We start from the raw sequence: 72,089 nt of genomic DNA, 5'->3' as shown, positions 1-72,089 counted from the left end.
ACTTAGCACTTAGTAAGAATCTAATATCTCATTATCTCATTAGCACTTAGTAAGAACCTAACATCTCCCCCTTTGTTTTGATTTAGAACATAGGGTGGTCATGACCTTGAAAGATAAATCCATCAATATGGGAGGCATTATACATAATTACATAGATTACATAAACATATAGTAACATAGTGTAACTTAGTAACATAATACATGCTAGAAGTATGTAACAAATAACATGATCAAATAATCATAAATTGAGAATTTATAAATGTCCATAAGTCCATTGTCCATAAGTCTCATCTTGTGTTAGGAAATCCAATGATTCCTGCTGGTTTTAAAGTTCTTTAACAGTCTTCTTATTAGCCATGCTCTTTCAGTGTCAGGTGTTTCTTAGACTTTCTCCTTTGTTTTGAGGTCTTTCTCTTTTTCTGTCTCTCTCTGATGGACAAGGACTCGTTGGCACCCATCTGATTCCTTCTCCATCTGAAGAAATATAAGTAAACCCTCTCCCCCAAGCAGTTAACCTATCTGGTCCCTTCCATTCACCATTTTCTGGGTCTCTCCACATCACCTGGCGATTATCTAAGGACAGTGGAGCTGCTCGCACTGGACACTGCCCTTCTGATGGGTTATAAAACCTGTCTGTTGGAGCCAGTGCATCTTTGTCAAAAAATAGAAAATTAATGGTATAGAGAACTAAATTTAGAAGTTCTCTAGGGCTACCTGTGGCTCCCCCTTTCTTTTGTTTTTGGAGGAGTGTCTTAATGTCTCTGTTTCTTCTCTCTACTATTGCCTGACCTTGCGTATTAAAAGGTATTCCAGTAGTGTGTAAAATCTTATACTGCGCATAAAAGTGGGCAAAATGTTTAGAACTATATGCAGGTCCATTATCTGTTTTTATTTCTTGCAGCACACCCATAATTGCAAATGCTTGGATAAGGAATTCAGTGACCACTGTGGATGTCTCTTTTGCTGTTGGCACTGCAAAAGTGAATCCTGAAAAGGTATCTACTACCATGTGGATGAAAGACAGATGACCGAAAGATTTATAATGGGTCATATCCATTTGCCAGATTTCATTGGGTCTCAAACCATGAGGATTCTTCCCTAGAGGGAATGTAGGAGTGTGGAAAGGAAGACAAGCTGTACAGCTTTTTACTATGCTCCTAGCTTCCTCTCTTGTTATTCCAAATTGTAAAGGTAAAGCTCAGGCAGCCAGATGATATTTAGAATGAGATTCTTGTGCTTCCTGAAATAAAGGAGTATTGGCTAACATGGTTAGAAAGCTATCTGCCTTTGAATTTCCATCAAAAATAGGACCTGGAAGTCCACTATGTGAGTGGACATGCAAGATATAAATCTTGCCTGGATGCTGTCTCACTTGCTCTTGAAGTTCCTTAAAGAGCTGATGAATATTGGAGGCTGCAAATTTTATTTGGGCTGTGGCAATTCTTTGTACTACACCTATTGAATAGGCTGAATCAGTAATTATATTTACGTCTCCTGGGTAATAAGAGCTAGCATGATAGCAAATAATTCATTCTGCTGAGTGGACTGAAAAGGAGTCCTGACTACTCTCTTTATGGTTAAATCATGAGAGTATGCAGCACAAATATTTTCTTTGGAGGCGTCTGTAAAGATTGTTGGTCCTTTAAGAGGAACCTTAGAAACCTTTTCTTCAAAAATCCATCACCAATTATATAGTAGCCAGGTTATCTTTAATGGAGATCCATGTGCAAAATTTGGAGCTGTGGCCAATAAAATTTGCCATTCTGGGATGGTCTCACAGCATACATTAATTTGTGTGTTAGTATAGAATATGTATATTTTTTCAGGACTTATTCCAGATAATTGTATTACTCTTTTAATAGGCTTTAATAAAATTCTAGCCACAAGCACTGGTAAGGAGTAAGGCTTTGTTCTGGGTGTGCTGGGAGGTTCACCCACTCAATCACACTGTCTCCTTGATGAAGGACTGCTGTGGGTGCCTCTTTTGTAGCAAAAACTGATATTTCCAAAGGTTTTTGAGTGACTCTTTATCATTGGATAAAGCCAGTTCAACTTCTTTCAAAGCTTCTTGTGCTTCTTTTGTAAGCTGGCATGGTGAATTTAAAGCACTGTCTCCCCTTAAAATGTCATATAGAGGTTGCAGTTGATTCGTAGTTAAGCCTAACACTGGACACATCCATTGGATATCTCCTATTAATTTTTGAAAATCATTTAAGGTGTCCAACTTCTCTGTTCTTAAAGCTTTTGTACTGTGAGTGTCTTAGGATATACTTCATATCCGAAATATTGAAAAGGAGTATGTCTTTGAATTTTTTCTGTAGATATATGCAGTTTGTAGTATTTTAGTGTTTCCATGGTCTTTTGTAGACATGCTTCTAACATTTGTTCCTCAGGTGCACATCCCAAAATATCATCAATATTACTTTTGGAAATGCTTTTCTTACTGGAGCAAGAGCAGCAGCAACATACATTTGGCATATAGTAGGGGCTGTTTTTCATTCCCTGTGGCAAAACTGTCCATTCATATCTTTTATAAGGCTCAGCCAAATTAACACTAGGCACTGAAAAAGCAAATCTTTTCATATCCTCCTTATCTAGAGGGATAGAATAGAAACAATCCTTAATGTCTATAACCCAAAGAGGCCATTCTCTTGACAACTGAGTAGGAGATGGAAGTCCAGGCTGAAGAGTTCCCATAGTTTCCATTTGTTCATTTACTCTTCTTAGATCAGTTATCATCCTCCATTTTCCAGATTTCTTTTTCACCACAAATACTGGGGAATTCCAAGGATTTAGAGAAGGCCGCAAGTGTCCTTGGTCAAGTTGTTCTTGCACTATGTCTAATAAGGCCTGAATTTTATCACTTCTTAAGGGCCACTGTTCTACTCACACTGGTGAATCAGTCTTCCACTGAATAGGAACCAGTGAAAGTGCAGGTAGGCCTTCAACAGCAGCCCTGCCTAAAAAGCCAAAGGGCTTATTTGTAATCCTATCTGCTGTAAAATGTTTCTTCCCCACAGATTGATGGGGATTTTTTCAACCACAAAAGGAGTAAAAACTCCTGTTTCACCTTCAAATATCCATCTCAAAGGCCTAGCACTAACTTTTGCTGCTATTGATCCTCCTACCCCAGACATGTAGGTGTCTGCCTTAATCTTTGGCCAGTGACTGGGCCAATTGGCACCTCTAATAACTGTACAATCTGCACCTGTGTCTACCAATCCTTCTAATGGTATTCGATTTATATTAATAGTAAGCATAGGTCAGTCAGCTGTCACAGCTGCTGTCCAATATATTCCTGGATTTTGTTCACTGGAGTCAGAATCTAGGCAACTATCACTAGGTTGCTTATTAGGGGTATGTAACAATAAGCCTGATGCTACTACTTCTCCTAGTTGATAAATCACACATTGTCTACCTGTGTTAGTGACTGGGATATTATCTACACGTTCTCCACTTTCCCACATCAGTGTATGGATGGACACTGTTTTGTAGGCACTTTCAGAAGGTGAAATAGTCAAGCCTACTGTGCCTGGAGGCAAAGGATCCATAGGCTCAACAGGAACAGATTTCACTTCTCCAGGGAGTATCTTAGTAGTCTCTACTGCACACAATTCTATTTTTCCTAATTTCAATCCCTTTCTTCCATCTGATTGCCTTTTGGCTGATTGATCATGTCTTAAAATTCTCTGGATGTAACCTCGGCTGCCATCATGCCCCACTTGGGGGGCTGAAGCTGGGCCCTGTCTCTCATTTCCCTGGGTCAATCTACATTCAGAGGCCCAGTGAAGACCCTTGTGACATTTTGGACATGGAGTTTTAGGTCTTCTCTCACCCTGTCTTCTCACTGTATCTCCATATCTACACTGAACTCTTAGATGTCCAATTTTTCCACATTGAAAACATCACCGAGTTTCTCTAGAAGTCCCTTGCCAGGAGGGACCCTGTCTTTCCATGTTCATCATATTCCAGGTGTAAAAAGCATTTGTTCCCACTGTAGCACAGCATCTTATGATCTCTAAAGGAGCATCTTTGTCTAATTCCCATGTAATTCTTTTGCAAATCTCATTGGCATTTTCCTTAGCCAGATGTCTGGTCATTATTTCTGTAGCTGCATTTTCTCTAATAGTTCTTTTGACAGCAGTTTCAAACATCCCACAAAATCTGCAAAAGGTTCATTGGGACCTTGCTCTATTTTAGTGAAAGTCTCTCCCTGATCTTTCTGTCCAGGGAGGACACCCCAAGCTTTTATTGCAGCCTTAGCAATTTGCTCATATATTATCATGGTATAATTAATCTGTTCTGAATTCTCTCCATACCGACCTTCACCAGCTAAGTGCTCAAAAGTGAATTGTGTGTTAATTCCTATTTCCAAATTGCATCTGACTTGGATTTTACATAATTCATAAAACTCCGCAAGCCATAACAAATTTTGTCCAGGTTCTAGACATGTCCTTGCTATGGATTTCCAATCATTTGGAGTTAGGACTTCATAAGACAAACCATCTAGTAACATTTTAACATAAGCTGATGTAGCCCCATAAAGGGTACAACCTTTTTTCAAATCTTTAATTTTATTCAAATCTAAAGGTGTATATCTTCTCCTTTTTTGACCTACAGAGTCAATATCTTCAATCACAGGATATGCATGTATAAAATCATTTATATCCTGTCCTTCTCTCTTAGCTTTAACCAATGCTTTTTCTAATCTTGTCATAGGCTTAGGCTGCTTCACAGGCAATTCTGTTTGTGTTTTTGCCTCTTCCCCTCCTCCTTCTTCCTACACCTCTGAAGGTGGAGTTGATGTGGGCCGGTCAATAATCTGCTCTCTAGGCGGGATTGAAGCTTCTTCAAGAGAATCAGAGTCATCACACCCTAATTCCTTATTTAAATCCCTTTGCTCTTGGGCAAGATCTTGATCTTTCCTTTTTTCCTCACACTTCCTCCTCTGTTCATTTTTAAAACTTTTCTTTTTCCTACAACTTGCTTGAAAGTTTAAGGCTAATTGAACTATGTTGTAGATATAAAATACCTCTGCAGAAATTGAACGAGGCCCATTTTTTGCGTGAAATTCTCTCATTTCAAATCCCACTAGCTTTCAGTTATCTACATCTATCTTTTCTTCCTCTAAAAACTAAGGAGATGTGCGTCTTAATGCAGCCAAGAGTTTAGCAATCTGTACCCAGGTTACAAGTAAACTCTGCTCATCAATTAGCTTAATTATACTCTCTATAGTACCACTCCTGATTGGGGGTGGAGATGAGGCTGCCGCTGGGGCTGGGGCTGAGTCAGCTGAGGTCGAGGGATTGTCTTTAGCTAACATCTGCCCCATTTCAGCTATAAGAGATTGCTGGTTTAGCCCTTAACAAGTTAAGTTCCTTATTTGTCTATTAGAATGCTTACTTAATCTTTAACAAAGTTTCCTTGTTACTCATGGTTATTTCTGTGTCAGAAAGTCTTTTCCACTGGAATCTGAATCAGAGGTTTTCCCACTGGAATCAGAATCGTGTCTGTCCCTGTTCAGGCGCCAAATTGCAATGGTCCAGTCTAGCTCCTCTGAAGGGCTCTGAATAAGTCCTGGTCAGAATAAGCAAAAGTCCTTGCCCCACGTTGGGCGCCAATATGTAACATGCAGTTGTCTCCAGAAACTGCCGATTGCTCTCTGGTCTACAGGAGAGACTTCTTCCTCCAGAGAGCCGCCTCACCTCTGACCTAGAACAGAGACTCTCTATCTCTGGAGTGCCGCCCTCTTTTATCCTCCCAGAGAATGGGCGTGGGATAATGCAAGGGCTTCTGGGGAAAATTACTTCAACCAATGAACTTGCTCCTCCTGAGCATGGAAGCTCCTCCCCCAGGAGTTCACAAGTAAAACTCCCAGTAAAGGCCAGAACTAGAGAATTGTTAAGTACCGACTTAGCACTTAGTAAGAACCTAATATCTCATTATGTCATTAGCACTTAGTAAGAACCTAACATCTTCCTAGTCTTTAATGCGCCAAGTCTCAGTGCTAGAATATACCTCCAAAATTGACTTTCTGACCTTTGTCATTTTTGCCAACTTGCTGAGAATGAAATGAAACTGGTTTTGATTTGCATTTTGCTAATTATTAGTGATTTGGAATAGTCCTTCATTTGAGAACTGTTTAGTCATATCCTTTATTTTTGGGGGATCTTTTAAAATTCTATCTGCATGTTGGATATTCTAGATTTTTTGGAGCCATCTGATGGAAGACTGAATATGGGGTGGGGTAATTGATAGAAGGTCGGCTCCATCCTCTGGGTCAAGTCTCACCTCGGACACAAACTAGCTGCAGGAGCTGGAATAAGTCGCTTACTCTCCTGACTCCAGGAAACTCCTAGAGATGCAGTTGCAGGAAAGGCGCCAATCTGCATTGGTAGATGGAGACCTGAGACTTCCCTTCGTGAGTAAAATCAAAGGTCCAGTGGCTGTCTTATTGGATACATAGATTTTCCCCATTTTTCCTTCTTATCCAAACTATTTATTTGCTTTCTACATAAGTTTTTCAATTTCATGAGTCAAAAGTGTCAACTTTATATTTGTTGATTCTATCTCATGTTTAATTGAGAAATCTTCCCAAGTTATGGTTGTTTAAGATATCTATTTCTACTTTATTTCTCTCAGAAGTGATATTTAGGTTGCATATCCATATTGAACTTCCTATGGGATATGGTTTAAGATACTGGTTTTCACAGGAACCATGTTTGCCCCTGTGGGGCAGGTAAGCTTTTCCTTAAAAAGTACTAGAACTGGTTGGGGCTAAGGTTCAGGCCATTGCTGTCCCTTCCTAATCAGGTAGAAATCAATTTGATTTCTACTTTTGATTGGGCTGACAACATAGTTGATGAAGAGGCAGGTAAGCCCCTGGGAATCAATGATCAGGTCATCCCTCCTGCTCAATAAGCTCTGGTGTCTTCCTATTGCCACCAGGAGCAAATACAAAATGCTTTGTTTGGCACTGGAGGGCTTTCATAACCTAGCCCCCTGGGTCTTGGAGTTAATAACATCCTCACCATAACTTCTATCCACTCACCTCTCAGTCCTTTCCCAGTGTCACCCTAATCTTGATCCTCCCTGTTCCAGTCTACAGTCCTCCACCCTCAGACTCCTAATGATCATGGCCATATGTGGACTTCCTTCATCTTTACCCTTCCTTCCTGTTCACCTGCTGCTGGGTGGAGCTGGAAGAACTGGGGTGGGGGGGGGAAATGAAGGGTGGGGAAGAAAAAATGACATCAAAGAAAGGCATCAAGAAACACTTCAAAATTATGGTAAAAACAAAATTCAAAAGAATCTTACAGGGGATGAACACATGACTCAAACATCTTCATATTTTACCCCCCAGCAACAACAATAATTTTTACAACATGACAAGAAAAGTATTCTCTTTCCTTCCCCTTTTGGAACTCTTTTATATGTCTTTTTTTTTTTTTTTTTTTTTGGTATAATAGGATTTGTTTTGTTTAACTTTAATTGCTATGGACACTTTTCTCACTATACTAATTTTCAAATCAACAAGGAATTATTTTAGGGTTACCATGACTCTATTGCTGGGTACAGTGTTGAGTCCTAGGAATACAGACACGAATGAAATAGTTCCTGTCCTCAGTGAGATAATTGTGGGAGGGAGGCACTAACCATTACTTATCGGTGTCATTTCTTGGTGAACATTTCCATTCTGTTATATCTGCCTACCACAATTTATCCATCTATTTCCCATTTTGGGCCACAAAAGCTATAGTATTATGTCTAAAAAATTATGATCAAATTGAAATTATGTCATGAATGCAAAGATGATTCAACATCAGGAGATTCAACATTAGGACCATTAAATACATTAAAACAAGAACCACCCAATTATATTAATAGCTGAAGTGAAAGCCTTAGACCAAGTATCCATTTATGCAAAGGCCTTCCCAAATCAAAGCATTCAAGGAGCTTTTTTATCTGATATGTATATTGGAAGTTCATATGATTTGAAGATGACATAATATGGGCAAACCTTAAACTACATTACAAAGCAATATCAGAAATAGTTAATGCTGCTTTAAAAGTGGCGGGGGGGGGGGGAGTGTGAATCAGTGAAACAGTGGATAAGAAAGAAAGAGAAATTAATTGACTAGCAAATATGGTGGTGGTGGAGGAGGGAAAAGGAAGGACAAGCACAAGGAGGAGGAAAAGGAAGAAATAATGTGGCTTAGACCGCTCTTACATTCATTCAACAAAGATTAAAGGAGAGCACCAAAGTGGTGATCTAGAAATCTGAGGAGACATCACAATGAACCTTTTCCCCAGCCTAAGTTGGCATAGGAGATAGCCAGAGAACAGTGGAACACAGCCGGGAAAGCCCATACAAGCTTTCTCTGAGACTTCTGGGACCATGCAAAGAGCAGGAACAGGATAGGGCCTGCTTCTGGGTTACTCTGGGGTCAGAGTTACTTCTGGGTTACTCTGATCCCAGAGCCATGTTCAGCAAGGGCTTGTATTTGAGGACCAAGTGGTTGGGCTCTTAGACATGGCTTGAACCAGACCTGGGCAAGGGCCCAGGGGAAGCCTGCAGCTGAGTAACCAGAGCTCAGGCCCAAGATGAGTGCTCTGACCCTGAAGATGTTTCTAAATTCAGGGGAGGCCAAGCTGTCCCAAGATGGATGTTTTTATTTGCTAATGTTACTTTTAGAATGACCCCAGTACTCCACACGTGCTTTGATGTGCTCCAAAGGGCAATGGGTCTATTAGCAGCCCTGAGCAAGTTGTAACTCACATGCCCATTGCTCTGGAGGAGGGCAGAGCGCCAGCCTGGAGTCTGGAAGGTCATTTTTTGTTAGGATTACTAAGTGAGAACTCGGGTTGTCTGGATAGTGACAAGGTGAGAATTCAGGTTGGACAATTACAAGGTGAGAACTCAGGTTGACTTGATAGAGGGGGCAAGCTCATTGGCTGGGGTGGTTCTTCCCAGAAGCCCTTGCATTATCCCACGCCCATTCTCTGGGAGGATAAAAGACACAATATTGGGCCTGGAGAGCAGATCGGCCTGGAGAAGGATAAGAGCTGGAGGAGATTCAGAGCCAGGATTCAAGAAGAAGACTCTCTGCATTGCATCAGGCTTGACGGGGCTCCCTGCAGGAAGGGAAGTCACTTCTCTGGACAAGAGTTAACAGCAACTGCCTGGAGACAACGGTTCGTTACAGGAAGAAGAATCTGCCGGAGAGATTTGAGTAGAAGACACAGCAGATCTCTTCCCAGAGAGTGATCCGGCAGCTTCTAGAGACGACAGCTCGTTACAATTTTTGTTCTGCCTGACTCTTCTGGATATGAAGACTGGGCTTCCTGATTCCAACTGCCGAGCTCTATCCACTGAGCCACACAGCTGGCTGCCCGGGCAGCCCAGAACACCTGAGTTCAAATCTGCTTGCTGCTCTCCCTAGCACATAATGGCAAACCACTCCAATGTCTTTGACAAGAAAACCCCACAGTCCCACTGCATGTTTGCGCTATAATCCACGGGGTTACAGCACATCAAACATGACTGAATCTAAAGAAACCTCTGACACTGAAAGAGCATGGCTGATAAGGAGACTGTTAAAGAACTTTAAAACAAGGAGGAATCATTGGATTCCCTAACACAAGATGAGACTATTGTAGGACTTTACTAACTTGCAGGAATTATTGGATTCCTGGCACAAGACCTAATGGACAATGGATTCCTTTTGGACTATTTTTAGGACTTATGGACATATATACATTCTCAATTTATGATTATTTGATCATGTTATTTGTTACAGCACTTCTAGGATGTGTTATGTTACTATGTGTTTATGTAATTTATGTAATTATGTGTAATATCTCCCATATTGATGTTTCAAGGTCATGACCACCCTATGTTCTAAATCAAAAGAAAGGGGGAGATGTTAGGTTCCTTACTAGGTGCTAAGTCCATACTTAATAATTCTCTAGCTCAGAGTTCTCATCTTTAGTTCAAACCTTTAAAGGAGTTAACACTTTTAAACTTCTGAAAGAGTTTACACCTTTGAAGGAATTAACACTTTTAAAGAAGCTAGTTCATTGGTTTGTAAGTAGTTCCTACAAGCCCCTGGAGTACCCACAAGCCCATTCTTTGGGAGGATAAAAGGAGCCAAGAGTCAGTCTGGAAGAAGTTAGAGTCTGGGAGGGTCAGTCTGGATTGCGTCAAGGACAAGACTTCCCAGGAGAACTTCAGGGAAGCTGGAGGAGATTCAGAACCAGGATTCAAGAAGAAAGGGATTCGAGATTCTACTTGGACAAGAGCAGATTCACAAAAACTAAAGGAAAAGCCTGCTCATGGAGATTCACAACTAGGATTGACTTCCGGGAAACCCACAATCCCACACTCTTGGAGGCAGAGTCTGATTCATTCCCATGTCTACCTTCACTCCGGCTAGAGGCTCCAGAAGCCTCCCAAGAAACCTGCTCCCAGAGAAAAGGATTTACAGAAAAGAAACCTCCTCCTAGAGAAGAATTATAATTGAGAGATGACAGAACACAACATTTTGGTGCCCAACATGGGACAAGCACTTTTGCTTATCCTGACTCTGGCTGATTCTGAGCCCTTCAGAGGAGCTAGCCTGGACATGACATTTTTTCCTTAATTTTATTCAAATCTAAATCAGATAACAATAAAAAATGAATAAGTTATAGTTTATGAATGTTATGGAATATTACTGTTCTGTAAGAAAGAACCAGCAGGATGATTTCAGAGGGGCCTGGAGAGACTTACAGGAACTGATGCTGAGTGAAATGAACAGAACCAGGAGATCACTGGACACAGTAACAGCAAAATTGTGTGATGATCAGCTGCGATGGACTTGGCTCTTCTCAGCAATGTAGTGATCTAAGATAATTCCAATAGAGTTGGGATGGAAAATGCCATCTGCATCCAGAGGGAGAACCGGGGAGACTGAATGAGGATTGAAGCATAATATTTTTCACCTTTTTTTGTTTCTTTGTTTGCCTTTTCTTGTGTTTTTTTTTTTTTTTTTCCTTTTTGGTCTGATTTTTTCTTGTGCAATTTGATGAATATGGAAATAGGTTTTAAAGTATTATACATAGACAGCTTAGATTGCTTGCTGTCTTGGGGAGGGAAGGAGGGAAAAAATTGCAAGATAAATTTTTTTTAATGTTGTAAACTATCTTTCCATGTATCTGCAAAAACAAAATACTGTTGAGAAAACAAAACATACAAACAAACAAAAAATATCAAGCTTTCTCTGTGTGAACTATGGATTGGAAGAAAAGAGACTGAAAGCATGGAGCCCAGGAATAAGTTGGCTACAATTCATGATGGAGTCAGGAGGACCTGAGTTCAAATTAGGCCCCAGACGCTGATTAGCTTAAGTGACAAATCACTTAAGGTCTGTCTCTCTCGGTTTCTTCAGTTGTAAAATGGTGGTGATCAAGGCCCCAGGATTGTTGTGAGGACATTGTAAAGTTCTTGGCTTAGGGCCAGGCACACAGTAGGCACTACATAAATGCTCAGTTCCCCTAAGTAGAAGGGCTTCCATTGTCCTCTGACTCGAGATTGGGATGTTCTCTCCAGTCCCCTCTTAAAGTCCATCAGTATCTCCATTGGTAGAGATCGGGGGTCACCCCGAAATGCTGAGAGTTTTGTGTGCCCCCTAATCTCTGGGGTGCCTTGTCTTTCCTTGCAGCTCTGCCCTTTCCCAAGATCCACTCCTAGAAGAAGAAGAGGAGGGGGCGAGGAAATGTCTCCCAAGCCCCTGATACCCGAGGACCAGGTGAGTTCCCAGGGCTGCCATGGAAGCTCCCCTTTGGCCTCAGCCGGGTCTGTCCCAGCCCACTGCATTCTTGGGGCTATTTCCCACCACTAGCGGTTCAGCCAGAAATTCTGAGGCCCAGGAGCCAGGGGTACTGAGCCTGGGGCCAAGGGTGTAATGAATGTGGAAAAGCTTTCCATAACATATCTCAGCTTGTTATTCATCAAAGAATTCATACTGGAGAGAATCCCTTTAAGTGTCATGAATGTGGGAAGGCATTCTACAATAAATCTCAGTTCACTATACATCATAGAAATCACACTGGAGAGAAACCCTTTAAGTGTGATGAATGTGAAAAAGCCTTCCACCACAAATCTTAGCTTGTTGTACATCAAAGAACTCATACTGGAGAGAAATTCTTTGGATATAATGATTGTGGGAAAGCTTTCCACAACAGATCTCAGCTTACTGTACACCAGAGAATTCACACTGGAGACAAACCCTATGAGTGTAATGAATGTGGGAAAAAGGTTTAGCCATAGAAAATAATTTGTTTTCCATTTGAGAATTCATACTGGAGAGAGACCCTATGAATGTAATGAATGTGGGAAAGCTTTCCACAACAAATCTCACCTTACTGTACATCAGAGAATTCATACTGGAGAGAAACCCTATGAGTGTAACGAATATAGGAAAAGATTTAGTTTGAGCTCATCATTTATTAAGCATCAGAGAATTCACACTGGAGAAAAACCCTTAGGATGTAATGAATGTGGGGAAAACTTTAGCTGGAGGTCATCACTTGTTTCACATTAGAGAATTCACACTGGAAAGAAACCTTTTGAATGTAATGAGTGTGGAAAAACCTTCAACCAGAGGTCATCAATGGTTTCACATCACAGAACTCATACAGGTGAGAAATCCTTTAAATTCAATGAATGTGGGAAAAACTTCACTCAGAAATCATTACTTAGCAAACACAAAAGCATTCATATAAGAGAGAAACCTAGGTTAATATCATAAATGTAGGCAGGCTTTGCCATGCAGAATTAATAAATGAGAAATCATGCTGGAAGGTAAGCTTGAAACCCTTAAAATGTAATTCATCCTTTGCTTGTTATCAAAGACCTTATATTTGGGAGAACTACATAGAAGCAATGAAGGCAGAAAAGCCTTCAGCCAAAAAGAATACCTTCCCGAACACCAGAGAGTGTACAGTGAGAAACCCCGTAAGTGTAATAGAATACAGGAAAGTCTTTGGCACTAATGGAACACTTAGGAAGACTCAGAAAATTGTTGCTGAAGAAAAAAATGGTCACAAATACTGTGACCAGGATGCCCATCAATTGGAGAATGGTTGGGTAAATTATGGTATATGAATGTTATGGAATATTATTGTTCTGTAAGAAATGACCAGCAGGATGAATACAGAGAGGCTTGGAGAGACTTACATCAACTGATGCTAAGTGAAATGAGCAAAACTAGGAGATCATTATACACTTACACAACGATACTGTATGAGGATGTATTCTGATGGAAGTGGATATCTTCAACATAGAGAAGAGCTAATCCAATTCCAATTGATCAATGATGGACAAAATCAGCTACACGCAGAGAAGGAACACTGGGAAATGAGTGTAAACTGTTTGCATTTTTTTTGTTTTTCTTCCCAGGTTATTTTTACCTTCCGAATCCAATTTTTCCTTTGCATCATCAACAACAACAACAACAAAATTTGGTTCTGTACATATATATTGTATGTAGGATATACTATAACATATTTAATGTGTATGGGAATGCCTGCCATCTAGGGGAAGGGGTGGAGGGAAGGAGGGGAAAATTTGGAACAGAAGGGAGTACAAGGGATAATGTTGTATATATGCATAGGTATTTACCTATGCATATATACTGTCAAAAATGTTATAATTATAAAATTAATTTAAAAAACAAAAAAACAAAAAACAAATACTGTGACCATGGGGAAGATCTTTTAAGGCATGTTATTTAATCCCCATAGGACCCATGCTGGAGATGAACTGCAGCAATGTGATAATGATGGGAGCATTCCAACAGCTTGCCATTTGTTTTATGCTGGAGAGTCAGGTTGTTGCGTTGATTATTAACCACACTATTTTGTGGTGTTTTGCTAGAAACAAATGACAATTTCCTTTGTTTCTCCTGAACTCCTTGCAGTGCAGTTCACATTGGTTGCCACTGGGTGGCAGTAGAGTTGTACTAGCCAGTGTATCAAATATAGTAATTTCTCAAATCAGACTATCATTTAAAAATTCTTTTTTATATTTAACTCTCACCAAGTTACAGGCATTCAGTTGCATAAGAAAACTCGATTCAAAATGTGCATATATTGTTTTTAACATAGTCACAAGAAACACCGAAGCAAACTGAGAAATACATTAAACATTTTCTTCCTCCCTTCATTTATTTATGTTTTATAAAAGTTTTGATGCCTTTTGTTTTTATGTCACGGGTCATTTCTCCATAGAGTTTTATCCTACTCCAAACACTTCTCATAAAAGTATGACACCCAACATTGATATGGACCTGACACAAATTTATAACAATAGGAATCATTCCTTAATATTAAGGTTGTCAAAATGTGTGAAGTCAGAAACACAAGTTATCCACAACCATATGAAAAAAAACATTCAAAATATGAGTCTAAAAGGTCTGAGATTCTTCTCAAACCTGTGGATTTGGTAAATATTGTTTTTAAAAAAGTGAATGAATTTAATATTGGCAAGACTATGGTAAAAACAGACATGCTTTTATTCTGCTCAGAGAATTACTAATTATTCAATTAAGATTACTAAAAATTATCGTTAGGAAACCTGAAATATTGCATAATTCCTTAGTTGTAAATGATTTGTCCATTTCCTTTAAAATATTATTGATAGCTTTTTTCTTTGTAAATGGAAAGTGATTTATGGTTGAACTATATTTGGAGAAAACTAAATGGAGACAGAAAGGAGTACACTTTCTTCTCAGCATTCATGGAACCTATACAAAAATTGACCATACATTAGGACATAAAAACTTCAAAATCAAATTCAGTAAGGGAGAAATATTAAATACATCCTTTTCAGACCACGATGTAATGAAAATTACATTCGATAAAAAGCCAGGGGAAAATAGACCAAAAAATAATTGGAAACTAAATAATTTCATACTAAAGAATGATTGGGCAAAACAGCAAATCATAGACATAATTAATAACTTCACTCAAGAAAATAATAATGAGACATCACTAAAATGTGTGGGATATAGCCAAAGCAGTAATATATCTCTAGAGGTCTACTTGCATAAAATAGAGAAAGAGGTCAATGAATTGGGCTTACAACTAAAAATGCTAGAAAAGGAACAAATTTAAAACCCCCAGATAAACCCAAAACTTGAAATTCTAAAAATAAAAGGAGAGATTAATAAAATTGAAAGTAAAAAAACTATTGAATTAATTAATTAATTAAACTAAGAGTTGGCTCTATGAAAAAATCAACAAAATAGGCAAACCCTTAGTAAATTTGATTTAAAAAAGGAAAGAGGAAAAGCTAATTGTTAGTCTTAAAAATGAAAAGGGAGAACTCACCACTAATGAAGAGGAAATTAGAACAATAATTAGGAGTTACTTTGCCCAACTTTATGCCAATAAATTCGATAACTTAAAGGAAATGGAAGAATACCTTCAAAAATATAGCTTGCCTATATTAACAGAGGAAGAAGTAAATAGTCTAAATAGTCTCATTTCAGAAAAAGAAATAGAAAAAGCTATTAACCAATGCCCCAAGAAAAAATCCCCAGGACCAGATGGATTTACATGTGAATTCTACCAAACATTTAAAGAACAATTAACTCCAATGCTATATAAACTATTTCAAAAAATAGGAATTGAAGGAGTCCTACCAAATTTCTTTTATGACACAGACATGGTACTGATACCTAAACCAGGTAGGTTGAAAATAGAGAAAGAAAATTATAGACCAATCTCCCTAATGAATATTGATGTTAAAATATTAAATAAAATATTAGCAAAAAGACTACAGAAAATCATCCCCAGGATAATACACTATGACTAAGTGGGATTTATAACAGGAATGCAGGGCTGGTTCATTATTAGGAAAACTATTAGCATAATCGACTATATCAATAACCAGATTAACAAAAACAATATGATCATCTCAATAGATGCAGAAAAAGCATTTGACAAATTTCAACATCCATTCCTACTAAAAACACTTGAGAGTATAGGAATAAATGGACTATTCCTTAAAATAATCAGGAGTATATATTTAAAACCATCAGTAAATATCATATGTAATGGCGATAAACTGGAACCTTTCCCAGTAAGATCAGGAGTGAAACAAGGTTGCACACTATCACCATTACTATTCAATATTGTACTAGAAATGCTAGCCTCGGCAATAAGAGCCAAGAAAGAGATTAAAGGAATTAGACTAGGTAATTTGAAAACCAAACTATCACTCTTTGCAGATGATATGATGGTATTTATAGAAAACCCAAAGATTCTGCTAAAAAGCTATTAGAAATAATTCATAACTTTAGCAAAGTTGCAGGATACAAAATAAATCCACATAAATCCTCAGCATTTTTATACATTACCAACAAAATCCAACAGCAAGAGATACAAAGAGATATTCCATTTTAAATAACTGTTGGTAATATAAAATATCTGGGAATCTATCTACCAAAGGAAAGTCAGGAATTATATGAGCAAAATTACAAAACACTTGCCACAAAAATAAAGTCAGATTTAAATAATTGGAAAAACGTTAAGTGCTCTTGGATAGGACAAGCGAATATAATAAAGATGACAATACTCCCTAAACTAATCTATTTATTCAGTGCTATGTCAATCAGACTTCCAAGAAACTATTTTAATGATCTAGAAAAAATAACAACAAAATTCATATGGAAGAACAAAAGGTTGAGAAATTCAAGAGAATTAATGAAAAAAAAATCAAATGAAGGTGGCCTAGCTGTACCTGATCTAAAACTATATTATAAAGCAGCAGTGATCAAAACCATTTGGTATTGGCTAAGAAATAGACTAGTCAATCAGTGGAACAGATTAGGTACACAGGACAAAATAGGAAATAACTACAGCAATCTAGTGTTTGACAAACTCAAAGATCCCAACTTATGGGATAAGAATTCATTATTTGACAAAAACTGCTGGGAAAACTGGAAATTAGTATGGCAGAAATTAGGCATGGACCCACACTTAACACCACATACCAAGATAAGATCAAAATGGGTCCATGATTTAGGCATAAAGAATGAGATTATAAATAAATTAGAGGAACATAGGATAGTTTACCTCTCAGATTTGTGGAGGAGAAAGGAATTTATGACCAAAGGAGAACTAGAGATCATCATTGATCACAAAATAGAAAATTTTTTATTATATCAAATTAAAAAGCTTTTTGTACAAACAAAACTAATGCAAACAAAATTAAAAGAGAAGCAACAAAGTGGGAAAACATTTTTACAGTTAAAAGTTCAGATAAAGGCCTCATTTCCAAAATATATAGAGAACTGACTCTAATTTATAAGAAATCAAGCCATTCTTCAACTGATAAATGGTCAAAGGATATGAATAGACAATTTTCAGAGGGTGAAATTGAAACTATTTCCACTCATATGAAAGAGTGTTCCAAATCACTATTAATCAGAGAAATACAAATTAAGACAACTCTGAGATATCATTACACACCTGTCAGATTGGCTAAGATGACAGGAACAAATAATGATGAATGTTGGAGGGGATGTGGGAAAACTGGGACACTGATACATTGTTGGTGGAGTTGTGAAAGAATCCAGCCATTCTGGAGAGCAGTTTGGAACTATGCCCAAAAAGTTATCAAACTGTGCATACCCTTTGACCCAGCATTGCTGCTACTGGGCTTATATCCCAAGGAAATACTAAAGAAGGGAAAGGGACCTGTATGTGCCAAAATGTTTGTGGCAGCCCTTTTTGTAGTGGCTAGAAACTGGAAAATGGATGGATGTCCATCAATTGGAGAATGGTTGGGTAAATTATGGTATATGAATGTTATGGAATATTATTATTCTATAAGAAATGACCAGTAGGATGAATACAGGGAGGCTTGGAGAGACCTACATGAACTGATGCTGAGTGAAATGAGCAGAACCAGGAGATCATTCTACACTTCAACAATGATACTGTATGAGGATGTATTCTGATAGAAGTGGATATCTTCCACAAAGAGAAGATCTAACTCAGGTCCAATTGTTCAATGATGGACAGAATCAGCTACACCCAGAGAAGGACCACTGGGAAATGAGTGTAAATGGTTTGCATTTTTGTTTCTCTTCCCAGGTTATCTTTACCTTCTGAATTCATTTCTTCCTGTGCAAAAAAAAAAAAAAAAAAAGGTTCTGCACACATATATTGTACCTAGGATATATTATAACATATTTAACATGTATGGGAATGCCTGCCATCTAGGGGAGGGGATGGAGGGAAGGAGGGGAAAATTCAGCACAGAAGGGAGTGCAAGGGATGATGTTGTAAAAAATTAACCATGCATATGTACTGTCAAAAAATATTATTAAAAAGATAAATAAATTTTTAAAAATTAAAAAATAAAGAACTGTATTGTACCACTACGATAAAAATAACATTAATTTATACAATTGGTGCTTTACCATTGTTTTTACAAAGAATTACTTTGTGGTCTTAGACAAAATAGTAACTTTAATTTGGAGGGATTAAAGGTCTAGAATCAAAGAGGAAATAATGGTGGATAAAATGTAGGCATGAAGGAGACATAACCCTTCTAGACCTCAGATTATATGCCAAAATATTAGTCATCAAAATTATTTGGTACTGATTAAAAAATTTTTTAAAGCACATCAGTGAAACAGACTAGATAAACAGAAATCAGAAACAGATGAGTATCTCTTAATGCAACCAGTTAAGCTATGACTGCCAGATCAATCCATAATATGAGTAATATGGATGCTATGCCTTTTTTCTTATTGTGCAGAAGGATCCCTTATTGTTTTTTAAAATTGTAAACACCTAATTTTTCTGCTTGCTTCATTTATTCATTATACATGGTTTTATAATCTTTTCCTCTTATTACTGCATAAAACTAAAAAAGAAGAAAAATTATTTTAATTGTAAGCATTTACAATCCAGTAAAACAAATTCCTAAACTGGCCATGTCACCAAATGTGTCTCTGCATTCTAGTGGTTTGTTTCCTCTTGTCTTCTGACATCCCATTGCTATTGCCTTTACTATTGTAAATGCATTGATTTTGCTTGTTAGTTATATATAGTAGCACTAATACTTAAGATTCCTCTCTTTCTATTATTAAGGCCCTTGAAGATTTTTCTGCAATTTAAATCTCCCCATTCCACCATCTAGCAAGCATTCCTATAAAGAATCCCAAAATAAATGTCTAAGAAGGGTCCTTTGGCAAAGAAGCCTTGTTCTCTCATTTGATATCCTAACGTCCTAGTGTGGATTCTGAGACCGCAAGAATCCCCTTGGCCAGCTGTGCCCACATGGGGGACTTGTTATTCACATACAAGGAGCTTTTCCTTCTTGCTTGTTTTTTTCTTATGCTCCTGAGGTCTCCGCTTGATAGATGTGTCTACATAGGTCCAAAATGACCCCGCACACCAGAGATTACAAATAAGATATTAGCATCCTTTGTTAGCAAACCCTTGAGTAGGAATCGGGGAAAACAAGCATTTCAGTCCTGGGCCCCTTCTCGTAGTCAAGACTATCCTCTCAAAACTAAGGTTTGGGCGGTGCAGGAAGCAGATACTTTGGTTCTCTAAGTCGTTGCCTGAAGAATCACGGGAAACTGGCTGACATGAATTACAGAGACCCCTTTTCCTATCTGTTTAAATGAAAGCCTAGAGGCCCCCTTGGGAGGTGCTGGGAAACCACCCCAACCCCATGGATTAATCTGTTGTACATTTGGAGTTTTGCAGCTGCTGGGATCTTGTGGCTGGGATCATTCCAGATGCAGAGAAGTATGTTTTGTTCATGAGTTCTTTCCCCCTCCCTAGCATGGACACTGATTGACCAAAAACAGTTACTCATTTGGAGAAACATCTGCTGCCAAATATAGAAATTAAAGTGGATGAAAGAACTGGATCCATTCTCTTCATTCTCCCTAAACCCACGTGTGGAAAAAAAGGAGAAAGCTTCATTTCCCAGGACTCCCTTCGAGCAACGCAGCCCCAAGCCCTACTATATGTCCCGGTGCTTTCTGGGATTGGTAGTTCAAGGATTCAAGTGCGCAAGTGCGAAGCACGGAGAGGGAACCTCGCGCATCTTAGGGCTGAGACTTTATGGGCTCCCTGTGCGCAGGCGCACTTCCTCTAGGCCGGGACTTGGCCACTGAGCTGCTGGTTTCCTAGTGCGATCGGCCGGGGATCCCTCGGGAGGGACTGCGCTTCCGCCTTGCCCCCCTTTCCCCAGAGCCCCGTAGGGACCCCGGCATCGCCCGGGAGAGGTGAGTGTGAGCGCAGGCGGGGCCTAGTGGAGTGTCCCTGGGGCGGAGAGCGCAGGACCCTGGCCGGATGCTGCTGCTCAAGAACCATGTGTGCCTCCTCGTGGCCTCCCCGAGAGCCCGGGCCCGGAGGACATGCCAAAAGAGGGTCTGCGGCCCGGAGGATTGTGCCAATCGCCCCCTGATGGGGCTGCAGCCTTCTATTTTCAGCTGCCTCCGTGTGCCCAGACTCCGAGGTCGTCTCCAGCCTCCGGATCTTTGCACAGGCTATTCCTTCCCCGGCCTATCTTACCACCTCCCCCACCCCCATCCCCGTTTTCTCTCGCCCCATTGCTCCGCTTTAGCCTCCTGAAGCTCTTGCAAAGCTTCCGTTGGGGTGCACACGCCTCCCCCCATCCAGCCCCTCCTTAGTTGTGGTCTGGCCCCAGATTTCTCTGACCTGCCAGGGTGTTCTGGGGTCCCCCTGCGGCTTATGGGGAAGGGCTTACACTGAAATATAAATGATTTGCCGGGAATCCCCATATGTCTGGGATCCGGTTTGAACTCTGGTTATCCAGACTCCCAAGGCTTGTCCTGGGTACAATAACCCCCTCCCTCACTCCCATCTACAGAATTTTGGTATGTGTGGGGGAACTTTGTAGTCACTCACCTGTGTTCCCTTCTGGGCTCCTTCTAGCCATGCATTGAGTCCTCTGCATCCCTCCTGCCCACACTAGTTCCTTGCACATAGTAGGAACCTAGTGCAGATATTTTGAACTTAATAGCCATGAAGGACTAGACCACAGAGCCTGGGGAAGTGATGAGAGTTTATTGGTATTAGTTCCACAGCCGAGACTTGTATTGTGGAACTTCACCTGTGTTGGGCCCACCTCTTGTCCACTGGAATGTAAGCTAGCCCTTCTGGGAGGCCCAAGCATAAATAACTAATATTATTCTAGGTCATTTGTGCCTCTACTATCTACTGGTTGGCCATCATCTTGTAGCCGGGAAAGAACTGTGAAAGAACTAAGTGAAATTAGAAAGACTATCAGTAAGCAACTATTAAATGCCTGCTGTGTACTTGGCACTGCTATAGGTTCTGGAGATACAAAAAAAGTTAAAAGTCTCTCCCCTGGAGATGGCAGGCAAACACTGGGTACAAACTAGGTGTAGACAGGAGAAATTGGAGAGGGGAAGGAAGGCACCAGTCTCATAAAGAAGAGGGGAAAAGCCAGGGAGTCAGAGTAGAGGAGAGAGCATTTCAGGCAAGGATTTAGCGCTAGAAAGTGCCCAGAGTAGAGATGGAGGATCTTGTTCATGGAACAGCCAGAGGGACTGGGCTGAGGACTGAAGAGTACAGGAAAGGTAGGAGGGGGCCAGGTTATGCAGGACTTTGCATTCCAGACAGAGAATTTTATATTTGATCGTGGACTTAAGAGGAGGCCACTGCAGTTGACTGAGTAGGAGTGTCAATATATATAGTCAAACCTGCAGTTCAGAAAAATCTCTTTGGTTTTCGAAAGGAGGATGCACTGGAGTGGGGAGAGACTGGATGTAGGTAGATAGTAGTCCAGGTTCGAGGTGAAGATGCTTTCCCCAGCATGGGGGAGGGGGGGTGTTAGAGGAGAGGAGGAGGGGTGTTGAGGAGGTAAAATGGACAAGAGATGTTGCAAGGGAGAAATGGACAAGGGATATTGCAGAGGTGAAATGAACAAAGGATGTTGCAAGGGAGTGAAATGAACAAGATATATTGCAGAGATGAAATGGACATGAGATGTTGCAGAAGTGAAAAGAACAAGGGATGTTGCAGGGGTGAAGTGGACAAAGGATGTTGCAAAGATGAAATGGACAAGGCATTTTGCAAGAGTGAAATGGACAAGGATGTTTGTGTATGGAGATCTGCTAGCATGAGTCTGACTAGATTGTAGGGTTAGGAAGAGGAGTAATAGGAAATATCTGTAAAAGTAAGTGGCAAAGCTCTTTACTTACGCAGAGGTCTATTTCTCTTTTTGAAACACATTTTTATTGATTTTTTAAAAATCATGTACAATTCCTAGTATGTGTGTATGCTCCTCCTTCCCTTGAATCATCTGGCCTTTTTAAAAGGCAGAAAGTAAAAGTCCACAAAACCAAGTGACATCCAAGGGGAAAAAAAAGGCCTGGTCTTATTTACAGTATTCCACACCTCTGATCTCCCATTTTTGTACAACAGTGGAAAAGATCTTCTTAGAGCTCCTTTTTGGGACCAAGCTTGGCCTCCATAATTTTGAGCAATCTTTCCATTTGGACTGTTCTTCTGCTGCTCTTTCTCTGTTGATATTGTTGCAGTCAGTGTGTTTTGCTTTCTTGGCCCTGCTGACTATTCAAAATCAGTTCTCATAAGTCTTCCCAGGCTTCTTTATATTCTTCATGGTCAGTTTCTCTCAAAGCATGGTAATATTCCATTTCATTGGTGTATCATAAGTTGTTGAGTCTTTAATTGATGGCCTCCCACTCTGTTTTCAATTTTTTACTAGCACACATGCAAAAAACAAAAACAAAAAAAAAAAACACCGCAACTTTTGGTGCAGAGGGACTTTTATTTTGCTCATTGATGACTTAGAGCTATATGTCTAGTCATTTATCTCTGGATCAAAGTATAGGCACATTTTAGTCACTTTATTTGGATAATTCTACATTTAATTTTATTTTTTCTCAAATCAAAATTTTTTCATTTAACTTTTGAATCCCATGTTCTCTTTTTGAGAATGCATGCAATTGGCTGTGGATTTAGACATGTGCGGTCATGCAAACATATTATCACAGTAGCGCTGTTATCTGCATAATTTTAAATTATTTTTCTGGAAGTCTTTAAATACCTAACTAAAATTTTTAAGTTTTCAGTTTGAGGCAGCAGGGAGCCAGTGAAGATGTTTGAGCAGTGCTATGGTTAGACCTGTGCTTTAAGATTATCAGGAGAGTGATTGGGTGGAATATGGGGCAAGAGAACAAAGGCTGGAAGTAGGGAGAGGGGAGCGGAATGTGCTGTAACCTCATGGGCAAACTTGGCATCTCAACACACTTAGTAATTCCATATTTTTGCTTTTTCCCTCAAAGTCGCCATGGGCTCCTCGGGATCTCCTTGGGCTTACACCTCAATGCTGACCAGGGCCTTCTCCCCTAGGATGTAGACATCTCTAGGCTGTCCTCAGTCTCCCTTATGCCTTTGTCCCTCCTCTGTCCCCCTGCAGGCCTGCCAGATTCTGTAGACGTTGACTTTCTCCCAAACTGGAGCATGGAAGAGGAAGAGGCTGAGGAATTAACCTCTGAACTCCTGACAGTCAGGCCCCAGGTGAGTTCTGGGTTCCTCTCTCTTTCCCTCTCAACTAACCTCTCAGAGCATGGATGCATTTTCTTGGACCTTGGTCCTGTCTGCTCACCCAGGCCCCAGAATTCCTCTGGGTCTCAGAAGTGAGGGCCCTCAAGGCAGGGCCCCATGGGGACTCCCATTCACTAAAGTTATTGAGACTTTTCAAGCAGCTGACAACATTCATGGCCTTTAACTTGAGGGAAAGAAATGCTTGCCCTCAAGTGTGCCATCTTGGCCTAAAGCCAGCCCCAGGGTTTCTGAAACTTGGAGTGGGGTCCCCAGGGAGCAGCTGAGACCATCATGTAGCTGCCCAGTCTTTGAGGTCAGATGCCCACATATCAGGAACCAGAACTTAGTCATGCCAGAAGCCCAGAAGGTCAGTACCCTGATCAGCAGGGCTATGGGTAACCGTGACTAGTAGACTCTGTTCTCCATATCCCTGTGGTTGTCACCATCAAGGACAAGGGAGTGGTGGGCAATTAGCCTCCAGGAAGAAAAACCAAATTGCCAGGAAAGGGAAGCCGACTTGGTGGGCAAAAGGTTTCCAGGTAGAAAGCCATTTTGCAAAGAATAGAATTTTGGAGGTTCTTTTTCTACATGAACAGGATCATCAAGCAGAGTTTGTATTTGCAAAGAACTATTCTGCTTCCTTCGGGTATAGAGAAGTTTATATATCAAAGAAGTTCCTGAGGAAGCTTGTAAATCCTTTGAAGTTTGTATAAGACAGGAATTTCTCTTAAGAATGTAAAAATCTATTAATTATTTGTGTCTTAGGTTATCTCCTTTGACCTCTTCTAAGACAGGAATTTCTCTGTTAATCATTTGTGTCTTGGGCTATCTCTTTGGACCTCTTCAGGCGGACTGTAACTAATTTTCTCTGATTTGTTTTTTGGGGGGTTCTCTGGGAGCAGCCTTTGTTTCAGCTCAGTAATCATCACAGGAGTAGCCAGGAGTTAAAGTCCAAATCCTTTATTGTCTCCTTCAAAGTCTTGTCTCCTTTCCTGGGGCCCAGTTAGCTTTCTTAGAGGCCTATCTCTCTCCTTGGCTCCAAGAATTTAAGCTCCTGCCACCAGTCCTTTGTCTTCTCTGCCTCTGCCAGCTTCTTGAGGTCCTCCTGAATGTGTCTTGGTTTCTGTAGGGGAGGCAGGAGGACTGCTACCACTTCTCTAGTCTTCCCTCGTTCTCCTCCTGGTTGAGCTTGTCCCAGCTTATATGGTCTCTTATCAAAGGTGTGAATCTTATAGAACTAAGAACATGTACTGAACTAGAGAACTGTTAAGCACCATGCTAAATTAGATGACTATTGTCTCTATCAATTCCACTGACTTAGCACCTTGCTTGTTTCAAGTTCTGGTCCATAAAATCTCCTGCTTTCTTTTGTTTTAGAACATAGGTGGTCATGACCTCCCTGACTTCTCAAGGAAGTGAGAATCCTCCAAAAAAAGGTGATCATGCCTTCCCTGACCAAAAAAGAAGTGAAAACACCGTAAAAGGAGGTGGTCACACCCTCCCTGATGTCTCTGGAAGGGAGATGAAAACACCAAAGGAAATAGGAAGTCAGATCAGATTATCGGGTTTCTGAAGGGGCTCATTCTTAAAACAGATATACATAAATCCATCAATATAGGAGGTATTACACATAATTACACAAGCACATAGTAACATAACACATGAGGAATTATACATATCCATAAGTCCTAGAAATAGTCCAAAAGGAATCTATTGTCCATTAGTTCATGTGCCAGGAATCCAATAATTCCTGCAAGCTTTGGAGTCCTGCTATAATAGTCTCATTTTAGGTTAGGGAATCCAATGATTCCTGCAGATTTTAAAGTTCTTCAACAGTCTCATTATCAGCCATGCTCTTTCAGTGTCAGATGTTTCTTAGTTCTCCTTTGTTTCAAGGTTTTTCTCTTTTTCTGTCTCTCTTTGATGGACAAGGTGAATATGGCTCGTTGGCACCCTTCTGTTTCCTTCTTCATCTGATTCCTTCTCTATCTGTAGAGATACAAGCAAACCCTCTCTCCTAGGCAATTAACCTGTCTAGTCCCTTCTATTTGCCACTTTCTAAATCTCTTCTCATCATCTGGCAATTGCATTGGAACTATTTGCACTGGACACTGCCCTGTTGGTTTAAAAAGCCTGTATTCTCCCCAACTATAATCCCTTTCTGATGTGCTTTTTGGTTGATTGATCACATCAGAGTCCTGACCTTCTAAAAATTCTCTGGGTGTAATGTTGGCTGCCATCATGCCCCGTCTGCTTTTAATTGATATCTTGGAGCTGGGTCCCACCTCTCATTTACCTGGGTCAGTCTACATTCTGAGGTCCAGTGGAAGCCTTTGTGACATTTTGTACATGGGGTTTTAGGTCTTCTTTCAGCCTGTCTTCTCACTCTATCTCCATATCTACACTGAGCTCTTAGATGTCCAACTTTTCCACACTGAAAACATTGACAACTCTTTCTAGAAGTTCCTTGCCAAGAGGAACTCTGTCTTCCCATGTTCATCATAGTCTGGGTATAATAAGCATTTGTGCCCACTGTGGCACAGTGTCTTATAATCTCTTCTAAAAAAGCATCTTTGTGTAGTCCCCATATAATTTTTCTGCAAGCCTTATTAGTATTTTCCTTAGCCAGTTGTCTGATCATAATTCTTGTAGCTGCATTTTCTCCAATAGTTCTTGTGACAGCTGTTTGCAAACATCCCACAAAATCAGCAAAGGGTTCATTGGGACCTTGCTCTATTTTTTGTGAAGGTCTCCCCTGGATCTTTTTGTCCGGGGAGGGAACCCCAAGCTTTTATAGCAGCTTTAGAAATTTATTCTTCTGCTCCTATGGGGTAATTAATCTGTGCTGAATTCTCTGCATACTGACCTTCATCTTCTAGTTGGTCAAAGGTGATTTGTACATTAAATCATTTGCTTATTGTGTTGAGCTTGGATCCTGCATAATTCACAATACTCTGAAAGCCACAAGTTTTGTCCAGGTTCTAACCGTGTCTTGCTATGGATTTCCAATCACTCAGAATTAAGATTTCATAAACCATACTCTCTAGTACATCTTAACATAAGATGATGTAGCTCCATAAAGAGTTCAACCCTTTTTCAAATCCTTAATTTTTCCAGATCAAAAAGAGTGTATCTTCTCCTTTGTTGACCTGAAGAGTCAAGCTCTTCAATCACAGGGTATGCATGTATTAAATCAGATACATTCTGTCCTTCATGTTTTACCTTAACCAATGCTTTTTCTAATCTTCTCATAGACTGCTTCATAGGTGGTGCTGGTTGTGTTACTGTCTCTCCCCTACTTCCTCCTTCCACCCATGAAGGGTTAATTGAGGGGGGAGGGTCATGAAATGGGGAATGACCTAATGGCTTTTACTGTGAAGTACTACACTCAGAATTGTACTTAACTCCATTCTTATCTGATTCTTCATCCTTTTCACCTAGTTTATCTGGATCCTCCCCCTCCTGCTCTTTCTTCTTTTCCCTATTCTATAATATATAATTTCCTAAAGCCAGTTGTATCAAATTACATATGTAAAGTGTTTTTTTGGAAATTGAGTCAGGTCCATTTTCATTGTAGAATTGACATTGTTGCTCTCCTACTAATTTCCACGCATTTGGATCCAATTCTTTTTCCATAGAGAACCAAGGAGATGTGTACTGTACAGTTTCTAAAAGTTCAGTGATCTGCTCCCAAGTTACAATTAAAGCTCGATTTTTTATCATTTTGACCAAGCTTTCGACACATTTTCCTTTCGGGAGAGAAATCTCTTTTCTAAATATCTGTCCCGTTTTAGCTGGAATACTACTTTAGTCCTTTACAAAGTTTCCTTGTCTATTTTTGTACTCACCCTAATTTCTTGATCACAGATGAAGGTTCTTAGTCCCACGTTCTGGCGCCAAAATGTAATATTCTCTCTAAAATGTAATGAGGTTTTCTTGTGGTCTCTGGAAGCAGCCTTCGTTTCAGTTCAGTAATCATAAGTGCAGCCAGGAGTTAAAGTCCAAATCCTTTATTGTCTCCCTCTAAGTCTTGTCTCCTTCACTTGGGGTTCGGCTAGTTTTCTGGAGGCCTTCCAGAGCTTGGTTTCTGTGGGGATGGCAGGAGGACCACCACCACTTCTCTGGTCTTCCCTCATTCTGATTCTGGCTGAGTTTGTGTGAGCTTATTATCAAAGGTGTGAATCTTGTAGAACTATAGTAAGTACCAAGTACAGGTATTGAACTAGAGAACTGTTAAGCACCATGCTAAACAACCATTGTCTCTATCAATTCCACTGACTTAGCACCTTGTTTCAAGTTCTGACCCATAACAAGGAGGTCAAGGCCATCCCAAGCCATCACCCCCCATCTTGTCACTGGCCTATGATGGCTTTGGAAGAGAGAATGAAGGCAACGACTTCATACAACTCTGTCTCACTTAAATCCAACTTATTTACGAATCAAATGACATCACCTTATGGCTTTATCATCCCATCCCATCTCAGCATCCCGTGGGGACAGGTGAGTGACTAGGCAATACTCCCACCTAAATATTCACATACAACCAAAGGCAGGATGGTCACCAGAAGACAGTATCAGGAGATGAGAGCGCTTCCCTAAGCACGAACGGTTTGTTGCTTACTTGGAGGTTAAGTTGCACCAGTACACAGTTGGCAACAGTGGAGCAGAAAATGAGTGGGCAGCTTTCAGAGACTTGCTGTACAGCCCTGAATTTATTTATATGGGTCAGAACACTCACAAATATTGAGACTGTTTTTTTATGAAAATGGTGGGGAAATTACAATACTGCCAAATGAAAAACGAGAACTCCTAAGGGTGTACCAGCAGGATAGTTCATCCACCTCTAAGGTAGCATTTAACTCCATTTAAAGCAAAATGCAAGCAAAGCTTTTAGATTTCAGTTGTTGGTGTGTTAATTCTACGACTCATGGGTAGGAAGGAGGACTGGTCTCTTGACCAGATTACCAGTCAGCAATGAACTGAGGAGTGATCTCTGAAATCAGACAGACTGTCCCAATACCTTTATTATGTTATATAGAGAAACACTCACTTATTCTATAGGAAACTCTCTCTAAATTTCCTCCTGCCACCTCCATCTCTTTCCCCTTAGAACCATGGAGATCTAAGAAGAGATGTGTTTGTTTCAGGAATTAGTGACATTCCAGGATGTGGCTGTGAACTTCACCCAGGAAGAGTGGAGAAGTCTGGACCCTGCCCAGAGGGCCCTGTACAGGGAAGTGATGCTGGAGACCTTTGAGAACATCCTCTCTCTAGGTAAGGACGCCCATCTCTCCTTTGAGCAGGACTCTGATCACCAGGGGTCTGCTTGCTGAAAGTGAGAGACAAGTTCTCCTGAATTGGAGACTTTTGTGAAGTATTGACTGAGGGGAAATTCTGGAAAGCAGTGTCTTTGTTCTCCATTCCCTGGTGAAAGGTCTTCTTTCACATATCGACATCCTATGACTTCATTGTCCAGATCTTGAAGGTCTGACTTCCTAATTCTTTGTCTCCCCGGGGAAAAGGCTCTTGCTGTCTCAGGGCCCATGTGTCCTTTCTGCTCAGCAGTGAAGGGGCCAGTGAATTAGTGGTCTCTCTGAGTTAGATCCGGTCTCCAACCTAGAGAGGGGTTGAGCCCTGGTTTCTTAGCCCTCTCAGCAGGACCTCTTTTCTCTTAAGAGAAAGAGGTCAGGATGGGATTTGGAGAAGGTTTTCTGACCCCAGAATTCTTTATTTTTCTCCCCATGACCAGGACTTCCAGTTTTTAAATCAGATGTCATCTCCTGGTTAGAAAAAGGAGAAGCGCCAAAAGAACCTGACCCAGGTGAGTGTTGACAGAAGAAGGGCAGATGGGAATCATGGAGAGTGTAACTCAAGTAGAATACCTTGGAAATGTTAGCCAAGAGGTTCTTCCCAAGAGTCCATGGGGAAGAGATGAAACAAATGTGTATTTCTTGTTTTATACTTCATAACATTACAACGACTTATCTGTCGAAGCTCCAACATCATGCTACCTAATGCAAGCATAAGAGCAGACTTCTGGGAGGAAGCGATAGTTACCTCCTAAACCTTCCACCGAATCAAGTCTACTCTGTGACAACTGCAATGGAGCTTCTGAGCTTGAGAAATAGAAAAATGAGGAGCCTGGATCCCATCCCAGTGCTTTCCTCTGGCTACAAATGCCTCTCTGGATGCTATTCCTATTCATCCTTTCTTCTCATTTTGAGGATAATGTCTTGATTTGTAAGTGTCACGAAGCTGTCCAATAGCAAGATAAGTATCAGGATGATTGGTTGTGGTGCACAATGCTATGGGTGACCTTGGGCTTTTTAGATTAATGTCTTTCCCAGGTCTCAATTTGTCTGAGGTAATGTTTACTCAATGATAAAAGGCTAGGTAAGAATCCAGACCAAAAAATGGTCTAATTTATCCTCACAAAATTATTGATCTAGGAGGGAAATACCTTCTGAGTTTCTTGCAAAAAACAATTGCAATTTTATACTTACTTTAAATCCTGGGTTACCAAAGCTTGGGCTGGAGACTATTACTGGCCATTCAGTGAAAACCAAAGTGATTTGGAATCAGGTAGCTTTTATTTAAATTGCAATAGACCTTTTATTTTATTTTTTGAAGTATAAAAGTCAGAGATTTGTTGCTATTTTGTGATTAATTAAATTGCTAACTTGGCTATGTCACTTTCCCACAAATAAATTCACCAGTACAGAATTTGGTTCTTAACTAGACTGAGGAATGAGGCAGAAAGAGCCAATATCATGGGTAATGCAACTTAAACTCTTCTGCCTTTGTAGTGGGACAATATGACCTCCACAACCTTTGTAGCACAGCAGTTACACGAGTAATAAAATTGAACTTCAACATTTCCCTTGATTTTGTAGGTCTTCACTCTTGTTACTTGAACATATTTATGTTATTATAAACTATACAGAAAGGGAAAAAACTGACCTTAAAGAATATTGAGCCAGTGAGTCAAAAATATGACTAATTTCTAAATCATCTTTGAGTTGATCCTAAAGGAATGTACCACTCTAACATTTTGAGACACTTATCATTTCCTGGCTGTGTGACCTTGGACAAGTCATTTAACCCTAATTGCCTCAGCAAAAGAAAAAAGAAAGAAAAGAAATCATAAATGAAAACCATGCAGGATAATAAATTGTCCTAATATTTTGGGGAAAAAATAAAAAATCTAGCCCTCCAACCACAAGATATCTTACAAAATATAAGTGACCAAAAGTTATATTCCTCTGGACAGTGCACCCACATAAAAGGGTATGACTCCCCAAGTAGAGAGAGGAACCACATACAGCTAGGGAAAGAGACGAAAAGAGAGGAAGAACGGCTACTGGCATTTTTGGTCCCCAGTACTACTCAAAGGATGTTGTCCTTCATTCTCAGAGGTCTAGTGACATCATGAAGGCGATGTCTTGACTTGTGAGTGACAAAGTCTAGGTATCTGGTGATGGCCCTCTCTGAATGAATGGTTATCCACAGTGAGGAGGGGAGAAAGACGCTTACATGGAAAACTCACTCGTCCAAAGAGACTTATTAAAGGGTATTCTTTATATATCTGGCTGGAGTCGGAACAAGAAGGCTCCAGATGCGTGTTCATGTTGGGTGGGTAGGGGACCTCCCGGTCTCACCCAGACCCCTCATGCTCCTTGTTGCTGTGCTAGCCCCTTTATGAGCTGTCACCTCATGGGTGCCCTTTCTTTTCCATGGCCAGCTCTGAGAATGGTAATGAAGTCTACAAATTCCTGGAAAGGACATATGTTTGTCAGCTTCTCCTGTGGCTCCACTTGCCATCTCTATGGCTTCTGAGCAACAACTTCTCCCTTCTGGCCCTGTTCCTTTATTTGTTACCCTAGAATGGCGAGCTGCCTGGAGCCAGACACTACCTTGATTTTATAGGTTGTGTCCCAAGCCCCCAGTGCCAGCCTGGCACATAGATGCTTTCTCTGATTCATTTCTTAGCAGTCTTGGATTTCACCTTCTTTAATTCTGTCTTCTGCATTTTAGTCATCATTCTTCTTAATGAAACATTGAATCTCAAACCTAATAGAAAAGTTTCTCTTTTCCTAACACAAACAACAGCGGATATTGTTGTATGTTTTTCTTCAGGCTCTCTTTTTCAGCAAAGGCGAGGTATCCCTGAGGACCAATCTCTGAATCAGGACATTTGTGTGAAAGCATCCTCCGAGGAAAGATTGCAAAAGGTTGGTCTCTGAAATTGCCAAATAGGAGAAGCTGGGATGGATGAGGTCACATTAGAGAAAGGATTAGGGGAGGGGAGTATGAAGGTCAGATTAGGAACTTCCTTCAGGATGACACTTTTACTAAGGTGAGTTGTTCTCTCTCCCTCTTTTTCCACGTGTGTGTGTGTGTGTGTGTGTGTGTGTGTGTGTGTGTGTGTATGTATGTGTATGTATATAATTTTTTTTCATGTTCCTGTAGTAACAAGTCTCAAGAGAAAAAAATCTTACATTTTGAATATATACTAGAGAGAAATCCTAAAGATTAAATGACTGTATAAAAGTTTTTAGTCAGTAAGGAAGCACATTGGAGGGACCAAACTTGAAAGAAATCATGTGAGTGTAATAAATTCAGTAATTTCTTCAATAATAATTCTTGTTTTCTTTTACAGCATAGAGTTCACACTGGCAAGGAAGGCTATAAATTCAACAAATATGGGCAAGCCTTTAGCCACAATGGACACCCTTTGCATTGTGAGGAAATTAATACTAATGATAACTTAAATGAACATGGGAAAGCCATAAGACAGTTGGGAAGCCCTGATGATCATCAGAGAATTCAAGCTAAAAATAAACTACATCTTTTGAGTAAATTCAGGAAAGGTTTTACTCTTCATCAAAGAGTTCAGGTTGGTGAGAACCCTTTTGATTGTAATGAATACGGTGAAGACTTAGAAAGGGGATGTAAACTAAATGAGCACCAGGGAATTCATACTGGTGAGAAACCCTTTGAGTGTATTGACTGTGGCAAAAAATTCAGCAAAAGGTCATCACTCATTAAGCATCAGAGAATTCATACTGGAGAGAAACCTTTTGGATGTATTGAGTGTGGGAAAAATTTTAGTGAGAAATCCTCACTTATTAAACATCAGAGAATTCATACTGGTGAGAAACCCTTTGAGTGTCATGAATGTGGAAAGAAGTTTAAGTGGAGGCCATCACTTATTTCACATCAGAGAATTCATACTGGAGAGAAACCCTTTGAGTGTAATGAATGTGGGAAAAACTTTAGTCTGAGATCATCACTTAATTTACATGGGAGAATTCACCTTGGAAAGAAACTCTTTGAATGTAATGTATGTAGAAAAGGCTTCCATTACAAATGTTACCTTATCCGACATCAGAGAATTCATACATGGGAGAAATCCTCTGAGTGTACTGAATGTAGAAAAACCTTCAGATGGAAGAGTCAGCTTGATAAGCACATGAGAATTCATGCTGGAGAAAATCTTTTGGAATCTGATAACTGTGAAAAAGAATTTAACCAAAAAGGAAATGGTGCTGAAAATGAAATAATTTATACTGGAAAGAAACTCTTTAAGTGTAATGAATGTGGCAAAGCCTTTCAGTGGAAGTGTAAACTTAATGAGCATCAGAGAATCCATAGTGGAGAGAAACCCTTTGCATGTAATGAATGTGGGAAAAGCTTCCATCTGAGATCATCACTTATTTTACATCAGAGCATTCATATTGGAGAGAAACCCTTCGTGTGCAGTGAATGTGGGAAAACTTTCCACAATAAATCCCAGTTTACAGTACATCAGAGACTTCATACTGGACAGAAAACTTTTGAATGTAATGAATGTAGAAAACTCTTTCATAATAAATATCACTACACTCAACACCAGAGAATTCATACTGGTGAGAAACCCTTTGAGTGTATTGACTGTGGGAAAAAATTCAACCTAAGGTCATCACTCATTAAGCATCAGAGAATTCATACTGGAGAGAAACCTTTTAGATGTATTGAGTGTGGGGAAGAATTTTAGTGAGAAATCCTCACTTACTAGACATCAGAGAATTCATACTGGTGAGAAACCCTTTGAGTGTCATGAATGTGGGAAGAAGTTTAGGTGGAGGCCATCACTTATTTCACATCAGAAAATTCATACTGGAGAGAAACCCTTTGAATATAAAGAGTATGGGAAAAACTTGAGCCAAAGGACATCACTTAATCTTCAAAGAATTCATAGTACAGAGAGAGTACATTAAATGTAATAACTCTGGGAAAGATTTCACTCAAAAGGAACATCAGAAAACTTGCCTTGGAGAAAAGCCCTTTAAGTGTAATGAATGTGGGGAAAATTTCAGCCTGAAGTTGTCACTTGTAGCACATCAGGAAATTCATACTGGAAAGAAACTCTTTGAATGTGACGAGTGCAGGAAAGTCTTCATAGGGAAGAGACAATTGAACAAACACAAGAGAATTCACACAGGAAATAAATTATTCAAGTGTAACAAATGCCAGAAGTCCTTCCATGATAATTCTCATCTTATTGTACACCAGAGAATTCATACTGGAGAGAAGCCCTTTCATTGTAATGAATGTGGAAGAAACTTTAGTGAGAAGTCAACACTAATTTCTCATCAAGAAATTCATAATGGAGAGAAACCCTTTGAATGCACTGAATGCAGAATAACATTTTCTTTCAAATCTCACCTCACTGAACACCAGAGAATTCACACTGGAAAGAAAATCTTTGAATGTAATGAATGTGGGAAAGCCTTCTCCAGCAAATCTCGCCTCACTGAACACCAGAGAATTCACACTGGAGTGAAACCCTTTGAGTGTGAGAAGTGTGGAAAAAGTTTTCGTCAGAGAGCTTCATTTATTTCACACCAGAAGGTTCATACTGGAGAGAAACCTTTTGAGTGCAAAGAATGTGGGAAAAACTTTAAAAGAAGGTCATCACTTATTTCACATCGGAGAATTCATACTGGAGAGAAACCCTTTGAGTGTCATGAATGTGGGAAAAACTTTAGCCAGAGGTCATCATTTATTGCACATCAACGAATTCATACTAGTTAAAAAAAACAAAACAAAACAAAGAAAAAAAAATTTTTGAATGACATTTGGAAAGCCTTCATCTAAAAGAACCACTTTCTTCAAAGTCAGAGAATTTTCTTAGGGAAAAAAAAATCATTTTAATATAGAGAATATGGAGAAGCAGGAATTTCATCCAGATAACATCACTTATCTTACATCAGGCACTTCATATTGGAAAGAAATACTGTCCATATAGTAACTATGAGAAAGCCTTCTCCTAAAGGACCAAATTCCTACTTAAATTTTAAAATTCATATTAGAAATCTATTGATTTTTATTTTACTTTGAGCATGTTAAAAAGAAATTTTAGCCATAAATCACCACTAAGTGGGCATGAAAGAATTTAATATAGGGGAGAATTTCTATTTATGTGATTAAAGTAGGAAAGCTTTCTGATTGAGAACAAAACTTAGTAAACATAAGGAGATTCCTTCTTTAGCCTAAGTCTCTCACTTTAAGTAAGATGAGAAAGTCTTTAGATGGTCTTTATTCTTCATATTCTCAGCATTCTTGAATTTGAGATAAAACACACAAAAGCAATAAATGTGTCAAATCCTTCATTAGTGAGGATCTTATATCGCTGATATTGCACACTACAGAGTACATAATGAGAAACTATAAATGTTATTAAAGTCTATAAATGCAATTAAAATAAGAAAGGTTTTAACCACACCCTTGGGAAGGATTGCAGAATTAACATAAAAGAAAAAAAGATTATGATTGCAAATGGCCATAGGAATATTGGGAATCCGTCATTTCATGATGGATGGTAGTGATGAAACGATAGTAAAACAGCAGAATAATCTGCCATTTGTTGGAAGGTCAAGATGACTGCATTTGTTTCCAGACACAAGATTCTGTGGTATTTGGAGAGGAAAAAAATGATTCATCTTCCATGGCTTCCTCACTGATCTCCTTGCCTTCTGAGGGCAAGAGATTGCAGTCCAATGAGTCAAGTTTAATTGATGCAGGATGTTAAGTAATAATTAAACTACTCTTTAAAACTTATATTTAAAATATGTAAAACTAATAACCAATAAATGGCATATTGGTAGAGGACTTAAATCATATCAATGTTTATGTGATTGCTACTCAAAGCCAAAAGAAAGAAGTAGGTTGCAGCTGAATGAAATGATGACTTACATGTGTTCCATGGAGGCAAAGCAAGGAGTTGGCAAAATGAATTTTACCATATTCCCCCAAGGTTACAAGAAACATTATTTTGTGGGACATTTGCATGTGTTACTAATAATAAAATATTTTTCCTATATAAACCAGCATTGTTAACAGTCGCTGTGAATGAAGAGGTAGAGAAATTTGATTAAGACCCTACGAATAAAATTGATACTTAGTGACTTGGATGAAAATTTAGGGGAAAGTTTGGATGAGGACTATATGGACAAGTATGTCTCAGGGGAAAGAAGTGTGATCAATTCTACAGATTATACAGAAGCTTCACATCAATATGAACATTTTCTTTACAAAAACAATTAGTAGAATTAGATCTCGAAAGAACTGAACAACATACAAAAATTGATATAAGACTTATATTTTAGCAGACAGGAAAAGATATATTATCAATGTAAGATTTTTCAAATCATCTATTCATGAATGTAGAGATTGCACTTTATAATCAACCAGAATAATGGTGACAAAATATATAATGTAATATTTTTAATTGCACTTTATAATCAACCAGAACAGTAATAAAGAGAAAATATATAACATAATATTCTAAAAGATTTAATCATGAGTCATTTAAGCAAGCAAATGAAAATTTTCAAATGGGAAATGGAAAGCAGAAATTATACCAGCATTGACTTAATATTGATTTCCAGAAGTTAGGTCAACATCAATTAATTGGTACAAGTGATGAAGTTGGGGTGCCCTCAGTTCCGGTCAGGGAACCCAAAATGATGAAGTTCAGTATAGGGCAGGGAGTTATGAGAACCCCTTTCTGGTTGAGGCAGGTCCTTCCTAAATGAATTTACAAACCCAAACAGTTAAACTGGCAAAAGAAGTCTTATTGTTTCTGCAGTGGCACTATTATAGCAGCAGCAGCCCACATCTCACACGGGTGCCCCATCCCCACCCTGTGGCCCCAGGGATTCCTGGGACCTGCTTAGTGGTCATGTGTGACCTGGCAGGGGGGAGGTGCCAGCCCCAGAAGGTCCCCACTCCCTAATCCAGCCCTTTGGGAAGAGCTGGGTAGAATCGCTCTGCCACTAGCTGCTCTCCGCTGATTAGGGATTCCCCCACCCACCCCACCCCCCTTGGCTCCCTAATGCTCCTGTGCTTGGGATGCCTGGCCTGCCCTCTCTGGGCTTTGTTTCAGCTCTGCCCATACATCCTTGGGGCTGGGTTGGCAGGTTCCCCAGGAGAGCAGGGTCACTGCGTGGCCTGGAGCCGGGGGTCTGCCTGGGCTGGAACAATTATGGGGAGTGTGGTGGAGGACAGCATGCACTGGGGTGGCATTGTGCACCAAGCCCAGCCTTCTGAGGGGCTCAATTAGTGCTTGTCTGACCAGGGGTGCTTTGTGTCAGGCTCACTTGGGCTTTTCTTTGTGGTCCCATAATCAAGGATTCCCCCCCCCAAAAAAACCCTCCCCATTCACTTCCAAGCCAAGGTTGATCCCTTGTGAAAGAAGCTTGGGCAATTCAGAGGAGCTGAAGGGAGGTGGGCAGACAAGCAGCCGGCTCTCCCAGAGTTCCTCTTAATTAGGTGACTGTGGGGAGCTACTGTACTACACTCCGAGGTTCAGTCTTTGCTCCATATCTGAGCCTTTCTGTGGGAAAGAGGCATTGGAAAGAAGTTCAGGCAGTTTGCCGACCTAGTTCAATATAGCAGGATCTCTTTAAGGAAGATGCTCTGAAAGGTAATAAAGGCAGGCATCTGCTCACGAGACTCCATCCTGGAGAAAAGCTGTTACAAATCCCATGGACAGCCCCACTCCATTGGTAAGAAGTCCTGCCTTAGTCATCATCTCAGACTATATGCGGGAGGAAGCTGTCCCCGCAAAAGCCTGTGTGGCCAGGAATGCCTTTTGCCCACTGAGGAGCTCCTAGAGAAGAGAAGCCTTTAGAATGGAAAAAATTGGGTACGTTTGGGCCAGAACAGATGTCTTATCCCAGATCCCATGGATTCCAAGGAGAGAAACTGAGTGTAAGATGTGGGAAAGCTTTTAGCAGCAAGGAGGAACTTGGAGCACCCCGAGAATTCCTAACAGAGAGAAGCCTTTGCCAGCGACTAAGGCGGGAAGACCTTCTGGGACGATTCTGTTATACGTGCTCCTGTTTCTGTTCACCACCTCAGGGAAGGTTGAAGCTTATGGAAAACTCAGGTGCCCCTAGGAGCCCGCAGAAGCTCGTGGCAATGGAATGAAGAAACAAAAAGCATTCTAAGCACTTATTATGTGAACAAAAAGCATTCACTAAGTGCTTAGGTGAACAAAAGGCATTTATAAGTGCTTATTATGTGTCAAGATGGCTACATTCTGGGGATACAAATACAAAAGTGATGATACACCTCATTGCTCTCCAGGAATTACTATTTGGACTAGGAGGGGCAACACATATATGGACATTGGAGCCAGGGAAGGGAGTATGATCTAGGAAATCATAAACCAGTGAGAAGGGCATCAGGATAGTCATATTACATGCTTCCAGGGGCAGGAAAATGTGGCTGGGCTCCTCCCAGGAGTGGGAGTTAGTAGAGTACAGTGGGGGTTAAATGGGTGCAGGGATGAGCAGACTTCATGGTTCTGGGAGCTGCGGGAAGAGGCTTCGGGCCAGAACTGCCTTGTTTGGTAAGGAGCCTATGGAAAGCAGGTCTTCCTGCAGCTGGTACCTCAGGGATTCAAAATGGAAAGATTCTTATCATTTGGTTCACTTTACCAGTCAAGAAAATAAGGAGACTGAGCTATTGAAGTGGACTCCTGTCTCCTACCCTGACCTTCCAGCTTCCTTTGGAAACTCTGTTCTATTACCAACACATTCATCATACTTTCCTGCTACTTTTTAAAAAAAAAAATCTTATTTTCAATTCCAAATTCTAGCCTTCCCTCCAGTCTCTTCTTCACCCATTGGAAAGGCAAGAAATAGAATACATATGTGTGTGTGTGTGTGTGTGTGTGTGTGTGTAGGGAGTCATTTCCATATATGAAGTCTTTTCTCTATTATTCTTACAACCTCTTAAGGCATGTTAGACTTAAAGGGGTCCAAAGAATGAGGATGTCTACCAAGAGCTGAATGGGAAGAAATTCTTATTTGCAAGGTGACTGAATTCTAATTATTGCAGTGACCAATCATGACTTCAGAATGCTGAGAGAGCTTGCCTCCCAGCTCTTGGCAGAAAGCATACATGCAGAACGAGACATTCTCAACACCCCAGTGTCTTAATTTTTTTTGTTCAACTTTACTTTGGGGCCATAAGGGAGAACTGGACTTAGTGGACTTAGGGAATAATGATAAAGAAAAGAAAAAGAAAGAAAAGCATGGAAAAACAGAAGAAAGCAAAAAGTATACAAATGGACACAACCTTTAAAAATTTTTTTTATTAAAGCTTTTTATTTACAGAACATATGCATGGGTAATTTTTCAACATTGACTGCAAAACCTATTCCAAAAGTTCCCCTCCTTCCCTTCACCCCCTCCCCTAGATGGCAGGTAGTGCAATATATGTTAAATATGTTAAATCCAATATCTGTATACATAATTATACAGTTTTCTTGCTGCACAAGAAAAATCGGATCTAGAAAGGAAAAAAAAAACTGAGAAGGAAAACAAAATGCAAGCAAACATCAACAGAAAGTGTGAGAATGCTATGTCGTGCTCCACCCTCAGTTCCCACGGTCCTCTCTCGGGGTGCAGATGGCTTTCTTCATCACTGAACAATTGGAACTGGCCTGAATCACCTCATTGTTGAAGAGAGACACGTCCGTCAGAATTGATCATCATATAATCTTCTTGTTGCTATGTACAACGATCTCCTGGTCCTGCTCATTTCACTCAGCATCAGCTCATGTCTCTCCAGCCTCTCTAAAACCCTCCTGTTGGTCATTTCTTACAGAATAATAATATTCCATAACCTTCACATACTTATTCAGCCATTCCCCAGCTGATGGACATCCATTCATTTTCCAGTTTCTGGCCACTACAAAAAGGGCTGCCACAAACATTTGTGCACATGTGGGTCCCTTCCCTCCCTTTAAAATCTCTTTGGGATATAAGCCCAGTAGTAGTACTGCTGGATCGGTATGCACAGTTTGATAACTTTTTGGGCATAGTTCCAAATTGCTCTCCAGAATGGCTGGATTCTTTCACAACTCCACCAACAATGTATCAGTGTCCCAGCTTTCCCACATCCCCTCCAACATTCATCATTATTTGTTCCTGTCATCTTAGCCAATCTGACAGGTGTGTAGTGGTATCTCAGAGTGGCCTTAATTTGCATTTCTCTGACCAGTAGTGATTTAGAACACCTTTTTGTATGACTAGAAATGGTTTCAATTTCTTCATCTGAAAATTGTTCATATCCTTTGACCATTTATCAATTGGAGAAATTATAAATTAGAGTTAATTCTCTGTATATTTTGGAGATGAGGCCTTTATCAGAACCTCTGAATGTAAAAAGTTTTCCCAGTTTATTGCTTCCCTTCTAGTCTTGTCTGCATTAGTTTTGTTTGTACAAAAGCTTTTTAGTTTGATGTAATCAAAATCCTCTATTTTCTGATCGACAATGATCTCTATTCTCCTCTGGTCACACATTCCTTCCTCCTCCGCAGGTCTGAGAGTCTATCCTCTGTTCCTCTAATCTATTTATGGTCTCGTTCTTTATGCCCGGATCATGGGCCCATTTTGACCTTATCTTGGTGTATGGTGGTAAGTGTGGGTCTATTGTGGGAACGTCACTTGGGTTCGTTTCCCCCACTGAAGGACAGAAGCCAACGTTTCTCGAGGGGAATCCGGGGTTAGACTGACGTACTTGTAATGCCGGAGCGCAAGCCAGAGATTAGAGAGCATTTAATAATTTATTAAATGGCGAGATTTGCTGGGACCAAACACTCCTTCCCCCCACTCTGCGGGACGTCACGCGGGAGCAGTCGCTCCCACACCTTCCCTGCGCGAAGTTCTCCGAGGAAAGGGACCATGGGAAGAATAACCCACTTCATAGACCCGACGTGAGTGTGATTTTTTGCCCACAATCAGGAAGTCTTTCGCATTTCTCGTTCTGTCAGCGCCTGCCTGCGTCTAGAAGGATCCCGTTTATTCTGGGGGAAGACCCTGGACGAGATCTGTTCTGGCTTTCTACATTTGTAAGGAATGTATATCTACTGTGCTGCAGCTCAGTCCGAAAATGAAGGCATTCTGATTTGGGGCAAGAAGCAGGTCAACGTGACAAGAGAAAAAAGCAAGGAACGTAAAGGCGAAAAGAAGAAAAGAGGAAAAAAGAGAGAAATGTCCTCGGTTCTTGGAGGAGTCCACTTCTCCCGCCCCGGCCTCAGACATCTCTGGATGAGAAGAGGGCGGACTCCATTTCCCAGGATTCCTAGCAGTGTAGTCCCCGAAGGAGCGTGCGCAGGCGCAGTGGCCCGTTCTCCCCTCCTACCGAAGGGCCCTTTTACGTCGGGAACGATCCTGCGAAAGGGAAAGTTTGCGCACACGCCGCTCAGGTTGGCGGCCCCAGCACGGTCTCTTGCTGGCCTCCATTCTGGCGTCATCGTCACGTGACCAGACTCTATTTCCCTGAGCCCGCGGCGCCACATTGCATTCTGGGTAGAGTAGTTCAGACATTCCTTGTGCGCAGAATCAGTGAGTGGGTAAGGGCTTTTCCTTACTGTGGGCTGAGAACCCAAGGCGGAGTACGCATGCGTCCTGGGCTCGTGCGGCCAGAGAGCAGCTTCCGCTGGGGCCGCGGGGGTCCTGGGAGCGTAAGGAGGTGAGTGCAGAGGAGCGTGGACGCGGTGCCTTCTGGGAGGGGGCTGCTGGGGGGCGGGGCCAGCGCCCGCGTGGCACCTCCCATGCTCAAGAACCTTCCCGGGCTCCCGTTGGACGGCACTGGCGCAGGGCAGGGAGCCTGGGGAGTGGTGTCCAGCCACGCCCCTCCCTCCTGGGACTCGGGACCGCCCCCCAGAGGGTCTGAGGTCCTCCAGGGCAAGGCCCTAAGCAGCCTTCCCTGCACCTTGTCCAGAAGGGCCGTGAGCCCCCGGCCGTGTCCTGCCTCACGCAGGGCCTGATGGGTCATCAGTGGCTCCTTGGTGACTCCCCCGGCGTGGCAAGGACAGCGGCTGAAACCTGTCCTGAGCATTTATGCAGCACCTACAGTATATGCCGGGTACTGTCCAGGCTGGGGTGGGGGCGGGGAAGAAGGGGACACTCCAGGGTCATCGGGTCATCATCACTGGGGCACTCCTACCCCACCTCCCATTCAAGTGAATCCCACTCATACCAGCGCCCCTCCCCCATGGCTCACAGTCAATACCTGGGGCGAAGGAAGGGATAATGGTTAGTGCTCCTCCCCCCACCAGCTTCTTCACCCTCCTGCAGCCCGCCTTCCCCGGACACTGACCTTCTGGCCAGCATGGAGGAGATGGAGGTGAGCACAGGCCAGAGCCGGACAGCAGGGCGCAAGGTGAGGTCCCGCAGCTCTTTCCTCCACTGGGCACGCCCCCACCTCGTGGCCCCTCCCTGAGCACGCCCCCACCTCGTGGCCCCTCCTCTGACACGCCCCCACCTCGTGGCCCCTCCCTGAGCACGCCCCCACCTAGTGGCCCCTCCCTGAGCACGCCCCCACATTGTGGCCCCTCCTCTGACACGCCCCCACCTCATGGCCCCTCCCTGAGCACGCCCCCACCTCGTGGCCCCTCCCTGAGCACGCCCCCACCTCGTGGCCCCTCCCTGAGCACGCCCTCACCTCATGGCCCCTCCCTTAACACACCCCCACCTCGTGGCCCCTCCCTGAGCACGCCCCACCTCATGGCCCCTCCTCTGACATGCCCCCACCTCGTGGCCCCTCCCTGAGCACGCCCCCACCTCATGGCCCCTCCTCTGACACCCCCCCACCTCATGGCCCCTCCCTGAGCACGCCCCCACCTCATGGCCCCTCCTCTGACACACCCCCACCTCATGGCCCCTCCTCTGACACGCCCCCACCTCATGGCCCCTCCCTGAGCACGCCCCCACCTCGTGGCCCCTCCTCTGACACGCCCCCACCTCATGGGCCCTCCCTGAGCACGCCCCCACCTCGTGGCCCCTCCTTGGACGCGCCCCCATCTCATGACACCCCACTCCCTCTCCTGGGCAAGCCTTCATTTCGTGGTCCCTCCCCTGGTGACGCCCCTTCCTCGCCTTCATCCCTTATGACCAGGCCTCTGGGGAGCCCCCAGCGGACTTGGGGGGGGGTGTCCAGCAGTGATCCCGAATCTGGCCTCTTACTTTGTTCTGACAGTCCCTCCGCCTTGGGAAGGCTTGGGGGGGACTGGGAGGGAGGGGCAGCACCCGTCTGCCTCAGTTTCCCCATCTGTCAGTTGAGCTGCAGAAGGAAATGGGGAACCACTCGAGGGTTTTGGAAGATTCCGGATTCCTGCCCCGGCCCGGGGTGCTGCCCCCTGCAGCCAGAGCCGGGCTCGAAGCGTCTCCCTAATCTGCCCCTGCCCCTCACTCGGGGGTCACTGCCCAGAGGGGCTCTCGCCCAGCCTCCGTGGTGCACACTGGAGGTTCTCCCAGAGGGCGTCAGTGTCAGTGAAGTGTGGGAGAGCATGAGAGGGACACCAGCCCTTTGGTGGCTGGAGCCAGCCAGCGCTTGGGCCTCAGTTTCCCCTTGTGACTTTTTAGCCAGCCCCGTCCCCCAGCAGGAGGTGGGTGTCCAGAGCTCTGTGCTGGACTGCAGGGCGTCCTGAGTACCGGCCCCGGGGCCGCCAGTGGGTGGGAGCTCGGACCACCGCCGTGGCCAGGCCTTGCTGGGGGGTTTCGAGGCAGGATCGTGTCCTGGGGCTGCCTGCCCCCTGGTCCCGGGTAAGAAGGGCCCATGGGCCGTTTCAGGACTTGGTGACCCTCCGGGACGTGGCCGTGCACTTCAGCCGGGAGGAATGGAGCCGCCTGGGCCCCGCCCAGAGGAGCCTCTACCGGGAGGTGATGCTGGAGACCTTGGAGCACCTGGCAGCCCTGGGTGAGCACGGCCTGCTCCTGCCCCCCTCCCCCCTTCCTCCCAGGGCGTGTGTGTTCTCCTGGGCCCGGCTCTCTTCAGCGCTGTCCAGCCCACAACAGGCTGGGGGGTCCCAGAGCCTCATTCCGCCCTCTGTGCCTTGGGAGGGGGGACTTGGCCCTCGATGGGGGGCATCCCAGCCTTGACCCTCTGGTGTCCCAGCTTCCTTCAGTCCCAGGGTGGGGGATTCGTGCCCTCCTCTGGAGGGGTGATGAGGCTAGGCTGATGGGCTGACCCCCTCAGCCACCCCTTCCCCCCACCGTCTCCTGAGCGCCGGCCTGTCTCTCCCCTAGCAGGGCGTCCAGTTCTGAAACCCGAGGTGATCTCCGGGCTGGAGCGAGGAGAAGCGCCCTGGATGCTGGAGGGAGCGGGCCCCGGAGACCTTGGCCTGGGTGAGCGAGGGACAAGGGAGGGTGGCCGAGGTCAGGGCAGCGGTGGGGTGGGGGAGGCACGCTTTCTGGGGAGATGCTGGGCCTTCTGCCTGGAGAGTGATCCCTCCGCCCTGTTCTGGACTTCGAGGAGAGGCCAGAGGCTCAGGATGTCCCTCCTGAGTGATCCCTCCCAGCCTGCTGCGGGAAACCACAGGAACCCAAGAAGCCGCCCCTCCTCTGGCCAGTGTAGACTCACCCCAGTGTGGCCAGTGCCCCGCGGCGGGCTCCTTGCCCTGGTTTGGCCCACTAGTAGCCTCCAGGGGTCAGGCACACCTGGCACGGTCCCTAGGCTGAGGGGCACAGCCCTTTCTCTTCAGGGAGCCTGGCCTCTGGACAGGGTGAGGCCCGTGCCCCCTCAGAGGGGGCCTTCCTTCCAGCCACCCCCGACTCACGTGCACTTGGACCCACGTCCTTCCGTGGCGACTGAGCTCAAGAATGGCCGGCACGGTGTTGTCCTGCGCCCAGGGCGCTGAGGCGGCAGCAGTTTGCCGGGCATTCTCAGCGGCTGCGGTCCAGGGTCCTCCATTGGCCACTCACAATGGGCTCCTTCAGGGCACAGTCAGAAGTAGGTGAGCGGGTGGGGCCGGCCTGACTCTCTGTCCGGTGGGGGAGGTGTAGAACGGGAACCAAAGGAGAGACGCAGCCCCAGAGCACCGGGGTGTGCGCCAGGGAGAGCTCGGCCAGGGACGGCTGGGGTTTTCCGGAGGGTTGCAGAGAGGGTCGGCGGGTCATTTTCTAGAGCAAGGACCGATTTTCCCCTGGGTATCCATCCCCGGCTGGGACACCAGAGGGGCTTAATCGAAGCTACTTAGTCAATGGAAAAGTACTCGGCAAAGAGAGGCCTGAGTTGTCCGTGGCCCAAAGGCCCAGAGCCATGAAGGGTGTTCAAGGAAAGACTCAGAAGGCAAGGACACAAAATGACTGAGCCATCTCTTTATACCCTCACGACACTCGTAGGAGGGAGAGGTCATTATTATACCCATTTTACAGATGAGAAACGGGGCAGACAAAGGTCAGTAAGCGACAGGTGAATAAGGGCCTGAGGCCGGACAGCACTGGGGCCTTCCTGACCAGGCCCAGTCTCTGTGCCGCCCTCTGTCCTCAGCGTCTCTTTCTTATCTTCTTGTTGCCAGCAGTTCTAACACTGCGTCAAGCGGCAGCAGTGATCAGGGACACTCTTGTTTTACCCCTGATTTGTGGGGAGCGCCATTAAACGGGATTCTGGTCTGACAGGGAGGAAGAGCCTCGCTCTTGAGGTAGGACTGTCAGGGACGCTTGACTCGGCAGAGCCACCCGCAGAAAAGGAGAAAGAACAGAGGGGGTAGGATGATCAGTGGGAGCACGGAAAGCCGCAAGGGAAGTGCTCTGTGCACTCGGAGCACCCTTATCTCACTTTTCTACCCACAAGTTTAACTGAGGCACATTGGTGGCCACAAGGAGACCAAGCCGGTGCAGAGGGACTGGGGGACTTAGAGCCACTGGCTAGGGATTGGTAAGCTGATGGATAAGCTGTTTCCCCAGGTACTGGGGGCTGGGGTTCGGGAGTAAAATGGCCGCTCTGGAAGCTTTGTTTCTGCCCTTCCGATGTCCCAAGGAGAACTCGGGCAGAGGTTAGTTCAGATTTCTTCCAAAGATGCAGGGACCCATTTACTGCCCCACCCACCGCGATCCCTTTAATGCTATTTCTGTCTTTCAGAATTCAGAATTGTTTTCATTTGCCGTTGTTATTCATGATTTTGAGCAGTGTTTACAATGGTCATTAATAGTCCGGAGGAAACCTTTAGAACTCCGTTTTGGGTTTCAAGTCTGTCAGAGCTCTCTTATTGGAGCGAGCTAAAGTTCTGAGCAAAAGGACCCAAAGTGAAAAGGTATACGCTGCTTGACAATGGGCTAGTTTCCAAGGAAATTTTACAATATTACACACACACACACACACACACACACACACACACACACACACACACACAATTTTATAGGAATGAGAAACAAAGATAGGTTGAAAAGCCAATAGAATGGCTAAGAGGTACAATTGACTTGTGGACCATGGGTGGACTCTATGGCTTACTGACTGACAGATTATTCCTTGTTTGCGGCCCTCCCCATGCAGGAAGCCTCAGGGTTGCTCCCACCTCATCTGCATTAGCAGATTGATTATGTATATCCTTACTGCTACCTGAGACTTTCCCTCTCAGGACAAAGTCACCTTTTTTTTTTTTTTTTTTTTTTTTTTTGCAGAGTTTGGAAACAACCCCAAATTCTAGGATTTCAATTAAGTATGAATTCCAAGTTTAGCTGAGTCTTTAGTTATCAAAAGAAACAGTAACTGAATTTTCCAGAGGAGCTGACACTCAAAGCCTGAAAAAGGATTGCTGCCACAAATTGGACTAGGAAAAGGGGCTTTGGTTCTTTTTTTTTTTTTTAATTTACTTTTTTTTAAAATTAATTTTATAATTATACTTTTTTTTGACAGCACATATGCATGGGTAATTTTTTTTTACAACCTTATCCCTTGTATTCACTTTTCCAGATTATCCCCTCCCTCCCTCTACTCCCCTCCCCTAGATGACAGGCAATCCCATGCATAGTAAATGTGTTACAGTATAACCTAGATACAATATATGTGTATAAAACCAAATTTCTTGTTGCATGTTAAGAATTGGATTCCAAAGGTATAAATAATCTGGGTAGAAAGACAATAGTGCTAACAGTTTACACTAAATTCCCAGTGTTCCTTCTCGGGTGTAGCTGATTCTCTCCATCATTGATCAACTGGAACTGAATTAGATCTTCTCCATGTTGAAGATATCCACTTCCATCAGAATCCATCCTCATACAGTATCTAATAATGATCAATAATTAATGATTAAGACTAGGTGAGAAAAGAGGCAGGTCATAGCTTTTTACCTGGTCCAAAAAAATCCTTCTGGGAAGTGAAGACCCTCAGGCTTTCAGACCAAAATAGGAACAATTGTTGACACCTTCAGAGCCTCAAGTCCCTAATGACAGAGGGAGGCTGGGTTAAGACCTACTGTTGCCCTTTCTGGAGTGATTGGGTTTAAGGCATTGCCCTTAAGAAAGAAATCTAGTTTGCTCTGATTTTTTTCTCCCAACATGAGTCATAAAGCAATCTATATATTAAAAATAGTGATTTACACATATAAAAAAAGAAATATAACCTGTGAACCCCAAGATATCTTGGGAGGATTCAGTGACCAAAATTTCTATCCCTCTGTGCAGAGCATCTGCAGGTAAGGATTTGATTTCCCTCATGGATAGAGGGAAGTGAGGGAGAGTGAGGAAGGAGGAAGCTATGTTGGCCAATTGGCACTGGCCATTTGGATCCCTAGAGAGGCAGCTGTGAGTACTCGCAGATGGCTCTTTGTGCTGCATACTCAAAGAGGACCATGGATGGTATCAGGGAGGAGATGCCATGACCTGCAAGTGAATTGGATTGAAGGGAGGGAGGGCTGGGCAAGGTCACCTGCCTCCCTGTCCCCTCCGGAGCCATCTGGCTCCTGTGACAAGCATAAATTCCTTCCTTCCCTCCTACCCACACTGGCACCTCCACCCACAGAGCAGAGGCTAGAATCAGGGTCAGGGAGGTAGAATTTGCATAGAAGAAAGTTTAAGTTTAAAGGCGAGGAGAGATCCTGACCAAGAGAGCTGTCCAAAAGAGGAAACGGACTGCCTTCAGAGGTGGTGGGCTTCCCTGCCCTCAGAGCCCAGGCTGCATGGGCCATTCACTGGGTATGCTACAGTGGATATTTCTTTCTGGGGATTCTTTATTAGATGGCCACTGAGGCCCCTTTCAACTCTCACACTCTGTGACTAGAATTTCAATTGTAGAAAATTGAAAAGCCTTTGCATGAATGAATTGAGAATAATGAATGTGGTCTGTGGGAGTATTAGCTGTTTGGGCTGGCATATTAAATCTCTTGAGGCTGTAATCCACAAAACTCCCCAAGTATTTTTCACCGGGATTATTGTTGTGACAGTTTTTGCTATGCTTTATATGCTAAGTTTTTTTGTTTGTTTTTTTGTTTAGTCAGAATATACAATTTTTCATTTTTTCCTATTCAATTAAATATAAAGTTTACTTTATTGATCTGTGGAGATTTTTTCCCTTTTAAATAGTATTTTTTCCAATTACATGCAAAGACAATTTTTAACATTCATTTTTAAAATAAAATCTTGAGTTGCAAATTTTCTTCCTCCTTTCTTGACCTCCTTCCTTGGAATGATAAGTAATTTGATATAGGTTATATACATTCAATCACCTAAAACATGTCTATATTAGTCATGTTGCTTAAGAAGAAACTTTTAAAAAGGGAACAAACATTTAAAAAATTAAATGAAAACAATATGCTTCAGTCTGCTTTCAGAGTCCACCAATTCTTTCTCTGGATGTGGATAGCATCTTCCTTTAAGTCCTTAGGAATTGTCTTGGATCAGTGTATTGTTAAGAGGAGCTAAGTCATTCGTAGTTAAGCATTGCTGTTATTGTGTACAATGTCCTCCATATTCTATTATTTCGTTTTGCAACAGTTCATGTAACTCTTTTTAGACTTTTCTGAAATCTGCTCATAATTTCTTATTCAGCTATTCTACTGTTTCCTTTAGAAAGTGATGAGGCTTTTATGAAATGTATTTCAGTATGAAATGTATTTCCTGGGCATATATTTGATTAATCAACAAAAGAGTCTGCTTCATCTGGTTGAATTCAAAACTTTTAAGACTAGGAGATGGGAAAGAATTATCCTAAACATCTTTAAACAGATGGTAGAAGTTAGCGTCAAGTGTAAGCCTTTGAAAGTCTGCTATTAGGATTTTATTCAGACTTTCTGACAGTTTGTCCATTGGTCAATGAGTAGTCCTGATAAGGGGCAGGTAGGTGGCGCAGTGGATAGAGCACCAGCCCTGAATTCAGGAGGACCTGAGTTGAAATTTGGTCTCAGACACTTGACACTTCCTAGCTGTGTGACCCTGGACAAGTCACTTAACCCCAGCCTCAAAAAAAAAAAAAAAAAAGAAAAAGAAAAAGAAAAGAAAAAGAAATGAGTAGTCCTGATATATGGATGTTTTCCCTTCTTATTTTAACTGCAGTGATTTTGTTTGCATAAAAAATTTCTAATGTCATGAAATTGTAATGGTCTAGTTTTTTTTTAATTGTTTTATTTATACAATATAACATAACAACATAAAATGAGATAGCATAACATAGATAACTAATATCATTTAAGAGAAAAGTTTAGATTAATTATATCAATAAATCATACCTATTATATGAAAATATCTCTCCATAGCTTCAGAGCTTAACTGTGTTCTTTTTTTTTAATTAATTTTATAATTATAACATTTTTTTGACAGTACATATGCATAGGTAATTTTTTTACAACATTATCCCTTGTACTCCCTTCTGTTCCGAATTTTCCCCCTCCTTCCCTCCACCCCCTCTCCTAAATGGCAGGCATTCCCATATATATTAAATATCTTATAGTATATCCTAGGTACAATATATATGTGCAGAACCGAATTTTGTTGTTGTTGTTGTTGTTGTTGCAAAGGAAGAATTGTATTTGGAAGGTAAAAATAATCTGGGGAGAAAAACAAAAAATGCTCTCAGTTTACACTCATTTCCCAGTGTTCCTTTTCTGGATGTAGCTGATTCTGTCCATCATTGATCAATTGGAATTGGATTAGCTCTTCTCTAAGTTGAAGATATCCACTTCCATCAGAATACATCCTCATACAGTATCATTGTTGAAGTGTATAATGATTTCCTAGTTCTGCTTGTTTCACTCAGCATCAGTTGATGTAAGTCTCTCCAAGCCACTCTGTATTCATCCTGTTGGTCATTTCTTACAGAACAATAATATTCCATAACATTCATATACCATAATTTACCCAACCATTCTCCAATTGATGGGCATCCGTTCATTTTCCAGTTTCTAGCCACCACAAAAAGAGCTGCCACAAACATTTTGGCACATACAGGTCCCTTTCCCTTCTTTAGTATTTCCTTGGGATATAAGCCCAGTAGTAGCGCTGCTGGGTCAAAGGGTATGTACAGTTTGATAACTCTTTGGGTATAATTCCAGATTGTTCTCCAGAATAGTTGTATTCTTTCACAACTCCACCAACAATGCATCAGTGTCTCAGTTTTCCCACAGCCCTTCAACATTCATCATTATTTATTCCTGTAATCTTAGCCAATCTGACAGGTGTGTAGTGGTATCTCAGAGTTGTCTTAATTTGCATTTCTCTGATCAATAGTGATTTGGAACACTTTCATATAAATAGAAATAGTTTCAATTTCATCATCTGAAAATTGTCTGTTCATATCCTTTGACCACTTATCAATTGGAGAATGGCTTGATTTCTTATAAATTAAAGTCAATTCTCTGTATATTTTGGAGATGAGGCCTTTATCAGAACCTTTAACTGTAAAAATATTTTCCCAATTTGTTACTTCCCTTCTAATCTTGTTTGCATTGGTTTTTTTGTGCAAAAACTTTTTAATTTGATGTAATCAAAATTTTCTTTTTCATGTGACTATAAATGGCTTTGATGTCTACATCTGAAAATTATCTTCTCATATCCTTTGGCCATTTAATAATTGAGGAATAATTATATTCTTATATATATTCTTATATATAATTATATTCTCCATATATTTTAGAAATGAGACCTTTGTCAGAAATACTAACTATAAAAATTGTTTCACAGCTTTCTGCTTCCCTTGTAATCTTGGCTTCATTGGTTTTGTTTGTGCAAAAACTTTTTAATACAATGCCATCAAAATTATCCCTCTTGTATTCCATAATGATTCCCATGTTTGAATCAATAATGATCTCTAGTTCTCCTTTAGTCACAAATTCCTTCCTCCTCCACAAGTCTGAGAGGTAAACTATCCTATGTTCCTCTAATTTATTTATGATCTCGTTTTTTATGCCTAAATCTTAGACCCATTTTGATCATATCTTAGTATGTGGTGTTAAATGTGGGTTCATGCCTAGTTTCTGCCATACTAATTTCCAATTTTCCCAGCAGTTTTTGTCAAATAATGAATTCTTATCTGAGAAGTTGGGATCTTTGGGTTTGTCAAACACTAGATTGCTATTTTTATTCACTATCTTGCCCTGTGAACCTAACCTATTCCACTGATCAACTAGTCTATTTCTTAGCCAATACCAGATGGTTTTGGTGACTGCTGCTTTATAATGTAGTTCTAGATCAGGTACAGCTAGACCACCTTCATTTGATTTTTTTTTTTCATTACTTCCCTTGAAATTCTCAACCTTTTGTTCTTCCATATGAATTTTGTTGTTATTTTTTCTAGGCCATTAAAATAGTTTCTTGGAAGTCTGATTGGTATAGCACTAAATAAAGAGATTAGTTTAGAGAGTATTGTCATCTTTATTATATTCGCTCGTCCTATCCAAGAGCACTTAATAATTTTCCAGTTATTTAAATCTGACTTTATTTTTGTGGCAAGTGTTTTGTAATTTTGCTCATATATAATTCCTGACTTTCCTTTGGTAGATATATTCCCAAATGTTTTATACTATCAACAGTTATTTAGAATGGAATTTCTCTTTGTATCTCTTGCTGTTGAATTTTGTTGGTAATGTATAAAAATGCTGAGGATTTATTTTGTATCCTGCAACTTTGCTAAAGTTCTGAATTATTTCTAATAGTTTTTTAGCAGAGTCTTTGGGGTTCTCTAAGTATACCATCATGTCATCTGCAAAGCGTGATAGTTTGATTTCCTCATTTCCTACTCTAATTCCTTGAATATTTCTCAGCTCTTATTGCCAAGGCTAGGGTTTCTAGTACAATGTTGAATAGTAATGTGATAGTGGGCAACCTTGTTTCACTCCTGATCTTACTGGGAAAGGTTCCAGTTTATTGCCATGTAATGGTCTAGTTTTATTGTATCCTCTTGAATTCTTCCCCTAGCCATAGTTGTCATTGTCCACATCGCTTCTCTTCCAGTTTTTTAGGATGTTTATATTTAAGGTGAATTTCCATTTGGGACTATTCAGGTATGTAGTATAAAGCTGTTCAAAACTCTTAAAAATGTTTTCCATTATCTCCTTATGTTTGAATGCAGGTAGTTTATCCATGTTTAGTCACTTATCATTGTTCATTCTATGTACTTTTTTTTTCCTGTTCTCTTCACTCCTGTGTTTTTGGTTTTATTTTCCCAATACATGTAAAGATAATTTTCAGCATTTATTTTTGTAAGATTTTCTGTTCTAAATTTCTTCTCCCTTCCTTAACCTCCTCTCTCCCAAAGACAGTTATAGATTACATATTTCCAATCTTTTAAAACATATTAGTCATGTAGTGAAAGAAGAATCAGAACAAAAGGGGAAAAAAGCACAGAAAAGAAAAAGACAAAAAAAGGTGAAAATAGTATGCTTTAATCTTCATTCAGTCCCCTTGATTTTCCTTTTGTATGCAATTGCCATTTTCCATCCCATCTCTATTAGAATTTTCTTGAATCACCATTTCTGAGAAGAGCTTAGTATATAGTTGATCATCACATTATCTTGCTATTACTATGTGCAGTGTTTTTTCTGGTTCTGCTCTCTTCACTCAATATCAGTTCATGTAAGTTTTGCCAGGATTTTCTGAAATCAGCCTGTTCATCATTTTTATAGAACAATAATATTCCATTACATTCATATGTCATAACTTATTCAGCCATTCCCCCAATTGATGGGCATCTACTTAATTTCCAACTCTTTGCCCCTACAAAATATTTTTGCATATATGGGTCCTTTTACTTCTTTTATGATCTTTTTGAGATTCAGAATCAGTAGTGAGAATACTAGCTCAAAGGATATGCCTCTTGGGACATAGTTCCAAATTACTCTCCAGAATGGTTAGATCAAATTACTCTCCAGAATGGTTAGATCATTTCATAGCTCCACCAACAATGCATTAATGTCCAGTTTTTTGACATCTCCTCCAACATTTCTCACTTTAGCCAATATGAAAGATGTGAGATGATACTTGAGTTTCTAAATTTGCATTTCTGTTGTCAACAGTGATTTAAAACACTTTTTCATGTGACTATAAATGGCTTTGATGTCTACATCTGAAAATTATCTTCTCACATCCTTTGGCCATTTAATAATTGAGGAATAATTATATTCTTATATATATATTCTTATATACAATTATATTCTCCATATATTTTAGAAATGAGACCTTTATCAGAAATACTAACTATAAGAATTGTTTCACAGCTTTCTGCTTCCCTTGTAATCTTGGCTTCATTGGTTTTGTTTGTGCAAAAACTTTTTAATACATTGCCATCAAAATTATCCATCTTGTATTCCATAATGATTCCCGTGTTTGTAGTTCAAAGATTCTCCTCAGCTCTGCTCTTTTTTTTTATCAGGAATGCTAGGAAGTCCTCTCTCTTATTAAAGTTTCATTTATTTTTTCCACTGTAAGATTAGATACAGTTTTGCTGGGTAAGTTATTCTTGGTTAAATGAAAAACCAGAACTTTACAGGATTTACTTGGAGGATAGTTCATTCATCTCTAAGAATCCATTAAATCAAAATCCATCAAAAGCAAAGTTCGAGTAAAGATTGATTCTTGAAGCGGAATTCTTGGCTCAGTAAGAAAGCAGATGAAATTCAGTTTTATGCTGATAGTAGCAATCCAGAGCATTTTTATGATGCCCTGAAGCCCATTTATGGGCTAAAGATATATCAATCAAAGACATCACAGTTACTCAGTGCTGATGGAAACACATTGATTAGTGATAAGAACATGATCCTTGAGAGATGGACTGAATGCTTTGCTGGTGTTCTCAACAGTCCATCATTATTTAATGCTGAAGCCATTGACTATACACACTCAGGTTGAGTTAGTACCACTTGGGCCAAGTTTCCAGCTGAAGAAGATGCATCATTAGACTCCTCTTGTGTGGCAAAATTCCTGATGTTGATTCTTGTGCAGTTGAGGTTAATAATAATAATAAGGATAATAAGGTTTACTGTTTATATAAAGGCTGACTGAAATTTTCTGATTTATATGGTAAAAGGGAGATTATCTCTCAAGATTTCAAGGATGTCTCTATTGTCTATCTCTATAAAAAAAAATAGAAAGTAGATTGTTCTATGACTATCATAGGGAAGTCTTTGTCTTAGTCATTGGAAAGATGCTTGCTAGTCCTTCTTACTAGGTTGGTTCTTTATCTAGAAGATGGTCCATCACCTGAGAGTCATTGTAGCTTCTGAAAAGGGCTGGGAAATGGTTGACATGGTGTTTGCTGCCTGACAACCACAGGACAAATGCTGGGAGCAGAACAGGAAGTCTATACAAATGTTTATTCATCAGACCAAAGCCTTTGATGCCATCAGTCATGAGGGCTTGTTGAAGATCATGGCAAAATTTAGTTGCCCCAAAACGTCCATCAGGATTGTGCTTCAGTTTCATGTTTGCATGCTTGCCCAGGTTCTGGATAATGGACAAAGGGGGTGGAAGCTGAGAGACTTGCCAAGTGTCAGAGGACCATAGGTGTTGGGGGCTGGTTTTGAATTCAGGTCTTCCTTACTCCAGACCCAGTACTCCACCCACTGTGCTACCCAGCTGCCTGTTGATCAGAATTAACCAGATCATACCAGATGCTGTCAGCTTCATTGATTACTGATGGATTTTGCTGAAGTATCCCCCCCCCTTTAAAAAAAATTTTTTTTCTATGAGGAGGCTTGTTGGGTAGGAGAAGGGGATATAGTAGTCAGCAAGGGAGCATCCCAGTACATGGCCTAAAGTCTAAAAGACCTGAGTTCCAGTCTAGTCTTATGTACTTCCTATATGACCCTTAGCAAGTCAATCTCTTCTTCAGCTTCCTCATTTGTAAAATGGGGGATAATGATGGCATTTACTTCTCAGGATTATTGTGAGGATCAAATCATAGAATATTTATAAGATCTTTTGCAAACCTTAAAGAGAAGATGTCTTCTCTTTACTGAAATATTCCTGGCAACTGTTCTGGGCACTCCCAATAGTTCTTGGGAGAGCATTAAAACATTATTGATGTCTTTTGTTCTTATGTTGCTTTTATTTTCCAATTTGGCCTTTTTCCCATCCTTGTGCAAAATGTTAGCTCTTATAGGAAAAAAAAAAAAAAAAAAAAAGGAGGGAAAGCATTTCAGCAAACGAACCAGTTTCTCTCTGAGTGCTTTCAGTGTATTTGAATATAATTTACTTAGTTCTGAAGGTTGAGGTTTTTTCTTACCTTCCTCAGCAACTTGTGGTTTTAATACCCCTATATCAGTGTTCTGTGTTTTGCAGATAATTCGTTATTTTCCTTGATGAAACAGTCTCACAATTTAAATGTTAAGCAGTTTTCTTTTTTCTTGATCAGATAAAAGTGAATATTGATTTTTTTTTGTTTCCTTCAGGGTCCCTTTGTCAGGAACAGCGATGTGACATCAAGGATCCATCTTTGCATGGGGCCATTTACCTGACAGCATCCTCCCAGAAGAGACTGCAAAAGGTGCATCTTGGGGATGGCAAAGTGATCAGAGAAGCTGGGAATGTCATTCCAGTTTAGGGAAGTAGTAGATAGGGAACAAAGAGAAATGAGATCAGAGCAGGGATAAGTCATAATTAATTACATGAAATCCTTGTGGTAAAATGAATGTCCCTGAATTCAGTATTTTTGGGAGAAGTTGCAGTGTGGCGCCAATCGTAAATATGACGTTTGGTCAGAGCTGCAATCAGTTTTTAGCTATAATGAAATGTCCTTAGGTAAGATACTTTGTAAGACCAACAATATAGAAATCCCTTTACTTAATATCCAAATCATAATGCATTTCATAGACTTATGGACTACAGAAAATCTTAAGTAAAAAGAGCATTTCTTTCTTTTAGAAAATACATGCTGAAAGAGAATTAATATAATTATAATGGATGTTGGAAAGTCCTCATTAATAATTCCTGCTCTCTTTTATAGGAAATGATTCATACTGGTGAGGAACCGTATAAGTTTAAAGAAAGTGAGAAAGCCTTGAGTTATTTGGGAAGCTCTAATGATTATCAAAAAATTCATACTCCAAAGAAACTCCATCTTTTTAATGAATCAGGGAAAACTTTTCTTCTACCTAAGAAAGCACATGTTGGGAAAGAATCCTTTAATTCTAATGAATGTGAGAAATCCTTTCAATGGGAGTGTAAACTTGCTGCACATCACAGAATTTATGCTGAACAGAAACTCTTTGAATGTAGTGAATGTGGGAAAAACTTCAGCCAAAGGTCATCCCTTATTTCACACCAGAGAATTCACACTGGCAATAAACCCTTTGAGTGTAGCGAATGTGGGAAAGCTTTCTACAACAAATCTCAGCTTACTGTGCATCACAGAATTCATACAGGAGAGAAACCCTTTGAATGTAAGGAATGTGGGAAGAACTTTAGTCTGAAGTCATCCCTTATATCTCACCAGAGAATCCATACTGGAGAAAAACCCTTTGAATGTAATGAATGTGGAAAAAACTTTAGCCAGAGATCATCCCTTATTTCCCATCAGAGAATCCATACTGGAGAAAAGCCCTTTGAGTGTAATGAATGTGGGAAAAACTTTAGCCAAAGATCATCACTCACTTCTCATCTAAGCATTCATACTGGAAAGAAAGCCTTTGCTTGCAACGAATGTGGAAGAGCCTTCTATGACAAATCTCAGCTCATTTTACACCAGAGAATTCATACTGGAGAGAAAACCTTTTTGTGTAATGTATGTGGGAAAGCCTTCTATAGAAGATCTCAACTTACTGAACACCAGAGAATTCATACTGGTGAGAAACCCTTTGAGTGTATTGAATGTGGAAAAAATTTCACTGTGAGGTCATCACTTATTCAGCACCAGAGAATTCACACTGGAGAGAAACCCTTCGAGTGCACTGCATGTGGGAAAGCCTTCTACAACAAGTCTCACTTTACTGAACATCAGAGAATTCACACCGGAGAGAAACCCTTTGAGTGTGCAGAATGTGGGAAAAATTTCAGCCTGAGGTCATCACTTATCTCACATCAAAGAATTCATACTGGAGAGAAACCCTTCGAGTGTAGTGAATGTGGAAAGAACTTTAATCAGAGATCATCACTTATTAAACACCAGAGAACCCATACTGGGGAGAAACCCTTTGAATGTACCGATTGTTGGAAAAACTTCAGTTGGAAGTCATCCCTTATTTCACATCAGAGAATTCATACAGGAGAGAAACCCTTTGAGTGTAATGAATGTGGGAAAGCCTACTACAACAGATCTCAACTTACTGTACATCAGAGGACTCATAGTAGGCAGAAATCTTTTGAGTGTACAGAATGTGGGAAAAACTTCAGTGAGAGGTCATCATTTAATAAACATCAGAAAATACATGCAGAAGAGAAACCCTGTGACTACAACAAATTTGGAAATTCGATCATTTATTGTACATCAAATAATTCATTCTGGACAGGAACCCTTTGAGGGTAACTAATGGGAAATATTTCACTACAAATTTCACCTTTGTGAATATCAGAAAATTCAGGGAATTGTGCTGCAGAGAAGCCCATTCAATATAATTATGAAGAAAGCCTTCACTTGAAAAGACCACTTTATTGACGATCAGAATTCCTACTTAAGGTAAACTCTTTGAGTCTTACGAATCTGGAAAAATTTAGTCAGAAGTCATCATTTACCAAACATGAAAATGCCAAGGAGTCAGCTAAGTGGTCCAGTGGAGAGAGTTCTGTCCATGCAGTCAGGAATTCTGAATAAAGATTTAGTCTCAAGATTCCCTAGCTGCGGGATGCTGCATGAATTACTCAACCTTTTCAACCTCAGTTTCCTCATCTATAAAATGGGGGATTTGGATGTAGTGACCTCTAAGGTCTTTTCCAGCTCTAGTCTGTGATCTTAGGAGGAAACCATTTATGTAAAGTATGTAGGAAAGCTTTTCTACAATGAAAAAAACTTACAAAACAGAATTCATACTGGAGGATAAGCGCTTCCAGAATGAATGTGGGAAAGCCTTCGGATACGGCTCATGTTTGACTATGTTAGAAAGCTCATATTTGAAAAAAATATATTAAAACAACTCCAAAAAGGATAACTTACTGATCAACTCCATTAATACAATTAAATATGAGAAAGCCTTTAGCACTAGTTAAACCTTTTCTGAGAAAGGGTCAAGAGAATTGATACAGAATGAAAAGATTATGCAATCAGAAGAGCATCCAATTGCAGTGTAGAAGACAAGTCAGTGAGTGGTTTATTTTGTACCTCGTTATCTTCCATAGCTGTGTGTAATTGACAGAAAACACATAAAATGTTGAATTCTCAACTGGTCAGCCCCTGGTTTTGGGGGTGAATTATATGTCAGGGCCTTGGGGGTCCCAAGTACGCTCCATCTTTTGGTTGGCTTTGGAGAAGAACTGAGGGACAGAAAACTCCCCATAAGACCTCATCATGACTACCCATTGCACTTGAAGTAGACCCCACAGTCTAAAGCAACACTACACATGGCAAGAAATGAGCAATATGGTTTCCCCTTCTCTCTGCCATGGCATTGTGGTGGCGCACTGTGCTGGATTTGGAGTCAAGAGGATCTGGGGGCAGATTCTGCCCCAGAAACCTCCCAGGGGTCTACAAGTTGTACTCTGAGTCCCAGTGAGTGAGAGGAACAATTTCAGTGACTTCTCGGGCACCTTCTACCTCAAAATCTCTGATGGATTCATATTGAAGGTGACCTGCAAAAATCTAACCCATCATTTGTTTAGTGCTAAGCAATAACATTTTGTGGCATTTGGGGAGAAAAGCACCTTCATCTTCCTCTGGGTACCCCTTTGGTATACTGACTGAGAGCAAGTTACATTAGTCAGTGCTCATGGGATGATCTCTGCAGAATCAGTAGCAATTAGACAATTATTAAAATGTTTTTTACAAATAAACTGAAGTATTTAGATGTATGTATATTAGCACATTTATATTTCATTAAGTTTTACTGATGCCTTCTATTTTTATATCATAATCATTTCTGGACAAAGCTCTTTCTCCATTCCACAGATTTCTCATAAAAATCTGGTAAGAGAAATTGATAAGGATCGGAAAGATCATTGTCAGTGTGAGCTCTTCTGCAAAAGGGAATTTATCAAAATATATGAATGGGCAGCTTTCAAAAGGAGAAACTGTATCAACAATCCCATGAAAAGATCATCAAGATCTCTGCTACTTGAAAGAATACAAAAGAAAATATCAGATATCATAACAGGGTCAAATTAAGAAACTTAGTCCTATTGGCTCAGAGAACCACAAATAAGCATTGTCTATTGTGTTTTTATTTATTTTGTTAAACATTTCCTAATTACATTTTAATCTGGTTCTCCGTGTTTCTGTGCTGCTTTATGGCTACTTCCAGACAGGTAAGTTTGACTCCTCTGCCACACAAAAAATTGACAAAAAGTATTGAAATGTGACCAAATTAAGTACTGGCATGGCTGTAACAAAACAGGCATGCTCTTAACCCAGCTTTAAGAATTGTGAATGGCTTAAATGAAAATATTACCCCCCCCAAAAAAAAAACCCAAAACAAAACTCTTTGTAATAAAACCATTGGAATGTTTTCTGTTTACTTAAAGTGATTTTCTTTTTCTTTTAATATTATTTTTGGAATCGATTGAATTTCTATCCCTTTCATTTTCAAAAGGAAAATGGTAGACCTTTAATAGTTTTTTGCCCTGTTATATAAGAAGACTAGGGGTTTCAGCTGATAATGGCCAAGTTGGAGCCTCCTTTGTTGATCCTCCTCCACTGGCTTGCCAGGGATTTTCCCAGAGCATAAATCCAATTGCCCTTCCCCATTGATTACCTCCATTTGATGCTGCCTCTTGCCTCCAACATTAAATAGTTCGTTTCTTAGTACTTAAAGCTCTTCAGGACCTGACCCCCTTCTCATTTTCTTTCCCTTTGCTTTTCTTCATATGATGTCTCTCTTATTTCCATACTCCATCTTTACCCTGATTCTCTGCCATGTCTAGGGGACTCTCTCCTCCTAATCTTGATTTACTTCAGTTTTCAACTCAAATCCCACCAAATGCAGGACTTTCCTACTGCTTAGTGCCTTCTCTCTAAGATTACCTTTTATCCACACTATATTTTGTATGAATATGGTTATTTATACAGGTTCTACCCCATTACAATATGAGCTGCTTGAGATGGGGATTTCTTTTCTTTTTTCTTTTCTTTTTTTCTTTTCTTTTCTTTTTTTTTTTTTTTTTTTTTTTTTTTTTTTTTGCTTTGTATCCCAAGTGCCTTGCACATAGCAAATATTAATAAATGTTTATTGGATTATGGATTGCCATGATTTGTGCTTATGCCAATTTTTTTTAATTATGCAAGCATGTATAATTTTTCTTACCCAATTTTTTTTTTTGGTTTTGCACTCATAGTACAACTGAGAAAAATCTTCCCCTATCTTCAAAATTATGATTTCATAATTATGTTCACTTGGATGCAAATGGCTTTGTACACCTGGGTCACAAATAGATATCTGCATTCCTTATTAGAGGCAGCTGGGGGCACTGCATTGCACAGAGTGCTGAGTCTGGAGAAAGACCTGAGTTCAAATGAGACCTCAGGCTAGATTCCTAGTTATGTGACCTTGGGCAAGTCACTTGCTTCAATTTCCTCAACTGTAAAGTGGGATTAATAATAGCATCTATCTCTCTTGAGTTGTGAATTGAATGAGATGATTTTTGTAAAGTGCTTAATTTGATAAATGTTTATATCCTTCCTTCTCAAGATGTTTTGTGTAGTGATGGAAGAAATTAAAATTCAAATCTTATAGACATCCAAAGGTACAGTTCTCAGTGTGGAAGAAGCAAAAATTTGCTAGTCACTTTCCTAGGATCCTAAGGAATCAAGGAAGACTAACAGAAAATTTAGCTTTTACTATTTTAACAGTTCACAGTGGGAAAACTAAAAAGCTATCTTTAGAACTGTTACCACCCTCACCTATAGCCCCCATGAATTAGTTTGATTATAATTTTAGAGTTTTGTAGTACCCTTGTCTGCAACCCTCCTGGGGTCTGAGTTGGGTAGAAATATTTCAAAAAATGTGATTTTCTTATGTATACTTTGCATAAGGTCTGTCTCCCTAGATGGGGACTAATTTACCACAGAATTACTTGTTTAGAGAGACATTCACTTCCAAATTTATGAATTAAAATATTAAGTGTTAGAAACAAGCTCACTCTGAAAGTCAGATAGCAAAGAAATTTTATTGCATAAAGTCCAGAGGAATTGGACATTTCTGGCCAGAAATGGACTCCACCATTCTAATGGAAAGAGCACTAGGTACAAAAGCAGACAGGTTTTATGTGGCTAGTTTGTAGCAGTTGCCTTCCCTCAAAAAATGGATTGATTATTTCCTCTTAAGGTTACATCAGTTCTTAGCTGTATTCCTAAACATGCTCCTCCTCCCTCATCATACATCCCATGTTCTGTTAATGAGGTTCTAATTCTACATGGGATGTATCAGGTTATATGCATGAGGCTTATTAAGCAAGCACAATAAAGAGAAGCCTTTTCTGGTCTTTGAACCTGGTCAGTTTAAACCAATTTCTAGCTTAGACATCTTCAAAGATTTGGAGCCAAGTGAATCTCTTGTGTAAGCTCATTGATCAGGGATGCTTATTATCTTACATTACCTTGAAGCTTACAGCGTTCTGTGGAAACTTATCTGCTCATGATTTTGGAGGAATCGAAACAACTTTAGGTTGTCTCTCACACTATGGAGGATCAACAATTATTTTTGTTTTAAGGGAGAAAATCTCATAAACCTAGAGAAATAGCAGTGATTCAATATTTGATCAATCAAAAGCAATTACTTACAGAAGGACTTGTGATTTGACGAGAATTGCTCAGAAAACTAGGAAGCATTTGGGCAGAAAATAGATATCATATTATGTACCATACTATCATGCAACGTTCCCAACAGATACATAATGAAAATGTCAGATCAGGTTTTTTTTTTTTTTTTTTTTTTTAAGAATGGAAGGAGTAACCATCTACATTTATGACCAAACAAAAAAATAAAGGAGACCCTCACACAACTTTTACTTCATAAATATGCTTGCAAGTCAGTATGGTATTTATCTCTATGTCTTATTAAATATATGTAGGGAGTGAATACAAATATCTAGTAAAATATTCTTTAATATATTGTTGTTAGGATTACTAAGTGAGAACCGAGGTTGTCTGGACAGTGACAAGGTGAGAATTCAGGTTTTCTGGACAATTACAAGGTGAGAACTCAGGTTGACTTGATAGAGGGGGCAAGCTCATTGGCTGGGGTGGTTCTTCCCAGAAGCCCTTGCATTATCCCACGCCCATTCTCTGGGAGAATAAAAGAGAGGACTCTCAGAGAAAGAAGAAGACTCTCTGCATTACATCAGGCCTGACGGGGCTCTCTGCAGGAAGGGAAGTCACTTCTAAGGACAAGAGTTAACAGCAACTGCCTGGAGACAACGGTTCATTACAGGAAGAAGAATCTGTCTGAGAGATTTGAGTAGACACAGCAGATCTCTTCCCAGAGAGTGATCCAGCAGCTTCTGGAGACGACAGCTCGCTACAATTGGCGTCCACACGTGGGGCAAGGACTTTTGCTTATCCTGACAAGAGGAGCTAGACCAGACCTTCGCAATTTGGCGCCCGAACAGGGACAGACACGGTCCTGATTCCAGTGGAAAAGCCTCCCATCCAGATCTCAGTCTCTCTGACCCAGAACCGTGAGTAACAAGGAAACTTTGTTAAAGATTAAGTGAGCGTGCTAATAGATAAATAAGGAACTTGTTAAGGGCTAAACCAGGAATCTCTTATAGTGAAATGGGGCAAACACCTTCTGTTCAAGGAAAATGTTTAGAGAGCATCATCAAGGTTATGAAAAGCCAAGGATTGATTATAATTTTAGAGGAGATTACTGAACTTTTAAGAACTGTGAAGGTCATATGTCCTTCTTTTTCTCTGGAAGAAGAATTGGATCCAGATGAATGGGAATTAGTAGGAAAGCAATTAGGTGAACACTACAATTCCAGGCTAAACTCAATTTCCAAAGATACAATTCATATATACAATGTAATCCAATTGGCTTTAAACAATGTTATTCTAAAAGAAGAGATGAAGGAGCAAAATGGGGAAGTGTCAACTAAACTAGGTGAAAAGGATGAATCAGATAACAATGAAGTTAAGTACAATTCTGAGCAACAGCAACAGGAGCACCTCCCATCTCCTCCCTCAATTAACCCTTCATGGGTGGAGCAAGAAGGAGGAGAGGAAGAGGCAGAAACACAAACAGAATTGCCTGTGAAGAAGCCTAAGCCTATGACAAGATTAGAAAAAGCATTGGTTAAAGCTAAGAGAGAAGGACAGGATATAAGTGATTTTATACATGCATATCCTGTGATTGAAAATACTGACTCTGTAGGTAAAAAAAGGAGAAGATATGCACCTTTAGATTTGAATAAAATTAAGGATTTGAAAAAAGGTTGTACCCTTTATGGGGCTACATCAGCTTATGTCAAAATGTTACTAGATGGTTTGTCTTATGAAGTCCTAACCCCGAATGATTGGAAATCCATAGCAAGGACATGTCTGGAACCTGGAGAAAATTTATTATGGCTTGCGGAATTTCATGAATTATGTAAAATTCAAGTCAGATGCAATTTGGAAATAGGAGTTAACACACAATTCACTTTTGAGCACTTAGCTGGTGAAGGTCAGTATGGAGAGAATTCGGAACAGATTAATTATACCATGACAATATATGAGCTAAGGCTGCAATAAAAGCTTGGTGTGTCCTTCCTGGACAGAAAGATCGTGGAGAGGCTTTCACTAAAATACAGCAAGGTCCCAATGAACCTTTTGCAGATTTTGTGGGACGTTTGCAAACTGCTGTCAAAAGAACTATTGGAGAAAATTCAGCTACAGAAATAATGACCAGACATCTGGCTAAGGAAAATGCCAATGAGATTTGCAAAAGAATTATATGGGGATTAGACAAAGATGCTCCTTTAGAGGAGATCATAAGACGCTGTGCTACAGTGGGAACAAATGCTTTTTACACCGGGACAATGATGAATGTGGAAAGACAGGGTCCCTCCTGGCAAGGGACTTCTAGAGAAACTCGGAGATGTTTTCAATGTGGAAAAATTGGACATCTAAGAGCTCAGTGTAGATATGGAGATACAGTGAGAAGACAGGGTGAGAGAAGACCTAAAACTCCATGTCCAAAATGTCACAAGGGCCTCCACTGGGCCTCTGAATGTAGATTGACACAGGGAAATGACAGGTGGGGCCCAGCTTCAGGCCCCCAAGTGGGGCATGATGGCAGCCGAGGTTACATCCAGAGAATTTTAAGACACGATCAATCAGCCAAAAGGCAATCAGATGGAAGAAAGGGATTGAAATTAGGAAAAATAGAGTTGTGTGCAGTAGAGACTACCGAGATATTCCCTGGAGAAGTGAAATCTGTTCCTGAGCCTATGGATCCTTTGCCTCCAGGCACAGTAGGCTTGACCATTTCACCTTCTGAGAGTGCCTACAAAACAGTGTCCATCCATACACTGATGTGGGAGACTGGAGAACGTGTATCTAATATCCCAGTCACTAACACAGGCAGACAACGTGTGATTTATCAACCAGGAGAAGTAGTAGCATCAGGCTTATTGTTACGGACCCCTAATAAGCAACCTAGTGATAGTCGCCTAGATTCTGACTCCAATGAACAAAATCCAGGAATATATTGGACAGCAGCTGTGACAGCTGACCGACCTATGCTTACTATTTATATAAACGGAATACCATTTGAAGGATTGGTAGACACGGGTGCAGATCGTACAGTTATTAGAGGTGCCAATTGGCCCGGTCACTGGCCAAAGATTAAAGCAGACACCTATATGTCTGGGGTGGGAGGATCAATAGCAGCAGAGGTTAGTGCTAGGCCTTTGAGATGGGTATTTGAAGGAGAAACAGGAGCTTTTACTCCTTTTGTGGTTGAAAAAATCCCCATCAATCTCTGGGGAAGAGACATTTTACAGCAGATAGGATTACAAATAAGCACTTCGGCTTTTTAGGCAGGGCTGCTGTTGAAGGCCTACCTGCACTTTCACCAGTTCCTATTCAGTGGAAGACTGATTCACCAGTGTGGGTAGAACAGTGGCCCTTAAGAAGTGATAAAATTCAGGCCTTATTAGACATAGTGCAAGAACAACTTGACCAAGGACACTTGCGGCCTTCTCTAAGTCCTTGGAATTCCCCAGTATTTGTGGTGAAAAAGAAATCTGGAAAATGGAGGATGATAACTGATCTAAGAAGAGTAAATGAACAGATGGAAACTATGGGAACTCTTCAGCCTGGACTTCCATCTCCTACTCAGTTGCCAAGAGAATGGCCTCTATGGGTTATAGACATTAAGGATTGTTTCTATTCTATTCCTCTAGATAAGGAGGATATGAAAAGATTTGCTTTTTCAGTGCCTAGTGTTAATTTGGCTGAGCCTTATAAAAGATATGAATGGACAGTTTTGCCACAGGGAATGAAAAACAGCCCTACTATGTGCCAAATGTATGTTGCAGCTGCTCTTGCTCCAGTAAGAAAAGCCTTTCCAAAAGTAATATTGTTACATTATATGGATGATATTTTGGGATGTGCACCTGAGGAACAAATGTTAGAGGCATGTCTACAAAGGACCATGGAAACATTAAAGTACTACAAACTGCATATAGCTACAGAAAAAATTCAAAGACATGCTCCTTTTCAATATTTAGGATATGAAGTATATCCTAAGGTGCTTACAGTACAAAAACTCTCCTTAAGAACAGAGAAGCTAAACACCTTAAATGACTTCCAGAAATTGATAGGAGATATCCAATGGATGCGTCCCGTGCTAGGCTTGACTACCTGTCAATTGCAACCATTATATGACATTTTAAGGGGAGACAGTGCTTTAAATTCACCACGCCAGCTTACAAAAGAAGCACAAAAGGCTTTGAGAGAAGTTGAACTGGCTTTATCCAATGTGGTTGAAAGAGTCACTCAAAAACCCTTGGAAATATCAGTTTTTGCTACAAAAGAGGCACCCACAGCAGTCCTTCATCAAGGAGACAGAGTGATTGAGTGGGTGAATCTCCCAGCACAACCAGAACAAAGCCTTACACCTTACCCAGTGCTTGTGGCTAGGATTTTATTAAAGGCTATTAAGAGAGTAACACAATTATCTGGGATAAGTCCTGAAAAAATATACACATTCTATACTAACGCACAGATTAATGTATGCTGTGAGAACATCCCAGAATGGCAAATTTTATTGGCCACCGCTCCAAATTTTGCACATGGATCTCCATTAAAGATTACCCGGCTACTACATAATTGGCGATGGATTTTTGAAGAAAAGGTTTCTAAGGTTCCTCTTAAAGGACCAACAATCTTTACAGATGCCTCCAAAGAAAATATTTGTGCCATATACTCTCATGATTTAACCATAAAGAGAGTAATCAGGACTCCTTTTCAATCCACTCAACAGAATGAATTATTTGCTATCATGCTAGCTCTCACTTATTACCCAGGAGACGTAAATATAATTACTGATTCAGCCTATTCAGTAGGTGTAGTACAAAGAATTGCCACAGCCCAAATAAAATTTGCAGCCTCCAATATTTATCAGCTCTTTAAGGAACTTCAAGAGCAAGTGAGAAAACATCCAGGCAAGATTTATATCTTGCATGTCCACTCACATAGTGGACTTCCAGGTCCCATTTTTGATGGAAATTCAAAGGCAGATAGCCTTCTAACCATGTTAGCCAGTAGTCCTTTATTTCAGGAAGCACAAGAATCTCATTCTAAATATCATCAGGCTGCTCGAGCTTTACGTTTACAATTTGGAATCACAAGAGAGGAAGCTAGGAGCATAGTAAAAAGCTGTACAGCTTGTCTTCCTTTCCATGCTCCTACACTCCCTCCAGGGAAGAATCCTCGTGGTTTGAGACCCAATGAAATCTGGCAAATGGATGTGACCCATTATAAATCTTTTGGTCGTCTATCTTTTATTCATGTCGTGGTAGACACCTTTTCAGGATTCACATTTGCAATGCCAGCAGCAAAAGAGACAGCCCGAGTGGTCACTGAATTCCTTATACAAGCTTTTGCAATTATGGGTGTGCCACAAGCAATAAAAACAGACAATGGACCTGCATATACGTCCAAACATTTTACACACTTTTGTGCACAGTATAAGATTTTACATACCACGGGCATACCCTTTAATCCTCAAGGGCAGGCAATAGTAGAGAGAAGAAACAGAGATATTAAGACACTCCTCCAAAAACAAAAGAAAGGGGGAGCCACAGGTAGCCCTAGGGAACTTCTAAATTTAGTTCTCTATACCATTAATTTTCTAATTTTTGACAAAGATGCGCTGGCTCCAGCAGACAGGTTTTATAACCCACCAGAAGGGCAGTGTCCAGTGAGAGCATCTCCACTGTCCTTAGATAATCGCCAGGTGATGTGGAGAGATCCAGAAAGTGGTGAATGGAAGGGACCAGATAGGTTAACTGCCTGGGGGAGAGGGTTTGCTTGTATTTCTTCAGCAGGAGAAGGAATCAGATGGGTGCCAACGAGTCATATTCGCCTTGTCCACCAGAGAGAGACAGAAAAAGAGAAAGACCTCAAAATAAAGGAGAAGATCTAAGAAACATCTGACACTGAAAGAGCATGGATAATAAGAAGACTGTTAAAGAACTTTAAAAACCAGCAGGAATCATTGGACTTCCTCACACAAGATGAGACTAATGGACAATGGACTTATGGACATTTATAAATTTTCAATTTATGATTATGTTATATACTTCTAGCATGTGTTATGTTACTATGTTACTATATGCTTATGTAATTTATGTAATTATCTGTAATACTTCCCATATTGATGGATTTATGTTTCAAGGTCATTTATGTAATTATCTGTAATACTTCCCATATTGATGGATTTATGTTTCAAGGTCATGACTGTCCTATGTTCTAAATCAAAAGAAAGGGGGAGATGTTAGGATTACTAAGTGAGAACCGAGGTTGTCTGGACAGTGACAAGGTGAGAATTCAGGTTTTCTGGACAATTACAAGGTGAGAACTCAGGTTGACTTGATAGAGGGGGCAAGCTCATTGGCTGGGGTGGTTCTTCCCAGAAGCCCTTGCATTATCCCACGCCCATTCTCTGGGAGAATAAAAGAGAGGACTCTCAGAGAAAGAAGAAGACTCTCTGCATTACATCAGGCCTGACGGGGCTCTCTGCAGGAAGGGAAGTCACTTCTAAGGACAAGAGTTAACAGCAACTGCCTGGAGACAACGGTTCATTACAGGAAGAAGAATCTGTCTGAGAGATTTGAGTAGACACAGCAGATCTCTTCCCAGAGAGTGATCCAGCAGCTTCTGGAGACGACAGCTCGCTACATATTGTGGCAAAAATATATTAACAGTTTTGGTTTAATGTAAGAACAGATCTCTTTACCAATTAGAAACAGCAAAAAATGAAACGGAATACCTTGGATATCCCCACTGAAAGTCTTCACACAAAGTTGGATGACTACTTTTTTAAATATAATATAAAGGTATTTTTGTTTGTTTGTTTTTTACCCTGTTAGGGGTTGGTTAGATGATGTCTTCCAGTTCTCTCCTAAGTGGACAGATGCTCTGATCTAGAGATATTGGAATTAGAATTGAGATCAGTTGAAACACCAATTCAGTTCTGCTGTCATAAAGCTTAATTTCTTCTTGGGGAAATAATATGCATACAGATAAAGATATCCAAGTAAATGGGGATGAGGCTTCAGTGACAGCTGAAAGATTTCAGGAGAGTCCTTTTGGAGAAGGCAGAATTTGGGCTGAGTCTTTGAAGAACCTACAGATTCCAATTAAAAATTCTCCAGAGCATACCCAGGGGCGCTGGAGCCAGCTCTCGCTGGCAAGGGAGAGATGATCAAATTTTCACTCTGAGCATTTAAACCTCAGAAATCAGCAACTGAGACAAGCCAGGACTTGATTTATTGTTCTGTTGGTTACACACACTTAGCAATGTGTTAATAATGAAGATTAAATGTAAGTGTGTGTGCATAATTTTTTTTCTTCCAAAGAGCTTGATTATTAAACATTTACCAGCACATCCCTGAATTGCTATATAAACATTGCTTAAGTTCAGCAGAAATGCAATAGAAACCTAAGGAATGAGATCATCACTGACTGGAGACCCGGTGATTATAACTGGAGGAGAAAGAATAGGATTAATTAGCACTTGAAGGTTTGCAAAATGCTTTTCATCCATTAATTTATTTAAGCCTCACAATAACCCTGAGTATACCTAGCATGGGGGACAGCTTTTAAAAGGCACAGGGATGTGAGTGGGAATGTTGTAGAAGGGGGGAGGGGAAGCAAATAAATCAATTTGGCCAAAATAATTCTGTGGCAAGCATGGCCTTGAACGCCAAAGATGGGAGGAGAAAGTGTAGTTAGAAGGCAGCTGTGCTAGGACTTAGACCCAATTGCACCCAAAATCTCCCAAACCCCATAAAACGAAGGATTAACTGGCAAAGGAGGCCCCCCATAGATGTCACTCAGCCCAGAGACAAAAAGACCCCAACTGGAAGGTTCTGAAGCAAAGGGCAAAACAAGCAAAGGGCACTTGGGGAGGGGTTTCTAGCCAATATGGAAGGAAATAGCCCCAACTCCCAAATCTGGAGGAGGCTCTGGGCAAAGGTCTCAAAGGAGCTGGGGGGAAGGAACCCAGAGCTCTCTAGTGAAAGGGAAACCTGTGGTGGGAGATCAGCACTGGAGTAACCTGGACTTTTTTGAAGGAGGAGCCCACACAGGATAGGCAGGTCCTTTTTGGCTAGCTCTGACCCAAGCATAGTCCCTCCAATCTAGACTCCAAGACCGACAGAACCAACAAAACTCCAAGTCCAGAAAGTTTTGCCTTTACACATAATTTGTCCCCATGCAATCGACATACTGGGGAACAATTGAGCATAATAGTTTCATGTTGGCTTTGGCACACCTTTGTCTGAATGCACAGCTTGAACCAAGCTTTGAATAAATTCACAAAACACATATATGCACACTTCTCAAACTTTTACCACATACGTGGATTATCCTATCAGGTTGTCTTTTGCTATTCTGCATTTGTAAACTTGCTTATGTTAATTCCACACATACACACACACACACACACATGCACACACGCATTCAGCATCCCAAATATCTCTGAACATCTTGGCTCAAAAATGCCAAGCAACGTATGCAAAAGGGAAACTTTAAGATTTGAATAGAAGATTGGAATAAAACATTTTGAAAAAAAAGGAAAGGGCATATAATTCTTAAGCAATAGGCATGAAGGAATTATAGTCCATCAGAAACAATGTCGCAAACATGAAAGAAATGTGACTGGAAATGTTGTGTCCCTAATTCCACTTCCTCTAGAAGTCCTGTGGGTTTGTATTGTGTTGTTTTATATAGCATGGTGATTTAATATCTGAGCACTGTCCCAGTGGGTAAGCCCTGAAGAAAAAAACAATCTCATAAATTTAATTAAATTCTCAAGAACAACAAAAAAATCTGAGCCCCAGGGACTACAAGAATATTTAGAAAAAATAAATGAGATACCAAATAGAATAGCTAAGGAGAAAAGAATGGCCCAAAAAACTGGCAGTTGAAACTCTGTAATGGAAATCCTAACACAAGAACTGAATGCTCCAGAAAGTAGAAGGAATACAAACAAATAACCCAATTAGACAATAAGAAATATTCAATCAAAATTATAAAATTGGAAAAACTGAGAAATATAAAATTGATCTAAGACATAGATCAAAAAGATAAACTTAATTATTAGACTCTGAAAATCATGATAAAATATTCTGGATACTATATTTCAAGAAATCATAAGTAACAACTATCCTTGAGGAGAATTCCAGAGAAGAGATGATGTGAAATTTCTCTCTCATCAGAACAAATATAAATGTGATAGATTGGAGAGAGAGATTGGAATGAAAACTCCGTGAAGAGTTTTGATGAGATGATGGAAGACACTAAGGGGGAAAGGAAGGGAAGTATCTTGTGATTACTAAAAAGAGAATAAACAAAATAAAAGACCTAGTTTATTTCCTGAGTGGCTGAAATAAAGCAATATCCAAATGAAAGCATAAAGAGAATTCTTAAGAAATCTTCATCACAATCTGAACTCATTAGAGTAATGAAATTGTCTCCAGTTGAAGGGAAAAGACCTATCAATTGCTATATTGAGGGCTTGAGGGAGCTCTGGGTACCATATTTCACAAACAAAATATCTCATGCCTTTGCTTTTATAATCACTTCATTTGTTAAAGGCATATATTTCTCAATTTTGACATTTTTAACAGAAATAAGAGAAATGAAGAAGGGGAAAGATTTCCTTTCTTGTTAACAAAGGTAATATTTTATTAACAAAAGTTGGGATTTGGTCTAATTCATGAAAAAGACATTGCTGATTTCCTTATGAGATAAAGGATCTAAACAGACTTTGAAATTTGGGAGAACAAGAATCAAGAGGATAAATCAAGAGGCAGTTGCTAAATAATGCATGAGAGAGCTTGAAGAGATCTGAAAATACATTGTTACTTAGAATAAGCCATCCATTTCTCTTTTTTAAA

General features: G+C 40.8%; 2 protein-coding genes and 1 pseudogene across 4 annotated transcripts; all 3 read left to right on the top strand.

Annotated features, from left to right (window-relative positions):
- The first annotated feature begins 11,808 nt into the window (after nt 1-11,808).
- Nucleotides 11,809-13,239, top strand: LOC141559782 (uncharacterized; annotated as a pseudogene).
- A 6,897-nt stretch (nt 13,240-20,136) lies between these two features.
- LOC141565006 (uncharacterized) lies at nt 20,137-36,458 on the top strand. Its single transcript, XM_074307964.1, has 6 exons — nt 20,137-20,300; nt 23,507-23,607; nt 28,782-28,908; nt 29,384-29,455; nt 31,771-31,865; nt 32,294-36,458. The coding sequence occupies exons 2-6, from the start codon at nt 23,551-23,553 to the stop codon at nt 33,668-33,670; spliced, it is 1,728 nt and encodes a 575-aa protein (XP_074164065.1). The 5' UTR covers nt 20,137-20,300; nt 23,507-23,550; the 3' UTR covers nt 33,671-36,458.
- Nucleotides 36,459-41,407: 4,949 nt separating this feature from the next.
- On the top strand, nt 41,408-59,336 carry LOC141564999 (uncharacterized). 3 transcript variants are annotated; one of them, XM_074307948.1, is made up of 6 exons: nt 41,408-41,664; nt 42,273-42,357; nt 43,767-43,893; nt 44,226-44,321; nt 55,790-55,884; nt 56,344-59,336. In XM_074307948.1, the coding sequence occupies exons 1-6, from the start codon at nt 41,594-41,596 to the stop codon at nt 57,853-57,855; spliced, it is 1,986 nt and encodes a 661-aa protein (XP_074164049.1). In that variant the 5' UTR covers nt 41,408-41,593; the 3' UTR covers nt 57,856-59,336. The 3 variants fall into 3 exon arrangements, with proteins under 3 accessions (XP_074164049.1, XP_074164048.1, XP_074164050.1); XM_074307947.1 differs by having other exon boundaries at nt 41,410-41,664; nt 44,223-44,321; XM_074307949.1 differs by lacking the exon at nt 41,408-41,664 and adding an exon at nt 41,715-42,060 and having other exon boundaries at nt 42,254-42,357; nt 44,223-44,321.
- Nucleotides 59,337-72,089: the final 12,753 nt, after the last annotated feature.

This window comes from Sminthopsis crassicaudata, chromosome 3 (assembly GCF_048593235.1).
Source record: "Sminthopsis crassicaudata isolate SCR6 chromosome 3, ASM4859323v1, whole genome shotgun sequence".
In the NCBI taxonomy this organism is placed as follows: Eukaryota; Metazoa; Chordata; class Mammalia; order Dasyuromorphia; family Dasyuridae; genus Sminthopsis; species Sminthopsis crassicaudata.
This window is presented reverse-complemented; position numbering and strand designations above follow the sequence as displayed.

Coding starts and splice junctions, on each gene's coding strand:
- LOC141565006 (XM_074307964.1), top strand. CDS start 23,551: ATGGAAGAGGAAGAGGCTGAGGAATTAACCTCTGAACTCCTGACAGTC. Junction 28,909..29,383: donor TGAGAACATCCTCTCTCTAG/GTAAGGACGCCC, acceptor CCCCATGACCAG/GACTTCCAGTTTTTAAATCA. Junction 31,866..32,293: donor CCGAGGAAAGATTGCAAAAG/GTTGGTCTCTGA, acceptor TTTCTTTTACAG/CATAGAGTTCACACTGGCAA.
- LOC141564999 (XM_074307947.1), top strand. CDS start 41,594: ATGCGTCCTGGGCTCGTGCGGCCAGAGAGCAGCTTCCGCTGGGGCCGC. Junction 43,894..44,222: donor GGAGCACCTGGCAGCCCTGG/GTGAGCACGGCC, acceptor TCTCTCCCCTAG/CAGGGCGTCCAGTTCTGAAA. Junction 55,885..56,343: donor CCCAGAAGAGACTGCAAAAG/GTGCATCTTGGG, acceptor TCTCTTTTATAG/GAAATGATTCATACTGGTGA.